Here is a 69,667-nt window from a genome sequence, read left to right on the forward strand (position 1 = left end):
GGAGTAGTATGTTTAATTGGAATAGCATATAATTCTTCAGTGACAATGCAACAACTCCATGCGAGCACGAAGCCACGAACCAAGGATGATTGTTTTAGAAAATAACTTCAAGTTCGACCTGGGGCGATACGTAAGGAACTTTCAGACGTAAGGGAAGAATGAAACACTGATGCTTTTTTTCTTCAAAATGTTTTTGAGATTTCCTTATAATTTTAGTAATTTAGGGAGGGGCCTTCCCCGTCTCATAGTTTTTTTTCCCTACCAAATTCTGTCCAGGTGATTACTCTTTGAAAATATCCTAGCGTGGAGTTGCCCACGAGAACAACCACAGTATTGCCAAGTTGGCATGCATTGTCGACATCAAAATTTATTGTGTAGTTCTTGTTTACACAGAGGCATCACTGTGCCTTGAGAGAGAAATCGTTGCATGTCTCTAGCGCTGCGATGGTGAATGTCAATGCCACGAGATATCGTTTGGGACAGGGAAAAGGTATAAGTTTAGTTTGGGGTGGTGTGGGGCTGGGGTGAAAGGGATTGTGGGTGTGAGCATCATTTTGATGTCATATGGAGTATTAGTAAAGTAATTGTCGATCGAAGATTTGTCTTACCCAATAAAATAAAAAATACGAGCCATAAAAATTATGTGAGTGTAATGGATATAATTTACTGGAAATAAGTTTAATTTTAAAGAGTGAAATAAAAGAGAGAAATAAAATATCTAGAGCTGACCTAATTAACTACTCCAACCAAGCAAAGAAAACATCTGTCAAGCAAAGAAAGAAAGAAACATAAAAACTACTACAACCAAGCTTAGATTCTCAAACGTACACGCGTGCATAGCTTCATTTTTGTCTGCATACATCGTACCTGTCCAAATATTCTGAAGTTCCAAACACACGCACACAACTGTGTACCACAAGTAATCCGAGTAAGTTATGCCAGAAAGCTATGTTTTGGACTTGGTGCGCCGTCCATTTCCCTCTGGCGTCTGCACGTCGATCTCCCGATCCCCTTCCAAGAGTCCCATCAGCGCACGCACGCATATAGCATCCCCAAAACAGCATGCAAATTCAAATTTTGATCCGTCTCGAGATTCTCCTTCTAGTTATCACCTAAAGTTCAAATGGCTGTTGCTGCTGGCTCTGCACGGTCTGTCTCGATTAAGGTCGTCCCTCCACTCCATTCGGCTTTTTGTTGACTGACTTCACCTCTCAGTCTCGTGCCGTGGTGTAGTCATAATTAACAGATCAGGATAGGGGAATTACACTCGAAGTGACAGTGACGCCCTGCACGTTTTGTAGGAATTAGCTTACTAGTAGTTTTGTTTATTTAATGGATCCACCTGGTTAGATTATCTTCCTCCTTGTCCTTGGCATCCATTAATTATCGTGTTGTGGCCGATCTTGCACTACAAAAGCAATCTCATGGCTCGTGGCGGCTAGCTACTACTCGTAGAAGATAAAACCCTTAATTCACACACGAGGTGCATGAAACCAAAACCGAGAAAGAGATCGCCACCGATTCCAACCAGGAAAAGGGCGTGGAATTCAGCTGGATTTGTTCCTATTCCATCGATGAGATCGATGCAAGTCAGTTTCACAAAACGTTAATGACTTTAGCTTTCAGAGTCTAGTCCAAATGTTCTTTTTTTTAGATGCTAGTCCAAATGGTTGACTCATCGTGTTTGCATGCACGCACGCTTTCGATAGTTTTTTTTTTCTTCACACATTCTCATATTTTAACTGTTTTTTTCTTCATGTTTACCTTATATTTGTGCTTTGTTCCATTCTTTTAACTCATTTGAAAATAAATTCCCCAACCTGACAGTTTTACACTTTGTAAGATCCGTGTGACAGTTACAAATTGCCAAACTGAAAATGTTATAAGGCTGTCGTCAATTTGGAAATGAAAATAAGATATCAAATCTCTCTTATTTTAAATCGGATACTTGTTTTGAGAATTAAATTCAATTCATAGATTTATAATCGAAATTGTAATGCATGAATACCTCTTATACACCTACTCACGCATTTTATGGATTTAAAATTACTAGTGCTTATCTCCAGCTTATTATTGAAAGTTGGAAATCTTTATTCTTACCCTAGGTGCTCAATAAACTTGATCCTTAATTTTAGTGGCGACATCCATGGAAGTTATGCTTATTTCTCTCCATTCAATAATATAAGGCATAATGAGGTTCCCTTAAGACAATGCTTTTGACTATGAATACTATGTTAAAATATGGTTTACATGACATGGAATTGATATCATAGATTCGTTATCAAAAGTGCTTGCTAATAGTTGTGTATTCATATTTCATTACAGCGAGGCGCCAGTGATGACTTCGTCAATCTCTCAAGATATGCCGGTTCAGTCTCTCGGAAGTGGTCATAGGGGTAGGGTGTCCGTGTGTGCGTTCATAGGGATGAGTGTGCGCTCGTGTTGAGAGCGTCTGCGTTTGTACCGTGTTTCTAAAAAAAAATTAATAAGTAATTTTTGTTTAAAAACTTGTCTTAAAGAAACTTAATGATATCATGGAACAGAGGAAGTAGCAACTTAGTACTCAAAGACACTCAAAATTCAAATAATGATGAAGCGATTATCAAAATTCTGTGAGTGCAGCTGCACCCACAAGCTGTAACGTGGTTGTGAGTTGTAAAGTAAGCTGGTTCAACGCTGTGTATCTTTGCGCCGACAGCCTGCACGCGACAAGTAGGACGGCAGCGAGTTGACACGAGATAACACCGAGATAGGCACGGCAACATGACGAGGCGAGCGAAAGAAACCCAAGATATTCCCCCTCTCCCTTCCTATGCGGAGTAGTGCTGATACAACCGGGGGCTCCGGAATGTCCCCCTTTTCCACCTTCCACTCTACTATCTCCATGGCCACAACTCCACGAGCCAAGTCTAGGACTGTCTTTAGCACATGATGCAGTGCCTAATTGCAAGCCTAACCGGTCGAGTCGGGCGGGCATCACACCAACTGCAATGACAGGCCAGCAGCTCCAAACGGAGAGTACTTGAAGGAGCCAGCCACGAGTTAACGAGGAATCCAGGCCCCCTGATGGGTCCAAAGCTAAGAAGTGACCAGAATGGCACGATCAGACATAAGTAGATAGCACAGTGCAGGCTGGATTTTGTGCGCCGTAGTTTTTTTTTGTTACTTTCAAAAGAAAAAGCAAGTCTCTGTCTCGTCCTTGAACCGTAACCGACCGCACACAAGGCAGCACTACAGGAGAGAGATGTTCACACTTCATTCGCACCCCACAGCTAGCTAATAAGTAGCTATCAGATGATGACCTGAAGCTGATGTGCCGAAAACATCAGATCTCTCGTGAACATGCTCCACAATGATAAATGAAGTAATTTAGAGACATGAGCTGCTTGTCAGCTCCGGCCATCACATTTTACTCACCCCGTTTCTTTTTATAAAATGTTCTAGTTTTGTTCTAAATCAGACTTCTTAGAGTTTGATCAAGTTTATAGAAAAATCTGCCGGCATCTACAATTTTAAATTAGTTCTATCAAATTCCTCATGATATATCTTCGTAGTATACTTATTTGATATTATAGATATTAATATATTTTCTATGGACTTGATCAAAATTTTACAAGTTTACTTATAAAGTTAAAAACGTCTTATAAAAAGGAAATGGGGGAGTAATATACAAGGCTCCTTAGATTTATCGTGGTTGCATCCACCCATTCATTATCATGCTAAAAAAGATGTGCAAACTAGGATCTGTTGAAGTACAAAACTCTAATGATACCATGGAATCCATTCTTCAGAAACTCGAGGACCTTGCTCCAGAATCAGCTCCGGGGGGTTACAGAAGGGTTGTGTACTTGAAGAACGTGTAGAAGAGGATCGCTGATGCCCCGAAAAAGCTCAATAGTACCAGCCAAATTTGCCATACTGTATAGAGGGGAAAGCACAGCGGCACTTGGTAAATATTTATGTAAAACATGCAAGAACGCCATTTGCAGAAACATGGGAGTTTCTGTAGTCTGTACCTTTCCAATCAGCAGGGACGTTGAGCTTTGTGATCTCTGCTCCCCATTGGTGCGAGGTGGAGATTACAACCCTGCGATATAAGCAGACATGAGCTAGTGTAACCATTCGGATTTCAGACATTAATTCAGCGCTTTCAGGTTTTTTGTTTTTGGCAAAATAGTGCTGTCAAGTTTCAAACCTCATAAACCCAGTGAAGAATCCTGTGAGTAATCTCGAAGTAAATAACTTCAGGAACTTTGAGCAAATACTGACCTTATTACTAGTTCACGAGTTTGTCAGTGCTTTCAGAAAGACAATTTAAATCTAGAAACTTCTGTTATGTATGATGTAGTCGATGATTGTTTTTAGCTAAGCAGTTGGGTTCTTTAGTGTTCTCGCTTCCTGTGGCAATAAATTGATCATCATTACCTTTCTGTAGGACAAAATTCAATCGAGGAAATTGGGGAGCCAAGATGGATCTTCTTGCTCAAGTGAGAAACTTGCATCGTCTTCACATCCACAACACAACAGTCACCATCATGGCTTCCTCTAGATACAGATGGAAGATGCATCCATATCAGTAAAACTTCACAGCCAAAGGCTAAAAAAAACCCTTCACAGCCAAAGGAAGACCACGCATCCATGTGGAGATCTCAGCAGATTTAGACAAGCATGATGAATTTGATGATGAAGACGTAGTACGACACGCGGACAGATACAGATAAGCAGATAAGTCAGTGTCGTTTGATAAAATAGTTGTTAATTTTAGAATTTGATAGTAGCATAACAATTACGAGGTGGCCAACCAAAATGTTCTTCAGTCAATTGCACACACTTCAGGTACTTCTGCTACAACTAGTATAATTTCTTAATGCTATTTTTTTTTGGAATGTTGTGGAAATGTCTAACCAAATATCATCCATAATTTTGTCAGGGGGACATTTATCAGAATGCATATAAATTTCTCTAACTAAACAGTCAACTCAAGAAAGTACTGAACAAGATGGCTGGCTTATGAAAAGTGTGAGAAAGGAAAATCTAGAAATTTGTTTGAACTCATTCTTTTTTTTTTCTCGAACACGCCGAGCGGCGTGTCTTTTCCATTAAGAAGAAGGCGCAAGAAGCGCAAGTACAGGCAACAACAAAAACCCCAAGAGGGGCCAAAAGGAAAACAAAGAAAACAGAAAAAGAAGAAACGGAGAAGAAGAAGAAAAACGCCTTAGGCAACTAAACAAAGAAATTAACAACCATTTAGGCAACTATACAAGAAGAAAAATTTGTTTGAACTCATTCTTGGAAACAAATAACTACTGTGAATAGGCACGCAAACTTCAGAAATGCAGGTATGCCTTCTTGAAACACTAAAATATGGCAGTATTTACCACAGTAAATATTATACATGAGATCAACCATCTCATCCACTTACAGTGCGAGATACTTCCCATCCAAGCTAACTGAAAGTGTGGAAATAGGCTTTGCCAGAAGTCTTTTGTATCCAATTCTCTTCCAGTTAGTTATGTCCAAAACCATAGTCACATTATCCTTACCTATTTCAGCAATTAAACAATTGATTAAAGGTGGCCGGTGCAGCATTAATTTTTATTGAAAAGATTACCTTTTACAAGTGTGCAAAACAAGAAAGGTTTAGTTCCATCCCTAGAAAAGCAGCAGCACTCAATCTTCTCATCCTGTAAATCAGGGAAGAAATGGAAACAATACTGTCAAACAAATGATTCAGTTTCAGTTATCGAAAAGTGGAAGTACTATACCGCAGATCTAGTCAAATTTACTAGTGGGGCTCCCCCATCTAGCTTCCATATTCTTGCAGAGCCATCAGTGGATGTCGAGACTAAAAACTCTGAATCCAAGCTGCATGTAGAAAAATGCACTATATCAGGATCAGAAGATACCAACAATAGCTTTCTAAAGTATGAATGCAGATAGTAATGGCCCTCAATTGTAACAAGATCTCCTGTGCAAAGGTGTTGCAGTAAAACTATCAAGATACTACCTAACAGCTTTGATATGAGCAGAGTGGTTCATCAAATCCTATTGATCTGAACAAGTAGGTAATACAGTCAATACACTAGTGAGGTAATAATGCATCTGTCGACTAATGCAAGGTTTTTTCAAAGAAAATTTTATGCCTTTATTCACCTAATGTCCATGTCTCGGAAGGATTTATGAGCTTTAGGTTCATCCAAAAGCACAGTGAGACTTGGCCATTGAAATATTCTGAGACGTCCATCCTGTTTTAATGGGAAAAAAAGGGAAGTTTAACAAATCAAATTTGTGATCTGCAGAATCTGAAATTCAGAACTTAATGATAATTTATAGATCAGCAGAGTAAAAATACGTCACAGCTCATTGTTTAAGTTATACCTTGTTAAGAATGAAGTTATGTATCTAACAAAAGACTACATAACTAGCAGCAGACGATAGTTTGATGCTTGAAAAAATAATAATCAAAGAGCAAGTCAAATAGTAAATTTTTTTTGGAAAGGCTTGATACCTCACCACCTATAGCAAACTTAGCACCATCAGTACTGAATGCCAAACATCTCTGAGGCCCAACTGATTGGAGAGGTGGACAATCTCTTGAAATAAGGTTGATGCTGAATTCCTCATAGACCAGCTTAAACAGCCTACAAGTGAGATAAAATGCTGTCTTATCCAGGTAGACTCTTCATGCTTCAGTAAAGAGTACGAAAGAGGGGTACAGGGTACTTGACTGAAGTTGATATAACAGAAGAGAACAAGAAAGGGCTTCATTTCTGTTGTCAAGAGCCTGAGGAATAAGCATGCTCTCCTCTCCTACTGACTATTCTCTCAGTAATAGTGAAACACAGTTTCAAATTTACTGGCAGTCAATTGCATGTTGCAGAGCAAAGCATGTACAAAAACAGCAGACTGACCCTTTGCAGGTGCATTTCAAATGCATCTATCAATCCTATTGGTTAAATGTCCAATTCCAGTTTCAGGTGATGATACTTCTGTCACTAAATTCAGAACACTGACAGCATCAACAAGGAGCAAAACAAAAAACTCTGCCAACAAAGTTCAAATCAAACCGACCATCTATTAGCCAATGTATTTCTAGGAGACTCGTTAGACATTCAGAAATTTTCAAATATAATACTGAGTCCGAGCTAACGAGCGATTCAGCATAGCAAAAAGCGACGAGCCCCTCACCTGCAGCCTTTGGCGGTGGCGCAGACGAACTCGTCGCCGCCGGGGTGCACGGCGATGGCGCGCGGCGCGTCGGCTCCGTCCTCGCCCATCACGACCCTCAGCTGCAAAATTGAACCCACCGACCGATCGATCAGAGACCCTACCGGCCGTAGTAACAGAACAGCAAAGCACAGGCGCCGAAACCCCCGATCGAGCTAGAGAGAGGGGGACGGGGGCGGCTCACCAGGGGCTCCTCGGAGGCGAGAGCGGACTTGCTGGCGTCGAAGGCGAGGAGGTCGAGGAGTGGCGGGGACGAGGCCGCGGCGGCGCGGCCGTACAGCACGAGGAGGCGGCTGGCCGCCGCCCCCCCGTCCCGCCGCCGTATCCACGCCCCACAGGTCACCTTCCCGACCAACATCGAGGAGGGAACCTGGCCGCCGCCGCCGCCCGCCATTGGAATCAACCAACCGAACGGCAAGTGCACTACGATGTTCGCTTCGCGGCTTCTCGAGTTCTATACCTATGTGCTGCGATGAGTCGGGGCATGGGCGGAGAGTGCGACGCGACGGAACCCGTATCGTTTGGGGGCGGCGGGATATTCTCAGGCCGGCCGCGCGCCGCCAGGGGGCGTGCACGCGTACGCGATCCGATCGAGCGCTCTGGCAACTCCGCCCTGTCGCTGTCGACATCCATGAGTTCGGCATCCTGCGATCGGATCCCGCCGGAGCCAGCTGCTTCGTGCTCTGCTGCCCATTCCGCCAGCCGCGCGTGGGGGACGAATGGAATCCGGACGAAGACATATTGGCGCGGATCTATTGATCAAGAGGAGATTGGTAGTAGACTCGTAGTCCAACTAGTGCTCACGCCGTTTGATCCTCAGACTTTCAAATTGTGACCTGCCGTCGCCTCGTATCTTTTTTTTTTTGAGCTCCTCGTATCTTTTCTTGTACTAGGCACTAGTCACTGTAACCCTATTCTTCCTACGTGCACTATTTCGAAGAAAAGAACATATGCATTGTCGAACAAGGATAACTACGCCTATTATGAAAAACGTTTTGCTATAAACTTGATCAAATTTTAGAAAATTTGACGGTCAATAAAATTTACAAATCCCATATTTTGGCAAAAGAAAAAATATTCGCTACATCAATGTCAGATGAAGATAAAGAGAGCCAAGTTAAGTTTTCAATAAAAAGTGGTCCAAAAATTTAAAACACACCAGAAGCATTCGAACTTATGTTGACAAGAAACAACATGACTTTGAAGTCACAAGATTATTCTCATGTGTTTACATGAATGATGGCATTGCATCATGTACATACATGTAAAATCTACTTAACTCACGCGGAGCAGCCTCCAGAACCTCCATAAGAGCATTTCGCACCTTCGACCGATGTGATAGAGTAACAACTACTTCTGGTCTCTAATTTCTGTAGATGCGTCTCTAATTCTGCCATCTTCAGTGATGAATGAAATATCGGTAATTGTCGCGGCCTTATCCGACTGCGGGAATCCGCTACCCATGGGAGGAGATGGGGCGTCCCCATTCCTTACAACAACGCTACCAATTCCAATATCAGTCACTTTTCCCAACCTGTTGAACAACTTTGCAAGGTAATATCTCACGGTTCTTGGAGCCTTGTTGAAGCCATAGTGTATCCACCAATTTCCAGTTGACTTCTCCTGCCATTTCATAGGAGAAACTTGCATTATGCAAGTTGAATCTCACCCATGCCCAATTAAAAACATTATGCTCCACATGCCTAACAATTGCAAAGTACGCAAGCAAGATATAATTTGTTACTCTGAAAATTTTGATTGTAATCTTCTGTCGCTTCCCATTAACATCGGATGCATGCTTTATGGGAGTGCCCGGCACAATTTTTGATCCACTTGCAAGCTGGAATGCAGGACAAGCCATGTCATAGCACCCTGTGCGGTACGAATCTCTCTGTTTCATACATACATGAAAAACATGTCACAAATTGGTGTGCCATACTCAAGGAAGATATATAGTTCGAGTTCACGTGAAGAAACATACCGTCCAGGTAGTGAAGAAGTGAGTACGTGAATCCCCATAATGTCTTGGCCAAACCTAGGGAGAGCATTAGCGAACATTGAGTAGGTCCAAAACAACGATGGTAAGATAGGAGCAATTTCACGCATCCTTATCTAGGTAAATGTCAACTTACTTGCCATCCAACCCAAATTGCATTCACATCTATTTTGGGATCAGGCTGTCGATTATGAATCCAAATTCCTGTTAAGATACGGCCATCGCTGATGTTGTGTCCATACACATCCATTATAGCCACAAGGCCAAAGTAGCTAGCAGGTGCTGTTTCATGTGTGGCAAACTGTGGAGGGATGACAGTTAGAAAGCTAAAAAATGAAAGGTCCAAAATATTGACATGCAGAAGGTTCTAGAATAGAGGAACTCACATAATTGATGCCACCGTCATTGTTTGATGGAAAAACTTGTTCATACCATGCCTGAGAGACTTCAAAGTGAGTATGCATTATAGACTTTTTATTCGTTGTAATAGGTTGTTTTGTAAATAAAAAAGATTGAAACATTTAGAAAATATACAATTTTTGAATAGGAAAATATGTCAGATTCAATTAAAAAAGGGGTCGAATGAACAATCACAGAGCATTACAAGGAAGATCAAACATGGGGTCTAGGACCCCTCATGCATGTATTTCCTTTGTGCGCAATCCTAGTCTACCAATAATAACCAAATAATCCACCCATATACAGTAGTATAAAATATCAAGATAGTAACATTATATACAGAAATACTCATCGGATACAATTAATTTGCCCAACTCCTATGACTTGGATGCTGCTAAATTTCCTTTCTATCACTAGAAGAGAAATGAATATAGCACATAGATAGGCGTGTTTCCAGAATCCCCCTTCCTCTAATAGGAGAAGTTATCAAGCCCCAAAGACTCCATGTTGATCATTGTGTCCCACCTCATGGTTCGTGCCACAAGTTTTTAATACATTGGTTAGTCAAATTTGTACTAAAACAGATTACTTGCGAGAAAAGGAAGTCCACGTACGTGTATTGATGAATCAACAAGTTTACCTTTTTGATGGTTGGATGCAATTTGCCTCCTTGGATTTTATGAACAATGAAAATAACATATAGAGCAAGAATATATAATCCTAAATTAAGCTTAGACATGAGGAGATGCTGAGAGAATACAAGGGCTGGGTCCTTTATATAGATGGGTTTCTGATAGGCATTTGTTACGAGAGATTGGATTTGGAATCTTCACAAATTAAATATGGGCACATAAATATACATGTAATTGTTATCTTTCAATAATTGATACATTACGAAAGATTGAGTATGAAATCTTCATTCTCTATCTAGCATTGAATATATATGGATAAGATGCAAATAAGGTCAATAAATGTGAGCATTAAAACAATTATACAGTATAACTTATAGCTCAGCAGAGTAAAATATGTCACGACTCATTGTTTAAGTTATACAGTATAATTTTTACCTGTTAAGAAAGAAGTTATATATTTAACGAAAGAGACTTTATAACTAGCAGCAGATGGTAGCTTGATGCTTGAAACAAATTATTACCCACCGACCGGCCGTAGTAACAGCAGAGCCTGAACAGCCCTGTTGCTGCCGATATCCATGGTGCCCGGCCCAATTAATCGAGTTCAGCATCATCCTGTGATCGGATCCCGATCCCGCCGGCGCCAGCAGTTTCGTGCTGCCCGTTCCGGCTGGTGCACCGTGCCATTGGCATTGTCGTAGGGGATCGGACTTGGAGGACATGAGGGACCGCGCGCGCTGGGCTGGAGCTGTGGATGTGGAGTACCCTTGTGGGGGTTGAATGAGGACGAACGGAATCCGGATTGCCGCAGATTGTAACGAGTTCGAGAGCCGGAGTGTATTGATCAAAGAGGAGATTGGCAGTAGACTCGTAGTCCAACTAGTACTCACTCTCCCCGTTTGACCCTCAGACTTTTCTTTGACGTACGCCTACATGTACACCGTCGACTCAAGATAAGTACACCTATTATGAAAACTATTTCCATAACTGAATTGATTTTCGTATTCTCTCCAATACATAAAAAGTACCATATATTTTGTACTTTGTACTAAATGGATGACACTTTTTATGGATCGGAGGGAGACATAGAATTCTAATACGTTTTGCTATAAACTTGATCAGAAATTCAAAAATTTACTTCACAAAAAAAATTCAAAAATCTGACAGTCGACAAAATATGTATGTGCTATATTTTGAAACCAAGAAATGATTCGCTAGATCAATGGTCAGACGGATTGTTTTTGTTCATGGGCCATTCAAGCACTCTGGTATTTCTCTCTTTTATGGTCAGCTGGTTGTTTTCCCCCAACAAGCCATGTTAAGTTTTCAATTAAAAAACTGGGCCAAAGATCTAAAACACACACGAAGCATTCAGACTCACGTTTCAGAAGAAAAACAACATGATATTGAAGGCAGAAGATTATTCATTTATTCTCATGTGTTTACATGATTGATGGCATTGCATCATGTACCTATGTGTAAAATCTACTTACATCCTCCAGGCCTTCCATAAGAGCATTTCGCACCTTCGACAGATGTGATAGAGTAACAGCTACTCTTGGTCTCAAATTTCCGTAGAGGCACATCGAAACCAGTGATTCTACCATCTTCATTGATGAATGAAATATCGGTAATTGTCGCAGCCTTATTAGACGGCAAGAATCCGCTACCCATGGGAAGAGATGGGGTGTTCCCACTCTTTCCAACAACGCTACCGATTACAATATCAGTCGCTTTTCCCAACCTGTCGAACAACTTTGCCGGGTAATAACCTACAGCTCTTGGAGCGTTGTTGAAGCCATAGTGTATCCACCAATTTCTAGTGGTCTTCTCCTGTCGTTTCATAGGGGAAACTTGAATTATGTAAGTCCAACCTCACCCATGCGGAATTCAAACATCATGCTCCACATGCTTAACAATTGCAAATTATGCAAGCCAGATACAATATATTACCTTGAACACTTTAATTGTAATCTTTTGTCGTTTCCCGTTAACATCGGAGACAGGCATTATGGGAGCGCCTGGCACTATTTTTGATCCACTTGCAAGCTGGAATGCAGGACAATCCATGTCAACGCACCCGGTACGGTACGGATCTCTCTGTTTTTCATACATACACGAACATGATGGTTACAATTTTCTGTCACACTCACGGAACATATATAGTATGAGCCCACATGAAGAAACATACTGTCCAAGCCGTGAAGAAGTGAGTACGTGAATCCCCATAGTGTCTTGGCCAAACCTAGGGAGAAACTCAAGAGAATTAGCAAACATTTAGTAGGTTTGAAACAATGATGGTAAGATAGCTAGAAATTGTACACATCCTCATCTAGGTAAATGGCAACTTACTCGCCGTCCAACCCAAATTGCATTTACATCTATACTGGGATCGGGCTGTCGGTTATGAATCCAAATTACTGTTCTGATATGACCATCGGTGATATTGTGTCCATACACGTCCATTGTAGCAACAAGGCCAAAGTAACTACCAGGTTGTGTTTCATGTGTGGCAAACTGTGATGGGACGGCGATTAGATAGCTAAAAAAGTAAAGGTCATGAAATATTAACTTGCAGAAGGTTTACAGTAGAGGAACTCACATAATTGATGTCACCGTCATTGTTTGATTGAAAAGCTTGTTCATACCATGCCTGAAAACATTCTCTTTGTAAATAAAAACTGATTTGTTTTATAATAAAAGAGGGCAACATATTTGTCTGATCATATTTTAAAAAAATGTAGAACGAACAATCACATCACAAAGCATAACAGGGAGGTCTAACCATGGGGTCTAGGACCCCTCTCGCATGTATTTCCTTTGTGCGCAAGCCCCATCTACCATTAGTAACCAAATAAACCACTCAACTATATTACTAGTATTAAATATCAAGATAGGAACCTTAATTATATAAATAAATACTCATCAGATACAATTAGTTTGTCCAACTCCTATGACTCCGATGTTCCAAAAGTTTCCTTTCTATCACTACAAGAGAAATGGGTATATCACATAGTTGGGCACCCCTCTACAATGCCCTTTCCTCTAATAGATCAGAAGTTTTGAAGCCCTGAAGACTATCATATTACCCAAAATGAAGAATCCTCTCTATGTTCATCATAGTGTCCCATCCCATGGTTCGTGCCACGACTTTCTAATACATCGGCTAGTCAAATTTTTGTACTAAAACAATCAAATTACTTGCGAAAAAAGAAGAAGTGCATGTATGAGTGTCGATGAATCAACATGTTTACCCTTTTGTTGGTTGAATTCAATTGGCCTCCTTGGGTTTGATGAACAATGAAAATAACATATATGGCAATAATATATAATCCTAAATTAAGCTTAGACATGATGAGATGCGAGCAAATACAAGGGTTGAGTCCTTTATATGGACAACTTTTTGATAGCCATTTATTACGAAAGACTGGATATGAAATCTTCACAGATATGGGCACATAAATATGCATGTACTTATATATATATTTTCAATAATTGATACATTACAAAATATTGAGTATGCAATCGAATACTCCATGTAGATCCCGGGTTCCTCGGGTGCCAAAATCGGTGCCTTCCTTTTGGCGATCGCGCGGACATGGTGGGCCTTTGCATACTAGTATCTTTTGGCTGGGCTACTAGTATCTGCGGAGTATATGGCCCATATCCCTAGGCGTCTGGGCATGTATTGAAAAGGTCTTGGATTTGGCCCAGGTACGGTGCGGGAGAAGCCGGACGTTGGTGCAGGATAATGTTGGACTGAATCTTTTTTTTATTACGGTTACAAACGGACCAGCCCAGTTATTCACAGATGGGTCTTGGGCCAGTCAAGCGCAGGTACATGTCATCTTCGGGTCGCGAGCCTGAGAACGGAAATGGCGGTCCCGGGCCAGTCAAGTGCAGGTACATGTCATATTTGGGTCGCGAGCCTGACAACGCAAATGGCCCAGGCCAACCAGTGAGGTTATGGGCCGGAGATGAAGGTGGAGAAGGTATAACACGGACCGTTACGATAACTGTCATCGGGTTTCCTGCTTATCTGGACGTATAAGCAGGATTCTGATGGCCGGTTTATTTTTAATCCTTTTTTTTCGAGGTTTCATGTTTTGGTTTACGTATCATTCACCGACGACAATGTATCAATTTGGCCAATAAGTCGGCTTTGCTGGTACTATGATTAGTGAACAAGTTTGGGATTAGTCAAGCCCAGTATAGATGGGTCGTAGCATCTCGGACATCTGGGCGACGGGACGGGCCACCTATGGGATTTCACTGTTGGTAGTGCGCATTCAATGCTAGCACGAACCTGGCTGACGGGATGAACCATCGATTTTCGCCGGAAGTGACCATTTTGTGGTTACAAGTTCGCGTCCGTTAGAATTTACCCGCAAGCTGATCGCTCCTCACGAGAATGTCAGAGTTGTAGTCGGCCTCCTGGAGACCCGCATCGGCATTGGCTATCACAAACCCTGGTCGCGTGGCTCCCTCCATATAAGAAATAACCGAGAGAGCACCCCCAGACAGCTCAGAACGAGCAACAAGCGTTCCAATTTGTCCAATAACTAGAGACACATAGATATCTCCCGGCCGCAAGAGAGGCCTCTCGATGGCCGGCAACAAGCGTCCAGGCGGGCCCATCAAATATCCCTGGTGGCTCCAGTCCTCGTCGGCTTCCTCTTCTCGCCTAGACCCAACTGGCGCATCCGCCGTTCCGATATCTCGTCGATCGAAGCTCCGGCTTTCTGCGGTGTCCCCCCCGCCGCCAAAGGAAGGCAAACCTATCAAGGCGGTTGAGGCCGTGGACGAGGCATCAAAGCCACACGCCCTCGCCGAGGAGTTTGACCGAGCGATGGAGGCCGCGAAAGAGGCCTCTATTGCAACCAAGGCTGAGGAGGACGCCAACCGGAAGCCCATCCTCATCTCAGATTGGGAGGTGGAACAGGAGGACGACCGAGCCGAAGAGGAGGAGGAGGAAGAGGAGGACGGGGACTACTGGACAAACGAGGATGAAGAGACGCCTTTGGAAGAAGGACCCGAAGTGATAGTCATCCTGTCGGATGACGAAGCATAGCAGCCGTTGCAGTAATATGGAAGATGTTGTCGATGCCTTGACTGAACGCGTGTCAATTTTTATTTTTATCTCTCTATCAATGAGTTCTGCTAAGGCATTAGCCATTTTAAGTTATCAGATGTTAGTTCTATCGTAATATGTAACATTTCTATGGTGTAGCAAGTCACATTAATAGTCAAGCATCGTCAACTTCCTTTTAGAAAAGACACTCTGAGTTCATCGTCTCACAACGTCAATTAGGTTACATGCATGGATCACTGTTAAATGATTACTTATTCTTAGCCAACATCCAAGCCGCCCAAACAACGGCAACCATGGACTCGCAGAAGCCTTTGCTCACACGCACAGTAGCCGCGAGGCTATACTCCCCTGCATCTATTGAACCCACGCTCCCGTTAGCTGACCCCGTCTCCACGCTTGAGCAATTCCGAATCCTGGCGCATGATGCCCATCTTAAGTAGCAAAATTTGCGTACTCGTCTATCCAGTACCAGAAATCGCAGCCTTCGAACTTCGGCTGCAGAGAAATGTTGCCGACTGTAGATCATATGAAAGGGATCGCACTTGATAGGTTAACCGAGCAATGAGAAGATAACTGCGCGGATCTTACCCCGTGGTTGATGCACTTAACGAAATCCCGGTCCTTGTTCTCTTCGGTGCTGGAAGTGTACCGCTTGACCCGCCTAAAGCCGCAGCTTGTGCAGTTTATCAGTGGTAGGGGGCCGAATGTTAGATGCAGTCGCTCGGTAGCCATGGATTCGCCGCTAGCGATCGGAGTAGGACGCAGTTTTCAGCGCTTTTATTTTTCGCGAGCGAAGTCGCTGCACTGGTTTTCCCTTTTTTGTAGATCAGGGGATTCGCTGCATCGTTGGTGGGTATCTGGGCATTGTTATTAAATGAAGTTGTTGGAGCCGTCACCAATACGCATTCATGAACCTTGCTCCATGAAGTACCCCCCCCTCCACCCGACCAACATCCCAAAATTAGACCCTGACCCATTATCATTTCCCGAACCGTCCCTGGCTAAGCTGGCCCCGTTTGTGGTAGGCCATCATGGAAGAGCACCCGAAAACACCAGGTAAAGAACGGCTTTTCATGTATGCATCACTCAGTTTTCGTACTTAGCTGTAGGGTAAGTTGGTTTTTACGTATGATTCGACCTGCTCAGGCACTGCGCATGAGACCCGTGTGTCGCACCAGTGGCACCCCGGGGACAACCGTTGCACGACGCGTGGACCTCGTCGTCGAGTTCTCGGGAGGATTTCACCCCGAGCGGCAACTACAAGCAGCCCGGCAAGCTACCAGCCTTGAAGGGCTAGCGGGGCTTCGGGAACCCGCCTGGACACCTCCCGGGAATTCGCTTGTCGGGAGGAGGGGTTCCCGAGCGCAGTCCCGCCTGGGCGCCTCCCGGGAAGTCACTTGCTGGGAGAAGAGGTTCCCGGGCGCAGACTCCCACCGCGAGGGTGGGGCCGAGCAGGCAGAGCAGCGACGCCACGTGGGCGCGCGTTGGGCGCCCAATGTGCAGTCTCACCAGAGCAAGGAGTGAGCCGCACGGCACACTCAATAAGCTGACAGAAGGGGCGTTATCCGTCTTGTCGGACAAACAGTGGTTGTCCAGTCCTATTCTCTTAGGCACTAGACCCCTAGCAGCGGGGTTGACGCTCATGCATGCATGCCAGCGCACCAAGGAGGAGTTGCTCGAGCTCCTTGCTCGCCACTTGTAAACCATGCATCGTGGCACCTGTGGTATCCCCTTGGCTATAAAAGGAGGACCCCCGCCAATGGTCAAAGCACTACTACAGAAAACCCCATCCGTGATCCCCCTCCAGTGGCGGTTAAAACGGACCAAAACACACACCGCCACTGGAGGCCTCTCGAGGCATCCACGAGGGCTACCAGTGGTGGTGATAGTCACCGCCACTGGTGCTACACCAGCAGTGGCGGTGATTTTGTTCACCGAAACAAATCACCGCCACTGATGCTGTAGCACTAGTGGCGGTGACTATCACCGCCACTGGCGCTGCTCGTGGATGCCCCATATTTTAGCAATGGCGGGCACCTGAAAAAACCGCCATTGGTGAGTCCGCACCTGATGGGTTAGCTACTCGGCCAACCGTGACCTTCCCTTGATCGCTGCAGTACCAAACTGATCGCGTTTCGTACTCCAGCGGCCTGGGAAGTCATTGTTGACTGGTTAGCCACCGATAGGATGGGCGGCCGAATCCATTTTATGTTGGTCAGATCGTCTGTAAACAAGCAAGGTGGGACTAAATTTCTCAACAGTGGCGGTTGTTCCTTTGTCACCGCCACTGGCTGTCTTCTAGTGGCGGGTCCAATAAAATGACCGCCACTGGTGAGTCGGCACGTTATGGGACTACCCAGTCAACAGTGATCTTCCCTTAGCCGCTGGAGCACCAAACTGATCCCGTTTGGTACTCCAGCGTAAGGGGAAGACACTGTTGACTGGGTAGCCACTGATAGGATGGGCGGCCGAATCCCTTTTATGCTGGTTAGATCGTTTGTAAACAAGCGAGGTGGGACTAAAGTTGGGGAACTAGTGGGAGATCACCAGTGGCGGGTATAATCTTACCCACCACTGGTGAGGCCGCCAGTGGCGGTTTATTTCTCCGCCCGCCGCTGGAGGTCACCAGTGGCAGTTATTCAGTTTGCCCGTCACTGGAGACCTCACTATATATAACCCCTGTATGAGCGCTAAGCTGTTCAAGCTCGCGCGTCTGTCTTCGACCAGCTGCGGCTCTGCTTCTCACCGGTGAAGCCCTGCCAAAATTTGATGGCGGCGGCCGGAAGGTAGCTCCCCCCCCTTCTCCTCCCTCTTCCTCTCCCTTCTTCCTCCTCCTATTCTTCTCCAATTTTGCAAAATGGCCATTAATGGTGCCTTGGCCGGCGGCGGGAAATTCGGCCCCGATCTCTCTCCGGCGACTCTCCCGGGCTGCCCCCGCTGTCTCTGGAGCTCCTCCTCACCCTAGTGATGATCCTCCCTCTCTCTCTCGCTTTAATTTTGCTCGGATGAGCTCCCTCTCTCTCTCTAGCTCTCTCTCTCTCTGCAGCTCTCTCTCTAGCTCTCTCTCTATATAGCTGGTATGGGGGAGCCTAGCCCCTGGGGGTTAGCCCTAGGGTTAAGCTTAACCTCGGGACCGGTGTACGTGCATGTTCAAACATATTGAATGTGTGTTGACACCGGCTTTCGTGCCGTGTATTTCTTATGTGATGTGATACCGGCCGTCGTGCCGATGTGGGTGGGGGTAATTTGTTTTTGATGCAGGCATCGAATTTCGTAGTGCAAAATGCTATTTTTTAAGCAAAGGTCATGCCGAAATTTTTCATTTTTGTCGAGCAAGCTGATTTGTTTATTTAAAAAAAAAATTGTGTTGTAGCTCGATGGGCCGTGCTTGGATGTACGAGGACAGGTTACGTGATGAGTGGATAGAGTGGCTGAAGACTTTTGTCGATGCCGGCGTGGAAGATATGCATAGGAAAGGGGGTGATAAGATGTGTTGTCCCTGTGTGAGATGTCGGAACAGCAAGCTGTACGAGGCAGAGGATGTGGAGATGCACTTGCTCATGCGGGGATTTATGTCAGGTTATTCAAGGTGGACTTCTCACGGGGAGGATGGCATTGAAGCCGATGGCGGCATTGAGATGGAAAACATGGAGTCTGACGACCAGCCTGGTGAAGAAGCATACCGTGGCCTGGATCCGGTACAGGACGTTCCAACCGGCAGGATGGTTGAAATGCTGGACGATCAGCATCTGCAGAATCAGTTGGATGACCCCGAGGATGAGAGGGTGTCCCGTAAGTTCGAGAAGCTGAGAGAGGATGCCGAGACACCGTTATATGAAAATGCTGGCATGGATAAGAGTGTGCTAGAAGTAAGGCTCAAGCTTTTGCGTATAAAGGCAAACTACAACATCGTGGACTCGGGATTCAGGAAGATTCTGAGTTACCTACGTACGGTACTTCCTCCGGGCAACAAGTTGGCTAAGAGCACGTACGAGGTGAAGAAAGTTACATGCCCACTCGGGTTAGAGGTCATCAGATACCATGCTTGTCCGCTGGACTGCATCATATATAAGGGCGACTACAAAGACATGCACAGCTGTCCAGTATGCAAAACATCCCGATAAAGGAAGAAAGACCCCAATCCTGATGGCGGCGAGGAGGAAGAATTGAAGCGTGGTGTGGCGGCAAAGACGGTCTGGTATCTCTCGTGTGGCACCAGGCTGGAGCATTGGTTCCAGAACGAGAAGGAGGCCAGGTGGTTCATCTACCACGATGCGACTCAGGCGGATATCGATCCTGAGGGCATGTACCGCAACGATGACGGAGTCCTCAGACACCCCGCAGATGCAGCTCAATGGAGGACTCTGGACGACGAATTCCCCGAGTTCGGCGCAGAGCCCAGGAACATCAGGTTCGGGATGAGTACGGACAGGATCAATCCGTTCGGAAACTTGAGCAGCAAACACAGCACATAACCGGTGATCCTGTTCATATACAACCTCCCCCCGTGGCTTGTCATGAAGAGGAAGTACATCCACCTATCAATGCTCATACAGGGCCCTAAGCAGCCTGGAGCTAATCTGAACGTGTATCTGGAACTGTTGAAGGATGAGCTCAAGGAGCTTTGGGAGAAGGGTCGAAAGGTTTGGGACGCTCATAAGAAGTAGGAGTTCACCCTTCGAGCAGCTCTCCTGACATGTGTGCATGACTACCCGGCGAACGGGAACTCATCGTGCTAGTCAACACATGGGTACAAAGCGTGCACAAAGTGCGGGGACGAGACAGATGGGTTGTTCCTGCCAGAATCAAAAAAGATTGTGTACATGGGACACCGTAAGTGGCTGAAGATGAAGGACCCGTGGAGGGATGATAAGAAAAGCTTCAACGGGAGGGCAGAGAGGCGGCACAAACCGAGGGAGCTGACTGGACACGAAGTATACGAAATTGTCAGGGACCTCGAAGTCGTGGCCGAGAAAGCACAGCTGGCTGCAGGTCCAGATGGTGGCGGCCTTACGTACAAGAGGAGGTCCGTGTTCTGGGACCTGCCTTACTGGGGGTTCTTACAGAGCCGTCACACCATAGACGTCATGCATGTCGAGAAGAACATGTGCGACAGCCTGTTGGGCTTGATGATGCACCACGCGGACAAGTCAAAAGATGGACCACGCGCACGGAAGGACCTGCAGTGGATGGGGATAAGGGAGAAGCTGTGGCCGATAGAGGAAGAGGCGCCGCAGGAAAACAAGGATGGTGAACGCACGATATATACGCGATGCAAACCTGCGTGTTACAGTCTGAGCAAAGCCGAGCTGCATAGAATGTGCGAGTGTCTCCATGGCATCAAAGTTCCATCGAACTACTCATCCAGCATCAAGAAACTCGTTGACATGAAGAGCCACAAGCTGGTTGGCATGAAGTCTCATGACTGCCACGTGATTCTCACGCAGCTACTTTCGGTTGCAATAAGAGGCTGCATGGAGCCATGGGTGAGAGAGACGGTCATGAAGCTCTATGACTTCTTCGACACGATCGGCCAGAAGTCCATCACGGTGGACCGTTGCCTGCAACTGAGGGACGCAATGATACAGATATTGTGCGAATGTGAGATGTTCTTTCCCCCAACGTTCTTCGACATTATGGTACATCTGATGGTCCACGTCGCCGATGAGATCTTGTTGTTAGGGCCATCGTTCCTGCACAACATGTTTGGGCCCGAACGATACAACGGGGTGCTGAAGCGATATGTTCGTAACAGAGGGCGTCCCGAAGGAAGCATCATGGAAGGCTATCATGCAGAAGAGTGCGTTGAGTTCTGCACTGATTGGTTGGCGGACCGTAAACCCATAGGGGTCTCCGAATCACGACATAAGGGGAAGCTATAAGGTGAAGGTGGGCTTGGCCGGAAGGAGCTTGATGTGCATGCCCGCCAAAGAATGGACGACTTTATAAGAGCACACACAATGAACGTCAAAAGAATCTCGGCACTGCATGAACCATGGCAGTTTGCTTCCAAATGCAAACAAGTCTTCTTCGTAGAAGACCCGATAGCGAAAAACCGCGTAGTTGTGAGGAGAGGTAAAAGGAGCATTGTTGGGGTCGACGGAGTAACTTCACAACAAGACTATGAAGGTTTCCCCGATCCCACGACCAGGCAAGAAGAAGAGGTGGCAAGACGGACGATCCTGACAAGAAAGAAGTCAAAATTAACCACACAAGATGGGGCCTACGCCAGAAGTAGCCACGATGAGGTCCAAACGTATAAGAGGAAAGAAAAGACAACAAAGAAGAAAGACAAGATTGTCCAATAGTTCAATATTTGTGTAATTTTTCAATGTAATTTGAATTCTAACGAGGTTCGAATCTTGTTCAAATTTGAAAACAAATGCCGTAAATTTGTTCGCTATGCTCGTTGATGATTTTCAATGTAATTTCAATTCTAACGAGGTTCGAATCTTAACTTGTTCAAATTTGAAAACAAAATTTAAAATTTTTTTAAGCCCGCCCGGGTCAACTAGGCTGTTCGGGTTCGGGCCCAGCCAGGCGAACCCGGGAACTGCCTACTACCTACTAGGCCAGAAGAGCATGGGCCCACAGGGCTATAATCCGAGCCCACCAGTGCACACAGAGGGTACCGGGCTCACAGGCCAGGCGAACGGGAATAGAGGAGAGAGCGGCATTTGTTTTTATTCGGAATATGCAAAGGTAAGGGGAGGAAGCTATTTATGCTGGTCGCACCGCTCGTAAACTAGCGAGGTGGGACTAAACTCCCACCTCGCCTTGCGCGGCAGCCCGCAGAAGGGGAACCAGTGGCGGTGATTACAGGCAAACCCGCCACCGGAAGCATCCACCAGTGGCGGTGATTTTGCTGAAAACCGCCACTGTTGTGTGTTATAGGCCTTGGGATTTCTCAAATCTTCTCCAACTCACCAGTGGCGGTTATTTTCCTGAAATCCGCCACTGATAATTATTTCAGAATGCACTATTATAATCCTATTATATTCTCTGCGTTCCCAAAAAATATAGCAGTTGTACTTGTGGGTGTATAGTAATATTGTTTGTTCCAAATACTAGTTTTAGACATTAATTCATAATATTTCATACAAATTTCTATGATTATGTGTGGCTTTGGTGCTAATTTAATTCCATAAAATTCAATTTTCATCAAAATGAGCTGAAACTTGGCATGGGAACACCTCTCAGTCCAATGAATCCACATGGAAAAAATCAAGCCCAAAGTTGTTATAATGTTACCATTTGGATGTTGGCTTAGAAGGTATCAGAAATATCTACCTAGATGATCCCAATATGTTATTCTTATGTGCTTCATTTGAAATTTTGACACCAAACTTCATATACAAGCATATTGTTGTGTGAGCAGCCTCCATGCCAAATATCAGTTCATTCTGAGCAATTTTGTAATTTATAACAACTTTTAACCATAGTAAACACTGCAAAAGCATAAATATTTAGTGAGACAAGAAATAATTATTATACACTTGAAAGTATAGGTGGCATAATTTTCAGAGAGACACAGAATATAATAAGAATATAATACTAGAGCCAAGATAATAGGCAGTGGCGGGTATATGCAACACAACCGCCACTGGTGCATCGAACAAGGATGTGGTTCAACTCACTCCTGTTCCAATTACCAATGGCGGGGTTTTCACACACCCGCCACTGGTGTGTCTCCAATGGCGGGTTTCCAGACCAGCAGCGCTCATGGCTGGAACCCTAGGCGAAGCCCTGCCGGATTCGAGCGCCGCCGCAGCCCTCCCTCGCCGAAACCCTAGCCGCCGCCACCAACATGTCCGAGTCGCAGAAGGGCACGAGCGGGGGGTCGCAACGGACAACGAGGAGCGGGAAGCCCCTCGCCCCGCAGGCCCCCCCGTCAACCGCCGGATCCGGCCGCCCCCGCCCCCGCCCCGGCCGCCCCAACCCCGTCCACGACCCCGACCGTCTCCATCGCCACGACCCCCGCTCCCGCCGACCCCACGGCCACCGACCCCGCCACGACCGACGCCGCCACCACCATGCCTGCTGCCCCGACTCCTCCGCCGGCTGACGAAGCCCCTGTCCCGGTGAGTCAAATTAGGGTTCAATTAAGGTTAAATTAGGTTCAACTAGGGTTGAATTAGGTTCAATTAGGGTTAAATTACGTTAAATTAGGGTTAAATATTGTTGTTTATATTTAGTTAGGGTTTAAATATTGTTGTTTGTCTTTAGTTCTATAGTTAATTAGGGTTGAATCTTGCTGTTTTCTTAATTAGGGTTGAATCTTATTGTTTATGTTTAGTTAGGGTTTAAATATTGTTGTTTATGTTTAGTTCTATAGTTAGTTAGGGTTGAATCTTGCTGTTTTTTTTAATTAGGGTTGCTGTTTATGTTTAGTAGCCGTTTAAATATTGTTGTTTATGGTTAAGTATTGATGTTATTGCTATTTATGGTTTAATGATACGTGCATGTGATCCCGACCATCGTGTCGGTTGATATGAGGAATGTGGGCTCGGCCATCGTGCCGGGTCGTTCAGAAGGGTCCGGCCATCGTGCCGAGGGGGTATATGTGGGTGGGAGTTTTTTTTATGCAGGTATAACATTCGGGTAGACTCATTTGTTGTTTTACAGCAATTGTCATGCCGAAATTTTCTTGTTTTACAACATAGGTCATGCCGAATTACTTTTATAAGTGTTGGATAGGAAGCTTAGGCTCACGTTGAAGCGGGGGCATCTTCCTCGGGCTCGGAAATTGCCATGAGCAAGGAGCAGCTGTTCCTTGAAGGAGCCGAGGAGCAGATGCTCCTTCAAGGAGCAGCTAATGAGGAAGAAGCCGAGGGTGCGATGTCTCAGGCTACGGAGGCGACTACTCAGTCGAAGTCCAAGCGGGGGGCGAACAAGGTGCCGACGAAGTCGTGGGTCGTCACCAAGCTGAGCAAAGAAAACTTCCTGGAGGAACCGGTGGAGGCCGCAGAAAAATTCTCCAACACATGCAACGCCATCGTACGGGTACGCGCTCGGATCTATCAAAGATGGAGCGACGTCCCGGAAGCTGTGAAGCAGGACTGTTACGAGGCGGCATGGAAGCGGTTCGTGCCTGCCAATGATGAGATCAAGAGACGGTTGGAGTGGCGGATGCACCAAGTCATGAGGAAGGGCCAGAGCACGTGGCAGTATAACTACCGGAAGCTCATCGGCAAAGACTGGAAGACAGAGGTGAACAAGCACTGAAAGGGGATCTTGGAGGAGGACTAGGAGAGGTTCAAGGAGTGGGTCGGCTCAGATGAATTCAAGGCCAGCCAAAAATGGTACAAGGAGATTCGTGAGAAAAGGCCCTTCGACCACCGCCTCGGCAGTCGTGGACGCCTCGGAAAGGAGAAGGTGTGGGCGAAGGAGGACGCCGCATTGGACCAAGCCGGTATACAGCCGAGGGTCCCAACTTTGCTTCGCGGTGAGCGCTCCAGCAAATGGATGCGGTCGTCCATGACCGCAAATCAGTGGGCGGGCCTGGAGCTTATGTCAGAGAAGCAAGAAGCTGCACTCGTAAGGCCTTGTCCTGACATCTTCTTTTATCGGTTGGGCTTCTTATACTCACATATAACATTAACACCGAGCATGTTGTTTTTTGTATACAGGGTGCAATGGCAGAGTGGGAGTCGGATGGCTCCCACTCGTCTATCAACCAACAGTGGGATGATGCCATCAGCTATGCTCTGCAACGAAATGAGCACGGGGGCCATATGCGAGGTGTCGGTTCCGGGCCCTTTCGCAGGCAGATGGCGAAAGAGCATGGTTCCCGCAAACACAGAAGGGCGTCCAGCAAAGAACAGAGCTCAGAGGACCTAGATGAGAAGATCCGGGTGTTGGTGAAGGAGGAGCTCAGGAAGCTGATGCGGCTTGCAAGGGACCAGCGTGACGTCGACAACTTCATCGATCACGGTGTTTTCCCGGAGGCGCCCATCCAACCAACCCCACCCGCATCAGATCCGTCCCTGCGAGGGAATAAGAGCACCTCATGCTCCGGCACCGAGTGCCAGCTTGACCCGCTTGGGCCACCCGACCAGAACCTCACGGTAAGCGTCTTCGCCCGCTACGAAAAATTGAGAAATACCACTATCATGCTCCAATCCATTAATGATGTTGCCATGTTTGTCATGCGCAGAAGGGCATCAAATGCCGGCTACACATGCCGACGGTGGGGAACCCTCTGGGCGCGCACGGGTTGCTGATGCCGCGTACGGCCGTGGTGCACCACGTGACCCTGCGAGACGACATAGTCAGGGTGCAAGTGGACTCCGTGCTCAGGGGCTTCGAGGATGAACCGGTCCCTTATCCTCCGCACAAAGAGGCGATGACCCTAAGGGATTGTGTCAACTCCTACCTCATCTGGCCTAGGAGGTTGGTGGTCTCCATCTCCCCCGCCTCGGTCCGTCTCCACCCGCCCGACGCATGACGTCTCCGTCGCCGCTTGGTGCCTCACCCGGTCCTTTCGACTACGAGCCCGCGGAACGAGACTTCTCACCTGCGGTGGAGTGCAGCGACGACAATGCAGGCGAAAATCCTCCGTCGCCGCCCAAACCCAAAGCCCCGAAGCCATCCGCACCAAGACCCGTCCCTCGGAGAGCCGCAGCACAATCGGCCCCGTTGGCGAGCCGTCCAAGTGCCCCTGCTGGGATGCAGGTCCTTCAGAAACCGGACAGTTCCGATTTCCTGAGACGTAGGAAAAACAAAAGGGGGACATGCGGCAAGGCAAGCAAGGGCTCCTTCGAGGAGGCGAAAGAGTCGTCTTCTACAGGAAGACAACCAAAGACCGCGCCGCAGATAGAAGGGATTTGTGAAGAGCGGCCAAACATTCTGAAGATGCCCACCCACCCCCGTGTTGGAGATAGATTGCCTGATGGGTCTTATTTCGTGGACAGGCGATTCTCCCAATTTTTGTTGTTCCACCCCGGACAACCGATGGTGACCCAGGATGACGTGTATCGCCTGCCATGGGAGATGCAAGAGCTCCATGATAAATACATGAATGTGGCATCATCAGGCGCAGAGCTCCAGAATCTGGAAATCAGGGTTCGAGTGCCAAAGCATTATCGCTTTTTCGACTCCAATACGGGGGAAATCCAGAAGGAAAACGACGTTACCTTCGGCATTGACTTCCTCGACTTGTTTCACCTCTTCAACCGCAAGTGCCTCGACAATGCCATATTAAGACTGTGGTGTGTACACTACACGAGAGAGGCCTATAGGGTGAAGCAATATGGGATGGCCGTCACCGACCCCCTACTCTTCAACGCCACTTTGCTTGGTCCAGACCCATTGTTGGCCGAAAGTAGAAGGTTGGCGATTGAATACCTCACTCAATTCATCTTGAAGCACAGAGACCGCCATTTCGTATTGATATTGTACCATCTATAATAAGTTGTTTTCAATTCGCGTGAATACATAAATCTTTTTCCGTCGGAAGACTTGCTTGTTATATTATTTGGCTAATACAATGTGCGTCTTTTTGTGAAACAACGGCCATTGGGTGACAATCGCCATCTGCCTCGATATGGGAGGGGTCACATATTTTGATCCACTAAGATGCAAGGGGAATGAACCACAACGCGACTTTGGGCCCATCAAATATGTCATTGACTCAGCCTATCGTGACGCGGTGAAATGGTACGGGATGACTGGCTTCAGCCGCAGTCCTGACGCTCCCCTCAGGCACAATTTCAACTTCCCCTGCGAGCAACAGCCTCAAGGATCCGTCTACTGCGGTTACTACTGCGCGCACACTATTCAGCAGTTCATCAACGACTTCCAGCCGAAGGGAAAGAAGACCTTCGAAGAAGTGAGGAATTGGTTTCTGGCCAACGCCGAGTTAGGGCACAACTCTGAAATTCTCGTGTACGAGATCCAGAAGGACATCGGCGAAATCCTCAACAAGGAGGTCCTCAAATCAAGCGGGGTTTACTACGGCGACGGGATTGTCGCCAAAAGTGGCTAAATTGTGTGGAATACTTTTATTTGTGGCTCATTCTTTCAAACACTTTGTATACACATGCATGTGACTTGAATGTTTAACTCGTGTGAAACTTTGTAATATATTTGCTGCTATTTCTGTTTCTTTGGTGTTGTATATTGTGCTGCTGTTATTATCTATGCTGTGCTGTATTCCTGCTATTTCTGTGCTACAGGAATATTTATTTTTATAAATAACTCATTTATTTATTTTTCGGGAAAGAATAGTACCAGTGGCGGTTAAGAACCACCGCCACTGAACACATAGCAGTGGCGGTTAGGCAGGACTGCCACTGGAAAAAGTTCTAGTGGCGGTGGCCATAGACCGCCACTGGAAAATGTCCCGTGGCGGGTACTTCGCCCGCCACTGATGTACTCCACGCAATTTTCGGATGGTGTCGAAGGGATTTACAGTGGCGGTTTTAGGGTATTCGGTGGCGGGTATTTTACCCGCCAGTGTTGATCTCAGAGCGGTAGTGGCGGGTATTTTACCCGCCACCGGTGCCAAAATCTACAGTGACGCAGAGTTGGTTGCGGGCGTGATCACCGCCACCAACCCCATTTTTTGACCGCCACTGGAGGGGTTTTCTGGAGTAGTGAAAGGTTCGGTTCGGTTCGGTTCAGCTAATTCAGTCGGTTCGCTAGATTTTCCCTTTAGCTCGTTGGTTCGTTTGCAGAGCCAACTCGTAATGCACACAGGCAGTGGCCTGAAGTAGAAAGAAACACTTAGCCAAAAAGAGATCACCCCGGGGTCTTCCCCCGCGAACTTGTAATCGGATGTTTTCTCTGTAATTCAAGCTTAGACAAGCAGGACGTAGGGTTTTACACCTCCGGGTGGTCCGAACCTGGGAAAAACGTGCGTGCATGTGCTTGCATTGAATTCCACAGGTCACGTACGCCATCGGCCACACCGGCGATTGCCGGAGCGATCCCCGTCGCCCCTGCCGAACCTAAAAAGGGGGTGTCCGCACGCCCCCGGTGTCAAAGCCCCGTGCTACGACATCTCGCGCGCCAGGTAGGGGGCGCGTGAGGAGAGCTCGCCGGTGACTGCCGGCGGCAGTGTCTACATCGACGTCAGCCTCGTCTTCTTTGCCGATAGAGCCGGCCACCATGCCCCCCAAGTGGGCTGGTGACCCTCGGATTGACCCGCGTGAGGCCCCAGCGGCACACACGCGATCGCATGACACGCAACCCGCGTCGCGGGTTCTCCTGAACCCTCGCGAGTGCAGCAGTCGCAGCTGCCTCCTCCACCTCCTCGGCCGTCGGCAGACCACTGGCTGAGGGGGCCGGCGGCCCCCAGCGCCGGGCCAGCTGCGCGAGCGGGCATGGGGCCGCTCACACCAGCCAGCGAGTTGAATTGCGGGCCGAGGACGCGCAGCGTCAGCTGCGCCACGAGCATACCGCGTCGCGAGCAATGCCCGGGGGGTCACACCCTACGCACCTCGGTGCGTCCGGGTGTAGAGCGGAGGGCAGCTGTTCGGGAAACCGGCTGCCTCCCGCACGAACCCCGGCGGAAGCCATCATCGCCGCGCGGGTCATGGTGCGGTACGAACCGTAGCAGGGCACACCGGCGCATGAGACATGGGGCGAGGAGTTGGACGCGCTCCTCGCGTTCGCCGCCCAACAGCCGCAAGGCGAGGGCGAGCGGGCAGGCTTCGGCCGCGGGCAGAACCCGAGCGTGGAGACGCGCCCCGCTCCTCACGACAAGGGGAGAACCCTCCCCCACAGGGAGGCCAGGGAGACGGGGACCTGGAGGGGTCCTCGGACTCGTCACCTATTGTCACGCGGGGTGACGCGCGCGGCATCCTGAATGCTTGCCAGCAAGAGGATCTACCCCAGCGCCTAGAGCGCCGACGTCGGTGTGAGGTAGAGCGCCCACGCCCGCAGGAGCAGGAGGATGCTCCCATAGGCCCTGAGGACGGCGGCACCGCGTTCACGCGCGAGTTGCGGCGGGTGACATGGCCCCGTAAGTTCGGAGGGCCTGCGCTCGGTACGTACGACGGGACCGTGAATCCCAAGGATTTCCTCTTGACCTACACGTTGGGGATGCATGCCATCGGCCCCGACGACAAGGTCAGGGCCAACTGGTTCCCGATGGTCCTGAAAGGATCAGCGAGGACCTGGCTGCTCAACCTGCCCGCCGGGTCCATCGCCACTTGGGCGGACCTGCGCGAGCAGTTTGTGAGTGCGTTCCAGGGCAGCTATAAGCGCCCGGGAGCCATGGCGGAGCTGCACACCATCGTGCAGAAGTCGGGAGAGACGTTGCGGAGCTTCGTCAACCGCTTCTCCAACCTCTCCTACTCTATCCCAGAGGCGGAGGCAGCTGCCATCGTCAACTCCTTCGCCATCAACGTCTGTGACCCCAAGATGCGCGAGAAGCTGGGCACACATCGGATCCGGACGACACATGATCTGTATGCCCTAGCGCACAAGTGCGCCATGGCCGAGGAAGGGCGCTTAGCGCCCGAGCTAGCAGCCAAGGCTGCCGCGAGCCCTGGCGAGCTCTGTCGGCGGAGAAGATGAGGCCGACGTCGATGTAGACACTGCCGCCGGCGGTCACCGGCGAGCTCTCCTCTCGCGCCCCGTACCTGGCGCGCCAGATGTCGTTGCACGGGGCTCCGACACCGGGGGCGTGCTGGCACACCCCCTTTTAGGTTCGGCAAGGGTGTCGTGGATCGCTCCGGCGATCGCCGGCGTGGCCGATGGCGTATGTAACCTGCAAAGAGGTGCACCCAGAATGCATGCAAGCTAGGAACATATGCACGCACGTTTTTACTCAGGTTCGGGCCACCCTGTCGTATTATCACAAAACCAAGTGTTTACAGGTTGCCGGGCGAGTTCCCGGGTACTCTCTCCCTTTGGTTAAGTGTTCCTTACTATTCGCTGCGAATGCTAGTAGCTAACTGTGAGCTGATCGAACCCTTTGACTGTTGGTGGGGGTCCTCCTTTTATAGCCAAGGGGATACCACAGGTGCCACGGTGCATGTATTACAAGTGGCGAGCAAGGAGATAGGGCAACTCCCCCTCGGTGCGCTGGTGGGCGTGCATGAACGCCAACTCCGCTGCTAGGGGTTTAGAGCCCTACAAGTAGGATTGGACAGCCACTGTTTACTTGACTAGACGGGTAACTCCCCTCTTGTCGGCTCATTTAATGCGCCGTGCGCCTCACTCCTCGCCCTGGTGAGACTGCGCATTGGGCGCCTGGCACGCGCCCACGTGGCGCCGCTGCTCTGTTCGCTTGGCCCCGCCCTTACGGCGGGAACCGGCGCCCGGGAACCCCCCTTCCCGGCAAGTGGCTTCCCGAGAGGTGCCCAGGCGGGAACCGGCGCCCGGGAACCCCTCCTCCCGGCAAGCGACTTCTCGGGTGGTGCCCAGGCGGGAATATTCCCCGAAGCCCCGCTAGCTCTTCCGGGCTGGTAGCTTGCCGGGAAGCCTGCAGCTGCCGCCCGGGGCGAGATCCTTCCGGGAACTCGGCGACGCGACCCATGCGTCGAGCAACGGTGGTACCCCGGGTGCCACTGGTGCGACGGTAGCCCCCGGGCGTGGGCCGACAATACTGGTTCCCGGGCAAGCCCTTCCCAGGTCGGTTGCCGGGCTATGCCCAAACCGACGTGTGGGTCCCGACTCGCCTCAGACCCGCATCCCTTCGCTACTCCACGTATCTTGCCGTTACGGACGGAGTAGCGGGCGCGTTTTACACCTACCGTCATGGTTCCTCTAAATCAGTGACGCTCACAGACTCCCCGTCACGCATTGCCATATTTTGTGACGGTTGCGATAACCATGACAAACATGGTAGCATTGCAGATGATTTGAATCGGTGACGCTCGTATTTTGTCATGTAACATCTATTGGGGAATGCATGGTTGAGGGTCCAACAGTATCATTAAATAAGTTAGCTACAGTTGTAAATTAGTATTGTGGTATTGGATTCTTGGCTGGCGCATTAAGCTATTGTTTGCCCCATCGTGTGTTCGAGTCCCAGCGACTATGTTTTACCAATTTTATTGGCTTTTGCTCTAAAAAAATATGCAAGTTGCAAGTTTCAAACACACGACCATCTCTATCCATCCCGAGACGTTAAGCCACTCAGCTAGCTGGTTTGACTTCGCACAGTTAGTGTAACACTTCTTTTTTATTAGAGCGTGCAAGAATAAAGTATAAAAGTTTAAAGGCTAGCTGCGAGTCGAACTCACGACCTCGAAGGACCCAACGAGGTAAGATGCCGCTCTGCTAGAGAGGACGTTAAGGTATTCAAACTGGTGCAGAGGCTTTTGTTATTAAGGACAACGAGACAAGGTGCGAGTTGATAAAGTTTAGCTTGTTTTCATATGTTCCTATCTTTCCTTTTCTTTTTTACACGTTCTTGTTTCATTTCAATTGATTCCAGATTCACAACTCTGTTTGGTAGCTTGTAATGATTTCTGAGATAAGACTCAGATTCCTATGTTTTGTGTGCTGCTTATGATAGTTTCTGAGAAGTGAACTCAGAGTAATCCATTTTTTTATAGATACTCGGAAAATCATGGATGTAAACTCAGAATCCTATTTTATGAATTTAAAATCAGCATCCTTTATATCATCGTGTCTACTGTTTTTTATGATATGAAGTATATATGTGTTGAAGTCCATATATGCTGTCAAAATCAATCATGCAATGCATACATGCTGTGGGAAACCAACCATGAAGTGCATAGCATCTGTGAGCATATATAACAAGCAGCAAGTGGATATATCCAGGGGCACAAAATTGTATCACTTGCATTTGCATATATTTCATAACTGTATGTTGCATACATACACTCATTGCTACTATTGTAACTTGAATTTTCTGGAACAAAATGAGATACACCACTCATTGCTACTATTAGAACTCATACAAGCATTTGGTTGGGTCATCTCTGCCATCTCAGAACATTTCCGACTAATTCTCTCCAATTTTTGCTACTGCCATCTCTGCATTTCCTACTAACTATTGCAAGAACATTAACTCATACAAGCTGACACACATGTCATCTCCATCTACGGTCCCAGTAGGCCGGCGATGCAGCTCTTTGGAGTAGAAGCTGGAGGAAGACAGAGCCAATGATTCAGCAAACAGTGATCAACATGGCTCTCTGCATATTACATTACAAATCAACACTTAGCTATGAGAGTCTCAGTTGTGCATCCAGAGTTGCAATGAAATTTTAAAAATTAAATCATAAAGAAACACCCTTCAGATCATGCTATAACATGTACACCTATATAAAGAAAACCTATTTGCTTAGAACAGGAGCGGAGTAAACTACATTGCAGATCAGTAGGTGAATTGCTGAGAAATTACTTAACGAACTATATACCACGCCATCATTTGTTCCAGCCTAAAAATATCAGGGCCTCATGTTTTGTCAAGAAATTGTTGCCAACACAAAAACCTACTTAGTACTTTATGCCCTGAAATTCAATGGACTGGAGTACCATATCTTAATTCCATTTAGCTTTAAATTCCATCACTATTAAATGTAATAGTCTCAATGTACAAACAACATACTATCAGAAACATAATAATCCATCCAACCTGGTATTGCAGGATGGAAGTATCTGAAACAACGGCGGCCAATCCCAGCCTTCTCTTCAAGTCTATTAGATTTGTGATTGGATGAACAGCCTGCAAAACATTAAGGAAATCATCTACTAAAACCACGAGTGCATAGTGTGTTGATAACAAACTTCATAAGCCACAATCTTCTCCAGCAAGGAGGCAGGATTCAGTAGTCACAATACCACAAAACTTGGCAAATCTGAATATGTACCAGAAACCCGGGGCCGGGCTGCGACGGCGTCGATGATGCGGGGCAGGCTGCGACGGAGGCGACGGCGGTGATGCAGGTCTTCAACAGTGGCGACCCGGGGCAGGCCTGCGACAGTGGCTGGGCGGTGATGCGACAGTCGATGGACGGGGCGACGGCGGCGGGGTGGGAATTCGATGGCGGCGACGCGGGGGCCATCCATGGATCTTGGCGACCGGAGCAGTAGCGGCCTTGGCGGGCGGAGGCCGCGGCGGGTCGACGAGATCGGGAACGGAGGTAGATCGGGACAGAGAGAGGAGGGGATCGGGACGGAAGTGTTTCAGGGCTGCTCGGCGCGACCTTGCTTCGTTGCCGCGCGGCCTGCTCTGGCGTCCCCGACGTCGCTCGCTGCCCCGCCCGCCGCAGAGTGTAGGGATCAAGGGATGTGGCAGAGAGAGAGAGAGAGAGAGAGAGATTGCAGGGGAGAGAGATCGCAGGGGAGAGAGAGGGGGAATGATCGGGAGGAAGACGCGGTCGCGTTGGAGACTGGAGATGGGGAGACACGACGCGCCGCTCGGGGAGACAAACGCACACGTTTAGATTTTCTATTTGTATAAATACATTTTTTTGGAACTAAGGCCAAAAGAGCCAAATTATATATAAACATAAGACCGAATAATCATCAATGTAAAATATTTTCACTTTCTGTGTAATTTTTTTGTTTTCTACTTTTGAATGGCAAAAAAGAAGTATTTTCTAAAGCAAGTATCAAGAATTTGATGTCGCGCCTTCAATGGCTTTGGTTCCAATGGACGAACCCTGCCCACCAATTGGCTTGGAGCCCTTCCCTGCTCAGATCTGGATATGGATCTCTTCACGACATCAACCGTCATTACTGTGGGCAACTGGATGAAAACAAGCTTGTGGCACGATCATTGGTGTGGGATGGAGGGTGTGCCGCTCAAGGACAGGTTTCTGAACCTTTATGCCATTGCCTCAAGGAAGAGAAAGACCCTCCATAAAGAGTTTCAGGATGGCAACTGGTTTCTCGCTCTCTGATCCATCTCCACCACCATTTAGATATACGAGTTCGTCGCCTTGTGGGTCATGATCCGAGACTTCTCGCTCTCCCCGGAGATCGACGATGCTATCATGAGTCGAGCCGAGTTTGGATTGAAATCGTTAACGGAAACAAGTTTAACGAGCCAGGTAAGGAGTTACTCGTTAAAGTCATTTAACTTGATCAATATAGTCGCAGGTTCACAACACATGAATGATTCTATAACCTCGTAGAGTTGTTTAAGATGATACCTGTGAACTCAATTATGTTCATTCTTAATCATGCTATCTCATGTGTCTGTATTGATGTAATATAAGACAGTCAAATTTATAGAGCATATATCTACAATTTTATACCGAGTTTAGTGAGTTTGCTTTTGAACTGAGACTGTCAAATTTATAAATCATACATGCTCAATTTTATTACCGAGATTAACAAGTTTTGTTTTGAACTCGTTATGTTAATCATATCTTATTATTTATGTAACAACTATACAATATCCTATTAACTAAATAAAACTACTCGAGGAGTATATAATATTATGAAGTAATTTCCTATTTGTTGAAATTAAATTTACTCGCTCTGTCCCATATTAAGTGACTAGAATTTGCTCAAATATAGATGTATCTGTACCAAAAAAGCGTCTAGATACATGTAGTATTTCGGCACTTAATATGGGACTGAGGTAGTATTTGTTTGAAAAAAAAAAATTCTGTCCATCCAAAATGTATTCCCTCCACTTTTTTCAAAGAAATTCCGTGTTCACCCGAAATACCACTTTCCCTCCGCCCAAAAATTAGATTTCCTTCCATTATTCCAATTGTTTTTGCCGTGCCTACCTATGTCCCTACCTGTTGGTGAGCAAGATTTGTATCCCCACGCCATCTTCTAATTAAACCAGCGCGCCAGCACCTCTTAATTAAACTGCCACGAGCCACCACCTCCTCCCCAATTTTCTCTCCTCGTCTCCACGATTTTCTCCAGCGACCAGATCAGAGGAGGCGGCCTCCGATCCACCAGCCACGCCAATCCGCTACAACGGCGCCGCCCGCCTCCACTGCCGGATCAGAACCGCCCCGGCACATCCCCCCCGAATGGCGCCGCCCCCGCCGCACTCGCCTGAACACCGCCGCCTCACCCGCGAGAACGCCGCCGGCCGCCTCCCCTGCAACGACAGTGCGGCTCGGCAAATGCAATCGGTTTGTTCCTTTTCTTCACTTCTCCTCCCCTTTGTCTTCTGCTTGTCTCTTTTTTTTCTTCCGAAGACTGCTGCATGTCCCCCTGTACGATATGCAACCACAGTGAGATGTTACATGGATCTATGTGGATTTGGGATATAGATTGGGGTTTTATCTTTCTCTGGGCTGTGTGATTCATGTACGCATATACCTTTCAATGAAGGAAAGATCCGGAGTAGTAACCGACCTGATCCATGAACTCTAGAATTTTCTCTTTTTTTTAGCAAAACTCTTGAATTTCCTATGTAACCCTGCTTCGGTTCTGTCTGTTTCTTGCTCTCAATAGCATCAAGTATCTTAACATGCATTCTGGTATACTCGCAATTAGACTTGTTTATGTACTCAAGAAGACCATGACGTGCTGCTGGAGACTGGGAAAGAACCCAGACCACAACCAAAAATGGCTTTAAAAGGGTTGACCTGTTTGGTTGACATATTATTAGGAATGAGTTCACTATCCTCGTACTTGAGACTTGCTCAAATCATGAATTGAAGTGTGCTATCCTCGTGTGTGTTTTCTGGCCAGATTCTACTCATGTAATGGGCTCGCTGTCTAATTGGTATGGAGCATGTTTTATTCTCCGTGTACATATAAAGTGCTCAAATCACTGCAACACCATGTGATTATTCTCCGTGTACATATATGGCACATGTGCGTTAATGCTGATCTAAAATTGCATGTGGGGCTGCTAATAGTGCTGTTCTTCTCCAATAAATATATATATCTTTGTCTCTGTGTTATGTTTTGTTTCCATGAGCTATGAAGAGGATACAACACCATTAGTAGCCTGAAGATAACTTAGGTACTTAGGATCAGCTTATATATTTTTTCTGGACTAGATTATTTTGTGTACGATTCTATTTAGTTCCAATTTACATATTCTTATTCGCTTCATGTATATAGGTAGAGGAAAAGCTGGAAACAGGGTAAAGGAAATTTGTACTCGAGATGCAACTTCTAAAGGTTTTGTACTCTTATTTCCTATTTTGTCAATTGAGTTTAGGTTGTTTTCATTTTGTCGCGGGCTTGAAAATCTGCTGGAGTAAAAAGCCTTTGCTCGCTGAATCTCGTTACATTATTAGTATTCTGGAGCTGTTAGTTGTAGGTTGTTTTGATCGAGCACATTTTCCGAATGAATCTTTTTAATATATGATTAGTATTCTAGAGCTTCTCTATGCAGATTCGCCTTAAAGTTAGTGTAATTCAGAATTTGTTTTTGTGTGGTTACCTCTTAATTTCATACCACGGAGGATCTTGTTTGCTTTTTTATATATACATACATACATACATATATACATACATACATACATATATATATGTATATATATACATATATATATATACGTACATATATATATATACGTATATATATATATATATATATGTATGTATGTAACAAACAGCAACACATCCTAACTAATCTGAGTAGTGTTTCTTTTTATTTTTGTTATATTATTGTGGGATTTAGATACTTTATGCAATGTTGTTGTGCTGCTGCTGCATGCTGCTTGTTGTTACTGCTACTGGCCGCTGTTGCTGTCATTGCAGGCGTTTTTGCTGCCATGGTTGCTGCCATCGTTGCGCTGTTTTTTGTTTTGCTTTATGTATTGCTGTTGTTCCTGCCTCCTTTAATCTATTGCTCTCATATATGCTTCTGTTAGTTTATTTCACATGTCAACTCTCTCTTACTTGAACCATGGATGTTTTTCTTCTACAGACTGCTATGGAACATAAGAGTGAGGAAGCACAATCAGAAGGTGGGCACCTAATGTCTGTTACACAAATTGTGACTGAAGTTCTCAAGGAGCATACCGTCTCAAGCACCTAACTTTCAAGCACAGGGTTGCAATCAAGACCGGGGAGTTCTAAGCCCTCCGCTTCTGCACTACGCATCCAAGAGTTAGAAGAAAGAGTTCAGCAACAAGATATAGAGGCAAATGAGATATACTAGCAGGAGTTAAAGAAGAAAGTTGAAGCACATTAGTTTGCACTTGAAGAGATGAAAAGGAAGCATCAAGAAATTGAAGCTGTGAAGAAGAGCCAGCAAGAAGGCTTGGGCAAAGAAGCTGGCGGAAACAGACAACCTTCTTAGTTTTCTCTTACAAAAACAAGGTGGATGAAGGCCATCATTTTGTGGTAGTGGTGTGTTTTTTATACTTCACTTTGGAATCATTGAGACATAATTTTGTGCTCTTTTGTTATGTCAATTTTTACATTCCATCTTAATTGTCAATTGGCATTCATATTTTTGTATAATGTAACAAAGTTGTTAGTTAATTATAATGTTATTTTTATGTCAGTTGAATATAGCAATTTTTATGTATTACAATTAAATTTAAATTCTCAATTTCTTGTAAAGTAATTACATATCAATATTATTGGAAAAGCTGAAAAATAAATTGAATAATATATTTGGCAAAAATAAACAAATCGGATTAAATATTTCCCATAAATTAATTTGAAAAACAAAATATTATATTAAAAAATCACCCCATGACGTCACTTTCATCCGTGACGTTAATATGTGACGTTTGTAAAAGGCCCGGAGCTGACGTGGCAGAATGTCGGTGACGTTCTAGCGTCACGGAAAATCATGTCCTGTGACGTACTGCTAGGTAATGTGTGATGTACCTAGGCGTCACTGAATTAGCTCATCAATGACAATACAGGGACGTCACAAAAAATCATGTATCGGTGACGGTGCCTGCTGTTAGCGTCACTAGGATGAATCTGTGACGGTGAATCAGTGACGATGCTTGTGACGCTCAATAAACGTCACCATGGGGTTTCTGGTGACGTTTTCTGCTATCCAGTGACGTTTACATTTCGTCACATGAGGTCCGATCTCTTGTAGTGTTTGGTGTGACAACTTGGGTGCTACCTATTTGGCTGCCAATCCAGTTTTTCATGCTCGTACTAAACATATTGAGATTGATTTTCACTTTGTCAGAGAGAGAGAGTTGCAAGAAACTTGCTCGATATCAAGTTTGTGTCAAGTAAAGATAAGTTCCAGATGGATTCACAAAGTCACTTCCAGTCAAGAAATTAGAGGAGTTTAAGCGTAATCTAAACCTCTCTACAGGTTTAGATTAAGGGGGAGTGTTAGATATTGTATAGGTCGGATTGTTTTGAGTCCGTATATCATACGAATCCTTGTGTATGAATACAAGTCCTTCCCTTGTACAACTCGTACTCTTTGTGGCCTATATTAACACGTAACCGTACTGAGGCCAAGGTATGTTCCACGTCACAACTTTCCACAGATCCAACATTGTTCGATTGTTTTCCAGGCTGATCGTGATTCCGTCGCGCCGGTACGACTCGTCGCCTCCATCAACGGCGTCGACGAGAGGGGAGTACCAGAGCACCTTCACGTGCTCGACGGCCGCATACCCTGTGTGCCGCTACTACTATGGCAACGGCGGCGACTGGACGAACCAGAACAGCAGCACGGCATCGGCCCGCGGCAACGGTGCAGCTGCGGAGAGCTCGCCGGCCACCGCCCCGCGGCACCACCGCGGCGCGAGCAGCGGCTTCTGCTACTTCACGTCGAACCCAGAGGCAACAAGCCACGATCCGAGCTTCCGGCAGACACAGCGGCGTGGCGGAAGGGCACGGCAGCCACTGGCAGACGACAGGTCAGCCACCACCGAGTGCTCCGGCGCTGCCGACTACGGGTGGTACTACTCGCCGTCATCTGCCGCGTCGTCGTCGCTCTTCGGAAACCCGCCGCCGCGAAGGACGCCACACCAGCTGGAGGAGGCGGTGATGCCGCACAGGCTGGAGGAGGCGATGATGATGGAGGTGAGGGAGCGGGCGCCGTTGCTAATGGACGACGATGGCGACATTGACAATGTGGGTGCCGCCGCGGTGGACGAGGCAATTGCGTGGGCCAAGGAGAGGTTCTGGAGCCAAGCCTAGTACTGAAATGGCAGAATCATGATGGGGTTTGACGACCCAGATTAATTCTCTCAACTCAACGAGGTCCAATTTCGGTCAATCAACTCACTGTTTGACATTCTAGTTTATTTAGATCAATATTAAACCCAATTGCAGCTTTGCAAGGTTTCATAATGATGATTGAACACATTTTGCATATCAGACTTCGCATAAGTGCAGAATGTGGTAGAATGAGATAGCAGAATGTGACAGAATGAGATAACAGAATATGGCTCAGCAGAAGAAATTAAGTGTAAAGATAACATAAATTATTACTGGGTTAACAGATGCAATATCGTGCTTGCTCGACAAGGCAGATACAACTTTCCCTCCTATAACATGTTAAATACTTCCATTTGTATGGTTACAGTCTTATGATCAGGTGATCATTGCAATCGCCAATCGGTAGTATACTAATACACAGCTTCTGTAACAACAGTAACTAAACACCACTACGGCTCCAACTAGGATGATTACCAGGAATTGTAATCCTAAAGCTGCGACAAACCTCGGACAATGGAAAGAATGCAATGACCAATTGCATGCAAAATTTTCCAAGTGGTCTACACCTGTGGCGGAGTTTTGCCTTGTGAGCAATCTTTCTATTTTATCCTCGTGATAACTCTTTGTGTGATGTCAATAAGAGCACGCCTTGAAATCAGAACATCTTCATCGTCGCTGTCTGGGAGAGCTTCTATAGCCTTGACCGCAAGGTTAACATGTTCTTGTGCAAGCTCTTTTGTTCTTTCGATCCCGCGGCTCTTCTGGAGGTAGTCCAGGGCCTGTAATTTGCAAGTGCAGGTCAATACAAATTTTCTCAACATGGCGTGGATATGAATCATATGGTTACTACTGTGTTAGCTATCCCAATTCAAACTGCTGGTTGCATGAGTAAATCCTAAAATAATGAAATATTAGTGAATCTTTATTGAAAATCTATTCTTCTGACTAGTCCAAGTGTCCGTTCTACTGTCTACAAACATGACCTCTATGAGCATCTGCGTTGAGGTGTAACATTGCAAACGATGTGAATGTTTGTTTTTACCCTATAGGTAGAATGAGTGAACAATGAAAAATACAGCACCCATTCTTGATATAAATTAATTACTCACCAGCTCAACATTTGCAGGATTGTCAAAACCCTGGTCAACTACATCATGTAGTTGTGGGAATTCTTCCATCGCATATAGCATCGGGGCAGTAATGATTCCCTGCATGATGAAATGTCATTATGTAACAGAAAAAACAAGCGCTGCTTGTGTGGCTGAGAGTAACCGAGAGAAACAGCAGCATGTGGTTCTTGGTTGACACTTTTTAACTGGATATACTCGTAATTTATATACTAGGTGAGCATAAACAGAAAAGGTACGTAGTAGTTTTGTATTTTATTTAATACAAGAGCTCTCTGTTAACTGCATTTTGGATCTAATTTTCTCTGGCTTTACCACAGGGCATAGACAAATCTTACAAACAATAGGGTTCAGAATATCCATTTTGTCTAAATTAAAAGTAAACAATTGATTGCGATACAATGAAGGGTGAAAGAAGACAATTATGCAAGTCTTCCTTTGTGAGAACTATTCTATCTACACCGCAAATTAAGTTCAGGACAGTGGTCAATGCAATTGAAGCAACAAGCGCTTTAGTATCAGACAAGAAGAACCCTATGCTTATCACTTCATCAGCCAATGTAGCACCATTGGTAGGCAGCAAAATTTCAAGTAGATATGCCCTAATGAAGGCAAACAATATTCTAAGTAGTTGGAACTAGCTATTTCAGATGATACATTGCAAATAAAATGTAACAGGAACAAGAGGAGGGCTGTTATTACATGACGAATATCAGATAAAGAACCCTTTCCAAGCGACGCAGATGTGCCTGTGAAATCAAGAACATCATCGATCAACTGGAATGCTAGACCCTGCAATGATATCGAGTTAATTAAGTTGCTGCAGGTTTTTATATCAGAAGGAAAGTAGTTTTAAGAAAGAGAGGACTCAAGATGCTTTACGAACCAGGTTTCGACCATATTCATATGCAAGCAATGAAACATCAGCAGTGTGCCCTGCAAGAATAGTATTTGATATCAATGATGCTGTTTTGTAGTATGTCTTCTGCAAGTAGTATTCCATACTGCACATTTTTTCAGAATCTTATCAGAACCAACAAACAATGGCATCAGATTAAATGTAGGAAATAGAGTAAATAAAGAAGCAGATATGTCCAAGCATTTTTATCCCGCGTCTCGTGGTTTTAGGTGTTAGATGTGATGAACAATTGGAATCATGACATAGATAAATAATTAACCTTCGCCGTTGCTCTCTGCTTGTTGAAATTTGCATAGTTTCACCAGTGACTAGATGTTCTACAGCAGTTGCCATTAGAGATACCACCTGCATAAATTAGGTTGATTAATCAGAGTAATATATAAGACTTGCAACAAAGAGAGCAGGCCAGTACTGCAACCATACGGGACAACCTGGAATTGCAATATGAGCTCAGCTAGGAAATGGGAAATAGGCAAGGACAATATTGTGAGTGATAAACCATTAGGATGCATAAGCTTGGACTGGGAAAAACAAGAAACATGAGCCCCATAAGAAATGAGACCAACAGTCTACTATTAACTAGCTAAATACTTATCCAGTGGGAAAACCTAGCTATACTCATGTTTTGTAATAAATATTTAACAATAACACCAACCAATAGGTTGCTACAATAAACCAAATCAGGCTAAACTTAGCTAGCAAACAGGAAGACCATCTCAAGAGTTTGCAACAAATCTCTAAGATCAGCAGGGGGGAGTGAACAGACAATGACCACCGATTGACATCAATAAGGAAACATGAGCTCAGCTAGGACATGCTGTGCAGGAAATAATGATAATGCCCAGAGCAAAATCCAAATAATACAGGAATAAACTTGTTCGACATTGATGCTTACTTAACACCTTGTATATGGCAAAAATAGTTCTTTTGATCAGGATTCAGGACAAGTAAAAGCCTAGAGATTCAGAGAGGTGAAAGAATGAGTCAAGCGCCTAAAGGCAATCTAGCAACCCGCATAAAGCATAACCACTTTAATTTTCGCATCATTAGAAGAACATACAGAATATGTACAACAATCTATGCTTTGCATAAACAAATAATAGTAATGTACCTCTGTATTCCCAAGAGCCGCAAGTGCCACACATGCTCTAGACAGGAGGAAGTCACCAGCCAGAACAGAAAGTTGCACAGAAGATAAAATTTCAGAAATACTGATGCCAAGACAATTCAGATTGTAGTACCCTAGCAAAGAAATCTTTAGTAATGATACCCATGTAAAGCTTCCCGCGTTGGTACAGAGCTTTTTATTGGAAGGTCAAGCTTTTCATCGTGTTAAAATAACTTGTAGCTCTTAGTGCAAGGAGCCAAGGTCCCAGTTGATTCACTTAGTTTACTACATGTGCAATGGTGAGGTACAATACCTTGTTCCCCATAATGCAATTCAGGGAAGTGACACCTCGCCTAGTGTCAGCATCATCCAGAACATCATCATGCAATAGACTTGCAACCTGTAATAGATGTGAGCTTGAGAAACTAGAAGACAACCATAATGGGTTTGATCAGAAGGTCAGCTTCCATACTAACATGTATCATTTCAGTTATCTCGGCAATGTTTTGCTGCCGTGTGCGTAGCGTACTTGCCAACATACTGAAAACTCCTTCCTCTGTTGATTCTGATATTGGGAATTTCAGAGCAGAAGCCATCAGCAACAAAACCTGCCAATACAATAAACCACTACATTCAATGCACAGGATAGAACAGGGAGACAACCAAAGCGATGCTGTGATAATGTAATATTGACTTAAATAAATGAAGAGATCAATGTGTTACTGTAGGCCGGAATCTTTTTCCCTCAGCTCCCATTTTAAAGAAATATTCAGCAGCTGATGCTAATTTAGGGACCTGAAAAAACAAAAAAAAGTGCTTACTTAGGCGAAATCTGACAATGCAATGACAACTAGATAAACGAAGCTCAAAAAGGCATGGTCGCCTGTCGACCAATACTAGCATTAGGAACTGACAAGTCCATCAGTTTCACTGTCCCTCATTTAAAGTTGTCATTGCGTTACTAAAATTAGTGGAAAGAAAACATCAGTGGTGACTAATTGGTGTGTACACCGACAGTTTGCAGCTACGAAGACGACCTCCGCAGGATTTCCCCGCGGCAATACGGTACTCGGCATAAACACAAACACGTTGCGGGCACCTCCGCAGCTGGCTGGACCGATTCAGAATCAGACGGAAACCGCGACCGCGCGGGACGGTGAGGAGAATGGGAGGGAGAGAGGTGGACCTTGTTCCGAATCTGGGACGCCGGAGGGAAGTGCGTCCCCCTGCCCAGGAGGGCGGCGCCCGCCCGACGAGGAGAAGAGCCGGTGGTGCGCATGGGAGGCGCCAAGACATCTGATCGGGGGCGGCGGAGAGCTGAGCTTGGGGGGAAAGTCAGAGACGGAAGGGGAGGGAGAAAAGAAGGCGGCGGCTAGGCTTGCTCGTGTTGATTCATGGGTCGGGGTTGCGTACGTGGACGCGCACAAGTTGTGCCACGTTGAGATTGTGGTGTGCCACGGCCCACTTCAGCTAGGCTAGACTAGGGCGTTTCGTTCGGTTTAGAAACCCACTAACAAAAAAAAAAGTAAAATCCAAAGAGAGCAGACAGAGGGCCGGCTCTTTTTAGCTTCTAAACCAGCTTCTTCTAGGTGAGAGCAGCCCACCATCCCAAATCTTCGTACGAAAAAAAGCCGGTGCACATCGGCTTCCCGAGCTTCTGAAAATCCCGAGCACCGACTGTATCCTTTCGAGACTTTTTTTTTCCTCCCGAGCGAGCGCCCCTCCAACTCGTCTCCTCTCCTCCGCGCGCCTAGGGTTCCTGGGACGAGCCAGCCAACCCAGCAGCCGCCGCCGCCGCCACCCGACGACCCAGCCGCCGCCGGCCGGCCACCGGAGGCCATGAAGCCGGGATAGGGCCCCCGACGACCCCGCCCTCTCCGCCCGGCCTCCTCTCCCTCCGCCCGGCCGGCCTCCTCTCCCTTCGCCGCCCGGCCGAGCTCCGGCGACACACGGCTCGGCAACTCCGGCGGCGACCAGGTGACCCATTTTTCTTTCCCCTCCCTCCCGATTTCACTCTCCACGCATCTCCCCCAACCCTAGTCCCTCCTTGTCTGTAGGGTGTTCTGTTCTGTTCCCCATTGCGGTTCAGCTCCGACTCAGATTCCAGGAAGATCTGCAAACCGAGCCGGTCTCCGGATCCGATTTATACAAGTCCAGCAACGGGCTCGCCATATAAGCAAGGAGATGGGATCCAAGACTCTCACCACGTTGCCAGATTAGCGGGGCCTATTCCTTAGTCGCAATCAAAAGTCGGAAATTCTATCATCTCTGTATACATACAAAGTCAGAGGAAAGCATAGATACACAACAGACCACGGCCGGCAGATTGACTGGATTTGGAGACCATGTCTAATAAGCGTCAGCACCAGCAACTTGACGGCGGCCGCGCCGTCAGAAGGCTGTGGCCTGCGCTGAAGAAGCACCTCTATGTCGTGCTCGATGATTGGGACAAGGGCTTCAGCATCCACAAGATTGATGCTGACACTTTGCAAGACACCTGCACCACCGACCTGCAGGCTGGGTTCCCTGACCACGCCGTCCTCCGGTTGCCGGCACCGGTGCATGGTCTTCACATGGGCTTTGCCGCCCTGGGCAGCAACATCCTCATCGCCACCAACGCACATTGTCTACAGACTCCCGCCCTCGTCTACGACACCGAGACAGCAGGAATCAGCGTTGGCCCTCGCCTGCCGCTTTCGCTGCTTGGTAACGGCACCATCACCATAGCTGCTGGCGGTACGCTGTATGCACTGACACGTCACCATATCAATGAGCAGCACCATTTTCGGGCCATTTCCTGGGCACCAGTGGAGAACGACGACGACGAGCCCTGGGATCCAAGGCCAGCCATGAGGTGGTCCTGGAAAAGCGTGCCTTCGCCGCCGACATTTGACATGGAGGATCATGAGATTACCTCCTACACGCTTCATCCGGATGGGCACACTATATTTATATCGGCGCACGAGAGGCGCTATCCGTATCTTCCCAGTGGCACCTTCTCCTTCGATACCAAGCAATCTGAGTGGAGGTGTCATGGGGAATGGACGCTGCCATTCCAAGGCCAAGGTTACTTCGACAACGAGCTTGATGCATGGGTTGGGCTTCGTAAAGATGGCTACATTTGCTCCTGTCAAGTCGCCTCCCGCAGCAACATAAGTACTGTGGAGCCGGAGTGGAAGATGGTCAAGGAGAAGTTGTTCCTCAAGGTCCCGGAGAGGCAGCTGAAATCGGCAAGGGCCACTCTAGCGTACATGGGCAACAGCAACTTTTGCCTTGTGGAGTTTTTGCTACGCGAGGGAGTCGAGTTTAAGTACGCCTTTGGTGACCGTGATGGTTGTGTGCTCCAGATGAGCATGTTTGGCCTTAAGTATGATCGTAAGGGAGAACTGCAAATCATGCGCCACCGCACGAACTCCTTTGTAGTTTCAAAGCATCTCCTGACAGTTTCTCCTGTAGTGTTCTGGATGTAAACCTGTTTTATGTTAACCATGTCCCAGTAATGTAAGCTATGATGTACTTACTGATATGTGGCACTATATAAGGATAATAAAATTAAGTCGGCTTCTCTTCACAATTTTATGGAACCTGAGCTTTTTTTCTTTGTATGACCTTACTGGAAAGATGATAACTTCACAGAAGCACATTTGCACATGTTGCAAGTTGCAGACTAAAATGGAAGAATCTCTCCTCACACACAATTCTTCTATCTAAAATATTAGAAAGAAGTACAAGAAGCAATTTAATGTCACACTAGACAATGAAATTACTTCTAAGTTTGAAGAAACTTCATAGAAGCACATTGGCACATGTTGCAAGTTGCAGACTAAAATATCAGAATCTATCCTCACACACAATGTAGGGCTCAGAATGTTTCACCAGCTAGCTATGGTTGACAGAGAGATGACTGAGATAGCCACCCTGGTGCAGAGCTCTCTGCAGGTCAGACGGAAACCTGCGACGCTCATTCATTATGATGTAAACCGCAAATCTTTGATATCGCCTTGTGCTTGAAAGTATTATTCACTACCCTCAAGAGTCCTCTGACATCATCTTCATAATCCACTATCCTGGACTCATCATCAAACTCTAGTGTGGAATTTTTCTCAGCCACATAATTCAGTGTGGACGCAATAAATGAGCACTTCACACCTTGAGACCTCCAGCCACTGTAATGACCCAACGAACCCAGTAAGTCTGTCCATCCTGGAGTACCTTCGATATTCCAGAAAATCTGGTACATACACACAAAATGACCATACGCTTGGTAGGGTTCCATCAGATCAATATGGTTGCACAGGAGATTGCGATGACAAGATTTGACACCTTGAGATATTATCCTGAGCCATTCAGTTAGATCAAATGGCAGAGTTTGGCCCAGGAAAACCTCTTCCTTTATCACGTAGACGAACTGTGTGTAGTCAAGGTCCCCATCTTCATCATTGTACCTCACGATTACACCATCAGCAAGACCATGAAACTTCACTGACTCGTCAGCATAGATACGAATGTTCTTTCCAGAGAAATTCCCTCCCAAAGCCCAGCCTTCTTGGTGCATACTTACAAGTCGAGCAAAAGAGCGCAACACAACCACCTTCGTGCCCAGCTTGGAGGTTTTCATCGACTGGGGCATGATGATCTCAACATTGTCTTCTTCACAGAAGATTGTTTGATCACATCCAGGAATCTCGCAATATTCACTCATCCGATACCTCAAGGCATAATCATACAGCTGCTCCGTGAATTCACATTCTGCTTCACAACTCAAATGCCGGTGATATATAGAGCGCTGACTTGAAAAGTCAAGCCTCCGTGGAGTCCCTGACTTATTCCTAGTTGCATGCTTCAATTTCTTACTGCTTGTGGACAGGCATTTACTGTGACAAAGATAAAGTGTGTGAGCAGAGTTCTTATAATCGCCACATTGTTGTCATAAACTTTACCTAGAGGAAATATAAACTTTTCAATTTGACAGTCCAATGCAAAATAGTACTGCCACCATTAAGGAAATTGAAATGGAATGCAAGTAATGGCTATTTAGTTACTCCCTAAGTCCACAAATATATACAAAACTCTATAATAAAACATTCAGGCTTCCTAAATATTTACTAGCTTCACATGCCAAAATGTGTGAAAACCACGTGCAGCACATATATTACTGGATACTGACAGTCTTGCATTGCTTGCTGTATTAAATATGCAGTTTGTGATAGGAAATGTTTTAAGTATCAGAGAGCCACTCAATAATCAGTTACCTTGCTGATGACTTTCTTGACACTGGTGTCATCTCATTTGGTTGAGAAATAAGATTTTCACAGCGACCTTTTGCTTCAATGGGCAATAATTTCTTTTCTCTGTAGCAGTCATCAATCCATTTTATCTTGGTCACCTGCTTAGATTCTCCTTCCCAGAATGTCCTTGCCCCTGGAGGAATATTGCCCTATAAAAGAAGTTGACTTAATAAGTCAGTGTACTTTCGAACAGATGAGTATGGTAATGCCGTAATATAATTTAATGTTCAGATAGTGGGTAACGTTAGATGAGCACTTCATACCATCACGGCAAGATGAGTGGCCTGCTTGTAATTATACCCTGTAACATATGTTCCACCTAATTCTTCAATCTTCTCTTTATAAGCTTCGAATACCTGCAGCCAAAACCACCTCTTGTCATTATCTTATTATCGGACAGCAACCACAAAGATCGAAAAACTGCAGAGGGAACACCACTTTCCATACATACAAAAACAGGTGTCATTTCTCTACAGTTTACAGCACATATAAAGATTTAAGTAAAACCACATTGCATCACCTGATAATGAAAAAATATACTAGATGGTCATCCCACACCTCAGCAACAAAGTATCTTTGATCCGAAATACAGTAAAGAGACAAAACAAATTGCAGAATAAAGGGGAAGTACCAAGTGAAATGCCATCTACCTTACGCCCTCCACTACTTAGCTACCTATAAGCAAAGTTGATTACCAAACCCATTTACAGAATTCACAAATACCCTACAACAAGACAGAAGATTAACACAATGGTTTGGATTTGCCAGCAAGAATCTGTTGTGCTGGGTGAATAACTAAAACTGTTTCAAACTTTGTAAAATTTATGCAGTGAACACAGTCATCCATGACAAGATTTAGTTATATAAGTATGTCAGAGGATAAATGTTCATAAAAGTCATAATCTGCCCTGGATGCACAAAATATGACCACTGATCAATAGCCAACCAATATGGAGGTACAGAAAATCAGTCGATATTCGACTAAATATAGTCACAACATATATTAATTGTGTCTGTTCATTGGCAAAGCCTCTCGAAGAGTGAACTCCCTTATGATTCTTATATTGTCTTCCAACATTCTTAGAAACAGCCAGGAGCACCCAGCCTACCATTTACAGTTGACCAATCCAGGAGATACCTCAACTCACATGTCATTGCATGCTGTGAGCAGGATAATCCTATTAACTGGATCCCACCCTAGACTTAACAAGATTGTCTAGAATGCTTAGAACTGACATAGGTTGTTCATTGACTTTGCATAATATAAAGAAGTACAGAAAATATTCATTTCAAGGTTGTCCAGCCAATGATGTGAACCTAAGTTCATATCAGGGGAACCAACAAAAGATGGCGAGACAGCGGGGTTTATGGAGCAGAGGGATATACATAGACTCCGACAAGAGAACTTCAGATATTTTTTAGACGCATCTTCTTCTTTGAAACAACATACATGGGCATCCATTTATAAGTAGTTGTTACACTACTCCTGACTCCGATGCAACTCCTACATTGACACGACTCACCTAAAAGAATCAACCTGGATAAGGATGCCTGATAGACTACTTGCACATATGGAATCTACTTCCAAATTCAACAGACTATATCTCTACACCAATTCCAAAACCATTAATCTATTATTCTTGGTGTCAGTTTCTTCCTGGATGGCTTGCAGGCCAGCCGCTGGTATTGGTCTCCTCCTGCCCTTACACGAATGTGCTGCTACCTGGGCCATGTTCACAATGATGAATTGTATGCAAAGGTAGTACGACTCGCTCTGGTACTAATCCAACAGCGTCATCAATAACATAATTGCATTATACAGCACACAGAGTCACGGCACACCAACCTGCATCTTCCAAGCACAATACAGGGAAAAGAGGACATGATAATGACTGAACTCTAGAAGAATCTCATTACTTATGGAATGGATTTGATATTCGGACTCAAACCGCAACAGGATCGAAGGCAATGACCAGTTAGCATCTCTGATATTATATAGGATTACTTTGAAGGAATTTTCAGCTCAGAAGGTTACTGGGGAAAGTAAACAGGCCTTAACAAGAACTCACGCATCAGTTTGTACCACACTACCAAGAACCGAATCCAAGAAATTGGAAGAGGATTGCGGGATCTAACCTCGTCTGCCAATTTTGACGAGGTGAAGTCCACACACAGCATCAGAATCCCCGAGAAGGGTCCATCCGCCCTCTCGGCCTCGAACTTCACCGCGCCTCTTTTTCCACCGCCATGGAGACGGCTTGTTCCCCCTCCGCTGCCGGCGAGAATCCCGCCGCTCCCTGCCTCTCCATAGCCTCGGGGAGTCCCTCCGATCTCGTCCTCGCTCTCGCCGACCCGAGCCGGCCTTCCGCTGGCTTCCTCGGCATGGCCCTTGCCACGGCGGTGCAGCCCTCCTCCTCCACTGCCGCCGAGAGTCCCTCCGATCCTGCAGGTGTCGCCTCTCGGGGCCGGCATTCCGCTAGGTTCCGTGACATGTACTTTAGTATCACCAGGAAGGCCCCCCATCCCTCCACCTCCATCGTCGGCGGGAAGCCCTCCCCTCCCGGCACCTCCATCGCCGGCGGGAAGCCCTCCGCTCCGTCCACCTCCGTCCCGTCCACCTCCGCCGCTGCGGGGTGTCCTTCTGGTCCCGCGATTCCGCTTGATCTCCCCCATCAGGCGGCGAATTTCTCCGCTCCGCTCAGGAATTGGATTTGGGGAAAAATGGGTTTTCGACTCGGGGGAGGGAAGGGCGACAGGGGTTTGAACCGGTGGGGAAGATCGATTACGGACGGCTCCCTGTGGTCATGTGTTGCTCGTGTAGGCGGCTCATCCCAGAAAATATACTGCTCTGTAAATCGTTTTGCCCACGTAACCAGACCTACGCGTCTCACATGGGAGTACGGGAGGTTAGAGTCCTGAAAAAAAAAGTCAAATCAGAGTGCCTGGCATGTACCAATTGCATATAGCTTCTTCTTTTTAAAATGTAGACGATGAGATCTTTTTAAAACGTTGATATTCTTGCTCCTCGGCTTACTTGGGCCAATTCGAAGGTACCATCCGCTCACGCATGGATCAAGTGGTTTGAAAGATTTGGGCCCCCTAAAATGCAAGATCTTCTCTTGGCGCGCCGCGGTTGGCCTAATGGGGGGGGGGGTGTGGGGTTTGCCCGTTTTGTAGATGCCAAAATGAAACGGCTTCCCACATCCTCTTCAAATGTCGCTACTCCATTCGTATTTGGAAGATCGTCAAAGATTGGCTTCAATTTGTTGATTTTGACCCCGACTCTTGTGACGAAGTTGAACATTGGTGGACCACCATCGCCTTCGCCCATGAAAGCCAGAGGAAATCTGTAGCCTCCCTCCTCATGCTCTTCACTTAGGTACTTTGGAAGGAGCAGAACGCGGGGACCTTCAACAATGTGAGCACCATGCCCACCATCATCTTCGACAAGATCAAGCTTGAATCTAGAACTTGGGTTCTTGCAGGTGCTAAACACTTGTGTACCTTAATTTTGGGAGGGTAAGCTTTTTTTTTTTTTACTTTCGTGGGGCTGTAAGCCTGCTTATATATTGTACTCTAAACTACTTCTTCTTATTCAATGAAACAAGGTGAATCTTTTGCCTTCTTTTTTTTAAAAAAGATCTTCCATACGTAGATCACAATTGCATATGTTTTGACAATTTTTTAAGAAATTTGGTACGCGGCAATTCATCTTTGACGCACGATAAAAAATTTGTGTTGAACAGGGTCTTCAACAATTAAAATCAACTAGCTGAATACCTGTGTGTTGCTACGAAGAAATAAATTTATATTTCACAGATTCAGGCCTCCATAGATCCATAATAGGAAGCTACATGCGATAGAATATACGGGTGTTCTTATTGAGCCTTTGCTGCATCCTTTTTGTATCTTAATTGGCTCTTTTGAGATATTAATGGTCTATCCCATTTTTGGGAAATGATATGCTTGGGCATTTCACAATCCAAAAAATGAGAGTACATGAGGTCTACCACTAAGAATTGACATTTCAAGATTATCTAGTCTCTTGTGGTACGTCTTGCTCATGAGAAATTCAAATTCTATAATGTCCATTAATCATCTCTAGTTGGTTTTATTTGCCTCTTGTGAGAAGAATTGCGTTATCACATTATGGGGGAGTAATATTCTTTGTGGATATTACAATCCTAGAGAATGTGAATATTTGAGGTTCTACCACATATTGTTGTATAGCACACGTTTTTTGGGTTCTCGGCCAATTTTTAGATACTGTGACCCCCGGATACACGGTTTCAGGAAGTTTCGGCCCGGATCAGAAAAATCACCGTTTCGGCCGTTTTCGTTGGCTACAACACACGTTTTTTGGGTTTCCGGCCGATTTTGAGATATTGTGACCCCGGGTAGACGGTTTCGGGCTGTTTTGGCCTGGGGCAGAAAAATCACCGTTTCAGCCGTTTTCGTGCGCTACAGCACACATTTTTTGGGTTCCCGGCCGATTTTTAGATACCGTGACCGCGGGTACACGGTTTCAGGCAATTTCGGTCCGGGTCAGAAAAATCACCGTTTTGTACCGTTTCGGCCGTTTTCATGGGCTATAGCCCACGTTTTTTGGGTTGCCGGACAATTTTGAGATACCGTGAACCCGGGTACACGGTTTCGGGCAGTTTCGGCCCAAAAATGTAGGCTCTAGCCGACGAAAACGGCCCAAACGGTCCAAAACGATGATTTTTCTAACCCGGGCGGAAACTGCCTGAAACCGTGTACCCGGGGGTCATGGTAACTCAAAATCGTCCGGGAACCCAAAAACGTGTGTTATAGCCCACGAAAACGGCCGGAACATCCCAAAGGGTGATTTTTCTGACCCGCGCCGAAACTGTCCGAAACCATCTACCCTGGGTCACGGTATCTCAAAATCGGCCGGGAACCCAAAAATGTAGGCTCTAGCCGACGAAAACGGCCCAAACGGTCCAAAACGATGATTTTTCTAACCCGGGCGGAAACTGCCTGAAACCGTGTACCCGGGGGTCACGGTAACTCAAAATCGTCCGGGAACCCAAAAACGTGGGTTATAGCCCACGAAAACGGCCAAAACGGTCCTAAACGGTGATTTTTCTCACCCGCGCCGAAACTGTCCGAAACCATCTACCCTGGGTCACGGTATCTCCAAATCGGCCGAGAACCCAGAAAAGTAGGCTATAGCCCAAGAAAACGGCCCAAACAGTCCAAAACGATGATTTTTCTAACCCGGACGGAAACTGCCTGCAACCGTGTACCCGGGGGTCACGGTAATTCAAAATCGTCCGGGAACCCAAAAACGTGGGTATAGCCCACGAAAACGGCCGGAACGGTCCCAAAGGGTGATTTTTTTGACCCGCGCCGAAACTGTCCGAAACCATCTACCCTGGGTCACGGTATCTCAAAATCGGCCGAGAACCCAAAAATGTAGGCTCTAGCCGACGAAAACGGCCCAAACGGTCCAAAACGATGATTTTTCTTACCCGGGCGGAAACTGCCTGAAACCGTGTACCCGGGGGTCACGGTAACTCAAAATCGTCCGGGAACCCAAAAAAACGTGGGCTATAGCCCACGAAAACGGCCGAAACGGTGATTTTTCTGACCCGGGCCGAAACTGCCGAAACCGTGTACCCGGGGTCACGGTACCTCAAAGTCGTCTGGGAAGCCAAAAAACGTGGGCTATAGCCCACGAAAACGGCCCAAACGGTCCAAAACGATGATTTTTCTAACCCGGGCAAAAACTGCCTGAAACCGTGTACCCGGGGGTCATGGTAACTCAAAATCGTCCGGGAACCCAAAAAGCGTGGGCTATAGCCCACGAAAACGGCCCAAACGAGGATTTTTCTAACCCGGGACGAAACTGCCTGAAATCGTGTACCCTGGGTCACGGTATCTGAAAATCGGCCACGAACCAAAAAAAGTGGGCTATATATAGCCCACGAAAACGGCCGAAACGGTTCAAAACGATGATTTTTCTCACCCGGGCCGAAACTACCTGAAACCATGTACCCGGGGTCATGGTATCTCAAAATTGCCCGAGAACCCAAAAAACGTGGGCTATAGCGCCCAAAACGGTGATTTACGGTGATTTTTTTGACCTGAGCCGAAACGACCCGAAACCGTCTATCCGGGGTTACGGTATCTCAAAATTGGCCGGGAACCCAAATAATGTGGGCTATAGCCCACGAAAACGGCCGAAACGGTCTAAAATGGTGATTTTTCTGACCCGCGCCGAAACTGTCCGAAACCATCTACCCTGGGTCACGGTATCTCAAAATCGGCCGGGAACCAAAAAAACGTGGGCTATTGCCCACGAAAACGGCGGAAGTGGTCCAAAACGGTGATTTTTCTGATCCGGGCCGAAACTGCCGGAAACCGTGCACCCGGGGTCACGGTATCTCAAAATCTCCCGGGAACCCAAAAAACGTGGGCTAGCCCACGAAAACGGCCGAACCGATCCAAAACGGTTGTTTTCTTGACCCGGGCCAAAACTGTCCGAATTCGTGTACTTGGGGTCACGCTATTTCAAAATCGGCTGGGAACCCAAAAAACGTGGGCTATATATATAGCTTACAAAACGGTGATTTACGGTGATTTTTCTGACCCAAGCCGAAACTGCCCGAAACCGTCTACCCGGGGTTACGGTATCTCAAAATCGGCAGGGAACGCAAAAAACGTGGGCTACTACCGAAACGGTCCAAAACGGTGATATTTCTGACCCGGGCCGAAACTGCCGAAATCGTGTACCCGTGGTCTCGGTATCTCAAAATCGGCCAGGAACCCAAAAATTGTGGGCCATTGCCCATGAAAATAGCCGAAACTGTCCAAAACGGTGATTTTCCTGTCCCGGGCCGAAACTGCCCGAAACCGTGTACCTGCGGTCACGGTATCTCAAAATCGTCTGGGAACCCAAAAAACGTGGGCTATAGCCCACGAAAACGGCCGAAACGGTCCGAAACGATGATTTTTCTGATCCGGGCCGAAACTGCCCGAAACCGTGTACCCGGGGTCACGGTATCTCAAAATCTCCCGGAAACCCAAAATGCGTGTGTTATTGCCACGATAACGGCCGAAAGGGTCCAAAACGGTGATTTTTCTTACCCGAGGGCACGGTATCTCAAAATCGGCTGGGAACCAAAAAAAAGTGGGCTATAGCCTACGAAACCGCCAAAACGGTCCAAATTGGTGATTTTTCTGACCCGCGCCGAAACTGTCCAAAACCATCTACTCTGGGTCACGGTATCTCAAAATCGGACGGGAACGAAAAAAAGTGGGCTATCTAGACCACGAAAACCGTCGAAACGGTGATTTTTCTGACCCGCGTCGAAACTACCCGAAACCGTCTACCCAGGGTCACCGTATTTCAAAATTGGGCGGGAACCCAAATAACGTGGGCTATAGCCCACGAAAACGGACAAAACGGTCCAAAATGGTGAGTTTTCTGACCCGCGCCGAAACTGCCCGAAACCATCTACCCTGGGTCACGGTATCTAAAAATCGGCCGGAAACCAAAAAAACGTGGGCTATCGCCCACGAAAACGGCGGAAGTGGTCCAAAACAGTGATTTTTCTGACCCGGGCCGAAACTGCCCGAAACCGTGCACCTGGGGTCACGGTATCTCAAAATCTTCTGAGAACCCAACAAACGTGGGCTAGCCCACGAAAACGGCCGAACCGATCCAAAACGGTTGTTTTACTGACTCGGGCCCAAACTGTCCGAATTCGTGTACTTAGGGTCACGCTATCTCAAAATCGGCAGGGAACCCAAAAAACGTGGGCTACTACCGAAACGGTCCAAAACGGTGATTTTTCTGACCCGGGCCAAAACTGCCGAAACCGTGTATCCGCGGTCTCGGTATCTCAAAATCGGCCAGGAACCCAAAAAAACGTGGGCTATATCCCACGAAAACGGCCGAAACTGTCCAAAACGGTGATTTTCCTGTCCCGGGCCGAAACTGCACGAAACCGTGTACCCGGGGTCACGGTATCTCAGAATCGTCTGGGAACCCAAAAAACGTGGGCTATAGCCCACGAAAACGGCCGAAACGGTGATTTTTCTGACCCGGGCCGAAACTGCCCGAAACCGTGTACCCGGGGTCTCGGTATCTCAAAATCTCCCGGGAACCCAAAATGCGTGTGTTATTGCCACGATAACGGCCGAAAGTGTCCAAAACGGTGATTTTTCATACCCGGGGCCACGGTATCTCAAAATCGGCCAGAAACCAAAAAAAAGTGGGCTATAGCCTCTGAAACCGCCGAAACGGTCCAAATTGGTGATTTTTCTGAACCGCGCCGAAACTGTCCGAAACCATCTACCCTGGGTCACGGTATCTCAAAATCGGACGAGAACCAAAAAAATGTGGGCTATTGCCCATGAAAACGGCCGAAATGGTCCAAAACGGTGATTTTTCTGACGCGGGCCGAAACTGCACGAAACCGTGTACCCGGGGTCATGATATCTCAAAATCGTCCGGGAATCAAAAAAACGTGGGCTATAGCCCACGAAAACGGCCGAAACGGTGATTTTTCTGACCCGGTCCGAAACTGCCGAAACCGTGTATCCGGGGTCACGGTACCTCAAAACGTCCGGGAACCTAAAAAACGTGGGCTGTAGCGCATGAAAACGGCCGAAACGGTCCAAAACAGTGATTTTTCTGACCCGGGCCGAAACTGCCCGAAACCGTTTACCCGGGGTCACGGTATCTCAAAATCAGCCGGGAACCCAAAAAAGTAGGCTATAGCCCAAAAAAACGGCCCAAACGGCCCATAACGATGATTTTTCTAACCCGGGCCAAAACTGCCTGAAAACGTGTACCCGGGGTCACAGTATCTCACAATCGTCCGGGAACCCAAAAAACGTGTGCTATAGCTCACGAAAACGTCCGAAACGGTGATTTTTCTAACCCGGGCCGAAACTGCCGAAACCGTGTACCCGGGGTCGCGGTATCTCAAAATCGTCCGGGAACCCAAAAAACGTGGGCTATAGCCCACGAAAACGGTCGAAACGGTCCCAAAGAGTGATTTTTCTGACCAGCGCCGAAACTGTCCAAAACCATCTACCCTGGGTCACGGTATCTCAAAATCGGCCGGGAACCCAAAAAAGTAGGCTATAGCCCACGAAAACGGTCCAAACGGTCCAAAACGATGATTTTTCTAACCCGGGCGGAAAATGCCTGAAACCATGTACCCGGGGGTCACGGTAACTCAAAGTCGTCCGGGAACCCAAAAAACGTGGGCTATTATTAGCCCACGAAAATGGCCGAAACGGTGATTTTTCTGACCCGGGCCGAAACTACCGAAACCGTGTACCCGGGGTCACGGTACCTCAAAGTCGTCTGGGAACCCAAAAAACGTGGGCTGTAGCCCACGAAAACGGCCGAAACGGTCCAAAACGGTGATTTTTCTGACCCGGGCCGAAACTGTCCGAAACCGTGTACCCAGGGTCACGGTATCTCAAAATCGGCCGGGAACCCAAAAAAGTAGGCTATAGCCCACGAAAACGGTCCAAACGGTCCAAAACAATGATTTTTCTAACTCCGGCGGAAAATGCCTGAAACCATGTACCCGGGGGTCACGGTAACTCAAAATCGTCCGGGAACCCAAAAAACGTGGGCTATTATTAGCCCACGAAAATGGCCGAAACGGTGATTTTTCTGACCCGGGCCGAAACTACCGAAACCGTGTACCCGGGGTCACGGTACCTCAAAGTCGTCGGGGAACCCAAAAAACGTGGGCTGTAGCCCACGAAAACGGCCGAAACAGTCCAAAACGGTGATTTTTCTGACCCGGGCCGAAACTGTCCGAAACCGTGTACCCAGGGTCACGGTATCTCAAAATAGGCCGGGAACCCAAAAAAGTAGGCTATAGCCCACGAAAACGGTCCAAACGGTCCAAAACGATGATTTTTCTAACTCAGGCGGAAAATGCCTGAAACCATGTACCCGGGGGTCACGGTAACTCAAAATCGTCCGGGAACCTAAAAAACGTGGGCTATTATTAGCCCACGAAAATGGCCGAAACGGTGATTTTTCTGACCCGGGCCGAAACTACCGAAACCGTGTACCCGGGGTTACGGTACCTCAAAGTCGTCTGGGAACCCAAAAAACGTGGGCTGTAGCCCACGAAAACGGCCGAAACGGTCCAAAACGGTGATTTTTCTGACCCGGGCCGAAACTGTCCGAAACCGTGTACCCAGGGTCACGGTATCTCAAAATCTGCTGGGAGACCAAAAAGCGTGTGTTATAGCCCACGATAACGGCCGAAAGGGTCCGAAACGGTGATTTTTCTGACCCGGGCCGAAACAGCCCCAAACCGTGTACCTAGGGTCACCGTATCTCAAAATCGTCCGGGAACCCAAAAATCGTGGGCTATATAGACCACGAGAACCGCCGGAACGGTGATTTTTCTGACCCGCGCCGAAACTGCCCGAAACCGTCTACCTGGGGTCACGGTATCTCAAAATCGTCCGGGAACCCAAAAAACGTGGGCTCTAGCCCACGAAAACGGCCGAAACGGTCCAAAACGCTGATTTTTCTGACCCGGGCCGAAATTGCCTGAAATCGTGTAACCGGGGTCACGGTATCTCCAAATCGTCCGGGAACCCAAAAAACGTGGGCTATTGTCCACGAAAACGGCTGAAACGGTCCAAAACGATGATTTTTCTGACCCGGGACGAAACTGCCTGAAACCGTGTACCCGGGGTCGCGGTATCTTAAAATCGTCCGGAAACCTAAAAAACGTGGGATCTTGCCCACGAAAACGGCCGAAACGGTCCAAAACGTTGATTTTTCTGACCCGGGCCGAAACTGCCCGAAACCATGTACCCGCGGTCCCGGTATCTTAAAATTGTCCGGGAACCCAAAAAAACGTGCGTTATAGCCCACGAAAACAGCCGAAACGGTGATTTTTCTGACCCGGGCCGAAACCGCCGAAACTGTGTACCCGGGGTGACGGTACCTCAAAATCATCCGGGAACCCAAAAAACATGGGCTATTGTAACATCCCAATTTTCAAAACTCTTCATATGCATTGCATATCCTAAGCATCATGTCACCTTTGCATTTGATCACTTTCAAAACTATAAAATTTGCCCAGAAAACTCTTTTGCCAAGATGCCTATATTTGATTTTCGGTTTTGATCTTTCTTTTGAGTATTTGCATTTTAACCCATGAGGGTATTGTTATAAAAGGGATTTATTGCCTATATAGAACTATCCCATAAGTTGGCTTTTGAAACTATTTTGAAAAATAATTTTTTTTCATAGCCCAAGGGCCCTAAAAGCCATTTTATAGGAAAATGTATTTTTAAATATTTTATTTTGAGGAAATTCTTCTTCCAAAAGTTAGATCATATGAAAATATGATTTTACAAATTTTGTTGCATTTTATTTGGAGTGATTTGGAGCTTCGAATCAATTTTGAGTTCAAAAACAGAAAATACATAAAAAAAAAGGAAAAATCGGAGAAAACCGGTCAAACCAGACCGAACCGCCCGAACCGGCCCAGCCGAACCGCCCGGTTCCTCTCACTGACCGGTGGGACCCGCGCGTCATCTTCTTCCTCAACTGTCTCCCGAGAAACCCGGCCACGCCCAGTCCGAGTCGCCCACGCTTCCATCCCGATTTCTCCGCGCACGAGCCTCCAAATGCGAAACCCCGCGCGTCATATCGAAGCCCCCGAACTCCTCTACCACTTCCCCCAAACCCCACGTCCAATTTCACATCGGTTAGGATTTAATTTCTCGCCGAAGTTCTTCACGGACGTCGCCGTTCTTCGCGTTTCACTGCCGTTCCGGTGAGGTTCTCCCCGTGCCGACCCATTTCCTTCCTCCTCTCTCTAGCGCGAACGCCGTGACGCGATCAGCTTCGTGTTTGGGCGCCGCCGGTCGCCGCGCCGCCGTCTTCCCCAACGTCGGCGGCCGCCCGCCGCCCGCGCTCCGCCCACCCGCGCGCGGCCCGCGCCCGTGCGCCGCCGCCCGCCGCCGCCCGAAACCCTAGCCCCGGGCCAATCAGTGTCTGCCACGTGGCGAGCCTTTTTATTTTATTTTATTTTTTATTTTCGGCCCAAATAATATTGCACTTTTACAGAAAAGCCCTACAACTTCAAAGCATCATATCTTTCAAACCGTTTGTCCAAAAATTGTGATCCGCACCTTTCTGAAATCTTCACAACTTGTAGAATATTTTGGCACTGTCTAATTTCAGTTTTGAACAATTTAGTCAGAAGCAATTTACAGAATTGTTGAATATGGTTTAAATTTCAAATGAATTGTTTCAAAATGGTTTGGAGCAGGATATCTTGCTGTAAAAAAATTTAAACTTGTTCTCTGTCCATTAGGACCAGAAGAGAAATTACTTTGTGAATAATAATGTCATACAAGTTTAAATCTTGTCCTATGTTGCAAAACCACACAATCTTTTAATTTAAACGCTATCCTTGTTTTCATGCATATTAATTACCTCTTTGTTAATGTGTAAGTTGCCCAAACCTTTTGAAAAACTTTTCAAAACAGAAACAAAACTTGTTACATTAAAAGTAACCAAGTGTGCATGTTTCTTTTATTTTTAGATTGTGTGGAGTGTATTCCTTGTTGTTGCGAAGAGTGCGAGAACTATCACAACCTTGGACAAGGCAAGTTCACTTTGATCATATCCCATTATTATTGTTGTTTTAAAATACTTATGCATTAGTGTTGTTGGTAGAGATGCATTGATAGGACTATTACTCGTACCTCTATGCTAGCTATATATCCCAGGTAGTATAGTTTACCCTCGCCATTACCTTGCCATCAAATTGCCATTGATTGTAGTTGAATGCTAGGCTATGGTAGTATCGTGGGGGAAATAACTACATTATGATATTGTTATGCCTTTGGCTATATGAAATGTTTTTGTTAGATGTAAGGCAAAACAACTAATTCAATGAACCATCCTAGGTGGGCTACTTTGAGAATTTTGAGGATTAGCGGCGTCAGGTCCATTTCTATGGGTCCCTCTGAGTCGAGTTCCTGTGGATTCAGGAATGAATCGTCCATGGACGTCTCTCCCGTGGATTCGGGGAGCGCCTACGTTGCAAATGTGGAATGCCACCTGGGTAACAGAGACTGGACTAGTTTCCTATTTAGTAGCTTCCAGTACAACCACATGGTAATATGGGCTCTGCCAGGATGGATGTAAGACATATGATTCTGGATCCGAGGTAATGTGCAGATGTAGCCGTGTAGGTGGGAACGTAGGTCCCTCAGGTGGTCTGGGTGATTATGGTCTGAAAATTTCTGTAATCGATGCCGTTGCTACTCTACCCAGAGGACAGCAAGGGATTAACACGTCGATTTTGAAACTGCCGAAACCGTGTACCCGCGGTCTCGGTATCTCAAAATCGGCCGGGAACCCATAAAACGTGGGCTATTGCCCACGAAAACGGCCGAAACGGTCCAAAACGGTGGTTTTCCTGAACCGGGCCGAAACTACCAGAAACCGTGTACCCGGGGTCACGGTATCACAAAATCGTCCGGGAACCCAAAAAACGTGGGCTATAGCCCACGAAAACGGCCGAAACGGTCCGACACGGTGATTTTTCTGACCCGGGCCGTAACTGCCTGAAATCGTGTACCTGCGGTCACGGTATATCAAAATCGGCCGGGAACCCAAAAAAAGTGGGCCATAGACGACGAAAACGGCCGAAACGGTCCAAAGCGGTGATTTTTCTGACACGCGCCGAAACTGCCTGAAACCGTCTATCCGGGGGCACGGTATCTCAAAATCGGCCGTGAACCTAAAAAAACGTGTGCTGCAGCCCACGAAAACGGCCGAAACGGTGATTTTTCTGACCCGGGCCGAAACTACCCGAAACCGTGTACCCAGGGTCACGGTATCTCAAAATTGTCCGGAACCCAAAAAACGTGGGCTATAGCCCACGAAAACGGCCGAAACGGTGATTTTTCTGACCCGGGCCGAAACTCCCTGAAACCGTGTACCCAGGGTCACGGTATCTCAAAATGGGCCGAGAAACCAAAAAACGTGTGCTAGCCCACTAAAACGGCCTAAACGGTCCAAATCGGTGATTTTTCTAACCCGGGCCGAAACTGCCTGAAACCGTGTATCCGGGTTCACGGTATCTCAAAATCGCCCGGGAACCCACAAAATGTGGGCTAGACCACGAAAACGGCCGAAACGGTCCAAAACGGTGGTTTTCCTGACCCGGGCCAAAACTGTCCGAAACCGTCTACCTGGGGTCACGGTATCTAAAAATCGGCAGGGAACCCAAAAAACGTGGGCTGCCCCCAAAACGGTGATTTACAGTGATTTTTCTGACCCGAGCCGAAACTACCCGAAACCGTCTACCCGGGGTCACGGTATCTCAAAATGGGCCGGGAACCCAAAAAACGTGTGTGCTAGCCCATGAAAACGGCCGAAACGGTCCAAAACGGTGATTTTTCTGACCCGGGCAGAAACTGCCCGAAACCGTGTACCCGGGGTCACGGTATCTCAAAATCTGCTGGGAACCCAAAAAGCGTGTGTTATTGCCACGATAACGGCCGAAAGGGTCCAAAACGGTGATTTTTTCAGACCCGGGCCGAAACAGTGATTTTTCTGACCCGCGTCGAAACTACACGAAACCGTCTACCCGAGGTCACCGTATCTCAAAATCGTCCGGGAACCCAAATAACATGGGCTATTGCCCACGAAAACAGCCGAAACGGTCCAAAACAGTGTATTTTCAGACCCGGGCCGAAACTGCCCGAAACCGTGTACCTAAGGTCACGGTATCTCAAAATCGGTCGGGAACCCAAAAAAGTGGGCTCTAGCCCACGAAAAGGCCCAAACTGTTCAAAACGATGATTTTTCTCACCTGGGCCGAAACTGCCTGAAACCGTGTACCCGGGGTCACCATATCTCAAAATCGTCCGTGAACCCAAAAAAGTGGGCTATAGCCCACGAAAACGGCCCAAACGATGATTTTCCTAACCCGGGCCGAAACTGTCCGAAACCGTGTACTCGCGGTCACGGTATCTCAAAATCGGCCGGGAATCAAAAAAACTGGGCTATAGCCCACGAAAATGGCCGAAACGGTCCAAAACGATGATTTTTCTCACCCGGGCCGAAACTGCCTGAAACCGTGTACCCGGGGTCACGGTATCTCAAAATCGCCCGAGAACCCACAAAATGTGGGCTAGACCACGAAAACGGCCGAAACGGTCAAAACGGTGGTTTTTCCTGACCCGGGCCAAAACTGTCCGAAACCGTCTAACTGGGGTCACGGTATCTCAAAATCGGCAGGGAACCCAAAAAACGTGGGCTATAGCCCCCAAAACGGTGAATTACGGTGATCTACCCGAAAACGTCTACCCGGGGTCACGATATCTCAAAATCGGCCGGGAACCCAAATAACGTGGGCTATAGCCCACGAAAACGGCAGAAACGGTCCAAAATGGTGATTTTTCTGACCCGCGCCGAAACTGTCCGAAACCATCTACCCTGGGTCACGGTATCTCAAAATCGGCCAGGAACCAAAAAAAAGTGGGCTATTGCCCACGAAAAGGGCCGAAGTGGTCGAAAACAGTGATTTTTCTGACCCGGGCCGAAACTGCCCAAAACCATGCACCCGGGGTCACGGTATCTCAAAATCTTCCGGGAACCCAAAAAACGTGGGCTATATAGACCACGAAAACCGTCGGAACGGTGATTTTTCTGACCTGCATCGAAACTGCCCAAAACTGTCTACCCGGGCTCACGGTATCTCAAAATCGTCCGGGAACCCAAAAAACGTGGGTTATAGCCCACGAAACCGCCGAATCGGTCCAAATTGGTGATTTTTCTGACCCGTGCCAAAACTGTCCGAAACCATCTACCCTAGGTCACGGTATCTCAAAATCGGCTGGAAACCAAAAAAACGTGGGCTATTGCCCACGAAAACGGCCGAAACGGTCCAAAACGGTGATTTTTCTGACCCGGGCCGAAACTGCCGAAACCGTGTACCCGCGGTCTCGGTATCTCAAAATCGGCCGGGAACCCAAAAAACGTGAACTTGCCCACGAAAACGGCCGAAACAGTCCAAAACAGTGATTTTCCTGTCCCGGGCCGAAACTGCCCGAAACCGTGTACCCGGGGTCACGGTATCTCAAAATCGTCTGGGAAACCAAAAAAACGTGGGCTATAGCCCACGAAATCGGCCGAAACGGTCCGAAACAGTCCAAAATGGCTGAATCTCAACTTCATCAAGTGAAATTGTATCCCTGAGTGGCGTATCGGCCATTTCTGGGTGGCACTTCTTTAACTGTGACACATGGAATACGTCGTGGACACTTGTCAACACTTCCGGTAATTCCAACCTGTAAGATACCTCTCCTTTGCGTGGTAAAACCTTGTAGGGTTCAATAAAGCGTGGCGCTAATTTTCCTTTAATCCCAAATGTCTTAACTCCGCGTATCGGGGAAACTCTGAGATACTACCTTGGTCAACCGATCAACTACCACCCATATTGAATCATATCCCGATCTTGTCCTTGGTAAGCCGGTGATGAAGTCCATGCCCACCTTATCCCATTTCCAGTCTGGCACTGGCAATGATCATAGTAATCCAGCTGGTTTCTGATGTTCAGCCTTGACTCTGCTACATACATCACACAGAGCGAGATATCGAGCGATATACTCAGCGATATCTCGCTTCAATCCTGTCCACCAAAACTTTTCTTTCAAATCCATGTACATCTTTGTATTACCGGGGTGGATTGAGTACGGTGAATCATGAGCTTCTTGTAGTATTAGCTTTCTGATCTCAAAGAATACGCTTTTCAAACCATACGGTACCTTGATCGTCCTCAACGAATCCTTTTGTCTTTTCAATAGCTATATCATCCTTTATCGTCCTAATTTCTAAGTCTTCTTTATGGGCTTCTCTAATTCTGTCCAGCAAAGTGGGTTGTACTTCCATGTTGGCTAAGTAACCTTCCAGAACTATCTCTAATATGAGATCCTTGAATTGTTCACACAATTCAACAGGTAACTCTCTAGCTGTAAGTCCATTAACATAGCCCTTGCGGCTCAAAGCGTCGGCCACTACATTAGCCTTGCCTACACGATATTGAAGATTCAGATTATAATCCTTGATTAACTCTAACCATCTTCTTTGTCTCAAGTTCAATTCCTTCTGCGTGAATATATACTTCAAGCTCTTGTGATCGGTGAATAACTCACATTGCTTTCCCATGAGATAGTGCCTCCAATTCTTAAGTGCGTGCACTACAGCTGCTAGTTCCAAATCATGAGTGGGGTAATTTCTCTCATGATTCTTAAGTTGTCTCGAGGCGTATGCCACAACTCTTCCTCCTTGCATCAAAACACATCCCAATCCTAAACGCGAAGCGTCACAGTACACTTGGAAATCTTCCAGTAAGTCGAGCAAAACAAGGATGGGTGCTGATACTAGCCTCTTCTTCAAATTTTGAAAACTTTCTTCACACTTTTCAGTCCATTCAAACTTCTTTTCTTTTTTTTAAAGCTCAGTCATAGGTTCGGCTATCTTGGAGAAATTCTCAATGAACCTCTTGTAATATCCGGCAAGTCCTAGGAAGCTGCGAACATCTCCGACGTCCTTAGGGACTTCCCATTCAGTCACCGCCACTACTTTAGCGGGGTCGACGGCAATTCCATTTCCTAACACAATGTGTCCCAAGAAACCAACTTCGGACAGCCAAAATTCACACTTGCTGAATTTTGCATAAAGCTTGTGCTCTCGGTCCGGTGGCATGCCTGGTAATTCTTCTGGAAACACATCCGGATATTCTTTCACTATCGGTACATCCTCTAGGCTAACCCCCTTAAGAGAATTTACCTTGGGTAACTCAAGCTCATAGGTTGACTTGAAGCGGATTCTCTTCTTCTCTGGAGTTATGAGTGTAATAGTCCTCTTGACACAATCTATAAGTCCTTCATACTTAGCTAGCCATTCCATTCCTAGGATCACATGCAAGCCTTTTAATCCTAACACTATCTGGTCTGTGGGGAAATTGTGCTTTCCAATTTCTAGTGTCAACATTCGGCATTCATGAGCCGTTATAATCTCTTCCCCAGGTGACTTCACCTTCATAGGGTTCGCTAAGGTACTAGTGGTTAATCCATTCTCATGCACAAAACTCCTTGAGATGAAAGAATGCGATGCACCGGTATCAAACAGTACGAGTGCTTCAAAAGAATTTAGACGGAAGGTGCCGATTATGATATCTTGCTCCTCCGTGATTTCCTCCACGTTGACGTGGTTCACATTGCCCTTCTAGAATGGGTTGGGTTTTGCTCCCACCTCATTAAACTTCTCGGGACAATCATTGCAGTAGTGTCCCATCTTGTGACACTTAAAGCATTGCACTTGGCTCAGATCCCTGCCAGTGGTGCGGTTCTGCCCTGGGTTGCCTCCATTGTTCTGGCCACTGCCCTTGTTGTTGTTGATCCTTTGACGCTGGTGCTGATGCTAGTACTGATTATTCTGATTGATGTTCTGGTTGTAGGTTATCTGCCAGGTTACCATTTGGAAAAAATTGAGTCTGAGTTGCCAACAGAGTCTGCATGGTCACTGCATTGTCGTTCTCTCCCTCAGGTTGTCACTGTTGTTGGTGATATGGCTATTGTTGTTGGGGACACGTCTTGGAGGCATCTTTTTAGTATAGTATAGATGAGAAATATATAGACAGGGTCTAAGGGAAAACTAAGCCCCACAACACAGGCAAAACAACAGTTCAAACACAATTTAACACAAGCTTGACAATTCAATCATGAACAAGTCAACTATAAAGCAAGCAAAAACATTCACTAGGATTTTAACATCCAAAACAAACAGTTCACAAGGCATAACAACCTAAGACACAAGTAAAGAGTTGCAAGTAAACACACGAATCTACATTGCCATACCACAACGACGGTATGGTCAATGACTAACACGATAACGATATAATAAGATAAATAGTCTGGCGGGCTCTAAGCTGAAACTAAGGAAGTGAAAGGAAGTTGGCATTCCCAGAGTTCCTCGCCTTGGAACGGGTGCGGGTGGCAGGTGTGTCCATCTCGTGGACCTCCTGGGGCTCCTCCTCCTCAGTTGGCACTCCCTCCTGAGGTTCCACCTCCTGATCCTGCGGTGGAGGTGGGGTCTGAACAGGTGCCGGTGCGGCAGCTGGTGCGGCTGCGGCTGAGGCGGCTTCGATGAAAGCCTTAAACTGCTCGCAGTAGTAACGGGCTTGGTCCCTCTCATACATCAGCTGCTCTATGGCTCCTCCCATGTTGAGGACAGCGTTCTCCAACACGGTCTTGTCCTCCTGTAGCTGGGCATTCTCCCCCAGTAGATTACCGGCCTGCTCCTCGGCTAGGTCGGCCCTGGTCATTTTTTCTCCGATGCAGGTCTCCAGATTCTCGGTGTTCTTCTCCATGCTCTCAAACTGGGCGGCCACCTCAGACACCTCCTGGTCGTCGGCTGCTGCCACGGCCTGGCACGTGTGGTTCCGCCTTCCAAAGAGACGGAAGGGGGAGTCCTCGGGAAACTCATGCCGATAGTCCTAGCACACCTGCGCGAAGGCGCACTGCATGGCGAACTGAAGGCCCTGCTCGAAGGTGGGGTAGCGGGCGATGAAGGTGATATCCGGAGTCGCTGACGCGATCTCACGCCCACGGATCTTCGCCTCAATCTCCCACCGTGGCTGCCATCCTTCTGGCACGGCGGGCTCGACTCGGCCTCTGAACCTGGGAGGTGGCAGGTCGAGGAACGCACACAGTGTCGCCAAAGGGGCACTGAACAACTGCTCGTCGTCGGTGGAGGGGTAGTAGACGCGGGTAAACGGCGGTACGTTGCCAAAGGGTGGTGGTGGGCTTTCCATCTAAAGAAAACACAAAAGGAAAGGTAGGGAAGTATTAGCGACATGATCAAAAGGTCGGGTGTAAATAGAATAAAAGATAAAGGTAGAAGGCTGGATAAAATGACAAGAATTATAATTAAAGGTGGAATTGCAAAGACAAAATTGGATGCATGATGATATCTGTATAACATGACAACATGATTATAGTGGTAGTTGGTATAATAAAATAAATATGCATCTGTAGTATAATAAAATAAACATGCATATGTGGTATAAGGCATAGTATTTGGTGTATATGTAAAATAAATCAACAAACATGTCATGCATATGTAAGATATAAATGCAATGATTTAGAAGAATAGTGATAAGGAGTAAAATATTTATAAATATCAGATAGGGATAAGAATTTATCCTAAGGTTTGGTCTCATGGTTTAGTCTTATCCTACTCCAAGCTAGGGTCACGTTGAGAGAACTAAATGGAGTTGAAGAGTGAATTATAGCAAGGTACACATTTCAGGACAGATGTGACAAAAAAATACAACTCTACAAAATTTCAACACATAACTCATATAGTCGTACACCAAGACTAATGAATAAAAAAACCACTCTAACTCTGGCATGCCCACATGTCATTGTCACAACCTACATGCCTTTTTTTTTGCCGAGCCAAGTAAATCCCCTTTTTCATGCAAACTCAATCTCCACCGGGACTAATTGAGAGTGCTACCTTTACAATTTTTTAGGACCGTTTTAATTTTCAATTCAAATATAGCCAAATCTTCTATTTTAAATAGTTCCAATCTAACTGCTGGGAAAATGACTTGAAATTTTAAAGCAACAGAGAAAGTTTGATTTTCTAGAAAAAGTTAATTTATACTTTTCCGCGGACACTCATTTGCATCTCCTCCGACTCCGAGTGACCAGGGAGCTCACCGGTGACGCCGCGTTAGGTTTAGCTAGGTTAAGGTATGATGAAATGTATGAACTCGTATTCTGAATGTTCTTTTGTTGGTGATGATGAACTCGTTATGACAATGATTAATGTGTGTTCAAATTGCAGCACGAACTTGTTTTAAAAAAATAAATTAAGACACGTGTTTTAGATATCTGTTTTGCACTTTTGCCCGAAGAAAATCGAATCTGTAAAACCATTTTTAGGTAAACCGTATAAACGTTTTAAGGACGTGCGATATAAAGGATCTAGCAGTCTACTACGAACTTCTACGCTGCCGCAACCTGCAACCATCGCCAACACCGCTGGTCGCTAATGTCGTCTCTACGTAGGGATACCCTGTAGGGGTGCCATTGGAAGGGATGGCTGGACACGTGGGGAGGGCCGTCCAGATCTGACGGACATTGTCAGTTGGCAGTTTTTTGTGTGTGAGAAACATTTTGGCAAGCATTGTCTTGGGGAAAATGGATTTTTGTGCAAATGGTCGCATGGGGCAAAGCCGGTCTGTAGTCACTGGTGCCAAACGACGCCAATAACTTTCTGCTAATCTTCCTTACAATAGACAAAAGTCTATACTCTTAAAAATATGCAAAGACACCGGTCCCGCTAGAAGAGTGACGCCAACGGCGTTATTTCCTGGCTTCGTCCCTCATCACCCAGGTTTGATCTTAGATGCACATAGAAAACACACCGTACTGCACGTAGGAATTTGGATATAACAGAGCTTTTCTTTGCTGCTTCAAGGAATTGGGATAGAGGAATTTCTGTTGCGCGAACCAAGGAGAGCCTTGTTGCCAGCTGCTGTTGTTCAAGACCGTGTGGCGTGTGCCAAGGAGCCTTGCTTTGTTGAAGAACCAACCGACCCATCTTGATCCTTCCCTGGTGTTGGATTATGTCACTATGGTGTACGTTAAGGGCTCCAGCGTGCTCGATTCTGGTTCATGGTTCTTGTAAATTGCGATCAGAGCATTTCCCCAGGGCCGTCCTTATCTCCTTTAGCATCTCGTCGATCCCAATGTGCCTTCTACAAAAATAGGCAGAAAGATGGAAATGAAGTCTGACAGATC

General features: G+C 46.8%; 7 protein-coding genes, 1 long non-coding RNA gene and 1 pseudogene across 9 annotated transcripts in view; 3 read left to right on the forward strand and 6 right to left on the reverse strand.

The window, feature by feature from the left end:
* Window positions 1-3,604: 3,604 nt before the first annotated feature.
* LOC100830872 (SEC12-like protein 1) lies at window positions 3,605-7,943 on the reverse strand. Its single transcript, XM_003559245.4, has 10 exons — window positions 7,412-7,943; window positions 7,189-7,289; window positions 6,509-6,641; window positions 6,154-6,245; window positions 5,766-5,865; window positions 5,612-5,684; window positions 5,423-5,543; window positions 4,426-4,545; window positions 4,017-4,087; window positions 3,605-3,918 (listed from the first exon to the last, which is right to left on the reverse strand). The coding sequence occupies exons 1-10, from the start codon at window positions 7,619-7,621 to the stop codon at window positions 3,830-3,832; spliced, it is 1,110 nt and encodes a 369-aa protein (XP_003559293.1). The 5' UTR covers window positions 7,622-7,943; the 3' UTR covers window positions 3,605-3,829.
* Window positions 7,944-8,477: 534 nt separating this feature from the next.
* Window positions 8,478-10,352, reverse strand: LOC100831179. The gene is made up of 6 exons (XM_024457902.1): window positions 10,263-10,352; window positions 9,610-9,660; window positions 9,360-9,524; window positions 9,209-9,262; window positions 8,972-9,118; window positions 8,478-8,850 (listed from the first exon to the last, which is right to left on the reverse strand). The coding sequence occupies exons 3-6, from the start codon at window positions 9,471-9,473 to the stop codon at window positions 8,578-8,580; spliced, it is 588 nt and encodes a 195-aa protein (XP_024313670.1). The 5' UTR covers window positions 9,474-9,524; window positions 9,610-9,660; window positions 10,263-10,352; the 3' UTR covers window positions 8,478-8,577.
* Window positions 10,353-32,079: 21,727 nt separating this feature from the next.
* On the reverse strand, window positions 32,080-33,711 carry LOC100831666. 2 transcript variants are annotated; one of them, XM_010229958.3, is made up of 3 exons: window positions 33,142-33,711; window positions 32,907-32,996; window positions 32,080-32,412 (listed from the first exon to the last, which is right to left on the reverse strand). In XM_010229958.3, the coding sequence occupies exons 1-3, from the start codon at window positions 33,334-33,336 to the stop codon at window positions 32,359-32,361; spliced, it is 339 nt and encodes a 112-aa protein (XP_010228260.1). In that variant the 5' UTR covers window positions 33,337-33,711; the 3' UTR covers window positions 32,080-32,358. The 2 variants fall into 2 exon arrangements, with proteins under 2 accessions (XP_010228260.1, XP_010228263.1); XM_010229961.3 differs by having other exon boundaries at window positions 32,080-32,463.
* A 1,348-nt stretch (window positions 33,712-35,059) lies between these two features.
* Window positions 35,060-37,527, forward strand: LOC100831779. The gene is made up of 3 exons (XR_729791.2): window positions 35,060-35,376; window positions 36,320-36,379; window positions 37,134-37,527. It is a non-coding gene; the product is annotated as an uncharacterized LOC100831779 (long non-coding RNA).
* Window positions 37,528-38,196: 669 nt separating this feature from the next.
* On the forward strand, window positions 38,197-39,337 carry LOC104581344. The gene is made up of 2 exons (XM_010231146.1): window positions 38,197-38,228; window positions 38,707-39,337. Exons 1-2 carry the CDS (start codon window positions 38,197-38,199, stop codon window positions 39,335-39,337), a joined length of 663 nt encoding a protein of 220 aa, XP_010229448.1.
* A 262-nt stretch (window positions 39,338-39,599) lies between these two features.
* On the reverse strand, window positions 39,600-43,941 carry LOC100832081 (solanesyl-diphosphate synthase 1, mitochondrial). Its single transcript, XM_010229969.3, has 10 exons — window positions 43,699-43,941; window positions 43,236-43,307; window positions 42,989-43,120; window positions 42,828-42,912; window positions 42,516-42,589; window positions 41,664-41,749; window positions 41,372-41,489; window positions 41,188-41,277; window positions 40,468-40,566; window positions 39,600-40,137 (listed from the first exon to the last, which is right to left on the reverse strand). Exons 1-10 carry the CDS (start codon window positions 43,789-43,791, stop codon window positions 39,958-39,960), a joined length of 1,029 nt encoding a protein of 342 aa, XP_010228271.1. The 5' UTR covers window positions 43,792-43,941; the 3' UTR covers window positions 39,600-39,957.
* A 166-nt stretch (window positions 43,942-44,107) lies between these two features.
* On the forward strand, window positions 44,108-46,091 carry LOC100837507. Its single transcript, XM_003557193.4, has 2 exons — window positions 44,108-44,489; window positions 44,570-46,091. Exon 2 carries the CDS (start codon window positions 44,858-44,860, stop codon window positions 45,980-45,982), a length of 1,125 nt encoding a protein of 374 aa, XP_003557241.1. The 5' UTR covers window positions 44,108-44,489; window positions 44,570-44,857; the 3' UTR covers window positions 45,983-46,091.
* An 89-nt stretch (window positions 46,092-46,180) lies between these two features.
* Window positions 46,181-50,618, reverse strand: LOC104581695 (annotated as a pseudogene).
* Window positions 50,619-69,055: 18,437 nt separating this feature from the next.
* Window positions 69,056-69,667, reverse strand: part of LOC100840655 (probable GTP-binding protein OBGC2) — a 5,530-nt gene continuing 4,918 nt past the window's right edge. Inside the window, exon 9 of the mRNA XM_003557201.3 lies at window positions 69,056-69,624. Coding sequence (XP_003557249.1) covers window positions 69,540-69,624 — 85 coding nt within the window. The 3' untranslated portion in view covers window positions 69,056-69,539. The remainder of the gene's footprint in view (window positions 69,625-69,667) is intronic.

Source organism: Brachypodium distachyon, chromosome 1 (genome assembly GCF_000005505.3).
Source record: "Brachypodium distachyon strain Bd21 chromosome 1, Brachypodium_distachyon_v3.0, whole genome shotgun sequence".
NCBI lineage: Eukaryota > Viridiplantae > Streptophyta > Magnoliopsida > Poales > Poaceae > Brachypodium > Brachypodium distachyon.

What these genes read in the sequence shown, in the direction of transcription:
- LOC100830872 (XM_003559245.4), bottom strand. Translation starts at nt 7,621, where the DNA reads ATGGCGGGCGGCGGCGGCGGCCAGGTTCCCTCCTCGATGTTGGTCGGG. An exon ending in TCGCCTCCGAGGAGCCCCTG is followed by an intron (nt 7,290 to 7,411) that starts GTGAGCCGCCCC and finishes TCAATTTTGCAG; the next exon opens with CTGAGGGTCGTGATGGGCGA. An exon ending in GAATTTTGTCCTACAGAAAG is followed by an intron (nt 4,088 to 4,425) that starts GTAATGATGATC and finishes CTTATATCGCAG; the next exon opens with GGTTGTAATCTCCACCTCGC.
- LOC100831179 (XM_024457902.1), bottom strand. Translation starts at nt 9,473, where the DNA reads ATGGATGTGTATGGACACAACATCAGCGATGGCCGTATCTTAACAGGA. An exon ending in CAATTTGGGTTGGATGGCAA is followed by an intron (nt 9,263 to 9,359) that starts GTAAGTTGACAT and finishes TGCTCTCCCTAG; the next exon opens with GTTTGGCCAAGACATTATGG. An exon ending in TTACAATCAAAATTTTCAGA is followed by an intron (nt 8,851 to 8,971) that starts GTAACAAATTAT and finishes ATGAAATGGCAG; the next exon opens with GAGAAGTCAACTGGAAATTG.
- LOC100831666 (XM_010229958.3), bottom strand. Translation starts at nt 33,336, where the DNA reads ATGGCCCCCGCGTCGCCGCCATCGAATTCCCACCCCGCCGCCGTCGCC. An exon ending in AGCCCGGCCCCGGGTTTCTG is followed by an intron (nt 32,997 to 33,141) that starts GTACATATTCAG and finishes AATGTTTTGCAG; the next exon opens with GCTGTTCATCCAATCACAAA. An exon ending in CTTCCATCCTGCAATACCAG is followed by an intron (nt 32,413 to 32,906) that starts GTTGGATGGATT and finishes GTCTTCCTCCAG; the next exon opens with CTTCTACTCCAAAGAGCTGC.
- LOC104581344 (XM_010231146.1), top strand. Translation starts at nt 38,197, where the DNA reads ATGGGGTTTCTGGTGACGTTTTCTGCTATCCA. An exon ending in GTGACGTTTTCTGCTATCCA is followed by an intron (nt 38,229 to 38,706) that starts GTGACGTTTACA and finishes ATTGTTTTCCAG; the next exon opens with GCTGATCGTGATTCCGTCGC.
- LOC100832081 (XM_010229969.3), bottom strand. Translation starts at nt 43,791, where the DNA reads ATGCGCACCACCGGCTCTTCTCCTCGTCGGGCGGGCGCCGCCCTCCTG. An exon ending in GAAAAAGATTCCGGCCTACA is followed by an intron (nt 43,121 to 43,235) that starts GTAACACATTGA and finishes TTGTATTGGCAG; the next exon opens with GTTTTGTTGCTGATGGCTTC. An exon ending in AGATAACTGAAATGATACAT is followed by an intron (nt 42,913 to 42,988) that starts GTTAGTATGGAA and finishes CATCTATTACAG; the next exon opens with GTTGCAAGTCTATTGCATGA.
- LOC100837507 (XM_003557193.4), top strand. Translation starts at nt 44,858, where the DNA reads ATGTCTAATAAGCGTCAGCACCAGCAACTTGACGGCGGCCGCGCCGTC.